The sequence below is a fragment of the Arvicola amphibius genome, chromosome 5, assembly GCF_903992535.2.
Source record: "Arvicola amphibius chromosome 5, mArvAmp1.2, whole genome shotgun sequence".
NCBI lineage: Eukaryota > Metazoa > Chordata > Mammalia > Rodentia > Cricetidae > Arvicola > Arvicola amphibius.
Genome location: NC_052051.1, coordinates 56,495,814 through 56,547,719, shown reverse-complemented (window position 1 = coordinate 56,547,719; position 51,906 = coordinate 56,495,814). Strand labels below are relative to the sequence as shown.

General features: G+C 44.0%; 2 protein-coding genes across 5 annotated transcripts; one reads left to right on the top strand and one right to left on the bottom strand.

Annotated features, from left to right (window-relative positions):
- Window positions 1-1,372: 1,372 nt before the first annotated feature.
- Window positions 1,373-26,524, top strand: Rad51 (RAD51 recombinase). The gene is made up of 10 exons (XM_038330182.1): window positions 1,373-1,405; window positions 4,798-4,886; window positions 7,660-7,797; window positions 11,920-12,037; window positions 15,101-15,192; window positions 18,463-18,557; window positions 22,888-23,001; window positions 24,805-24,934; window positions 25,108-25,229; window positions 25,974-26,524. The coding sequence occupies exons 2-10, from the start codon at window positions 4,800-4,802 to the stop codon at window positions 26,095-26,097; spliced, it is 1,020 nt and encodes a 339-aa protein (XP_038186110.1). The 5' UTR covers window positions 1,373-1,405; window positions 4,798-4,799; the 3' UTR covers window positions 26,098-26,524.
- Window positions 18,828-51,434, bottom strand: Rmdn3 (regulator of microtubule dynamics 3). Of its 4 annotated transcripts, none has more exons than XM_038330180.1 (13): window positions 51,347-51,434; window positions 50,864-51,057; window positions 48,572-48,764; window positions 48,057-48,200; window positions 37,937-38,222; window positions 36,996-37,098; window positions 35,077-35,137; window positions 32,444-32,519; window positions 32,223-32,300; window positions 31,227-31,325; window positions 30,919-30,972; window positions 30,473-30,553; window positions 18,828-19,003 (listed from the first exon to the last, which is right to left on the bottom strand). In XM_038330180.1, the coding sequence occupies exons 2-13, from the start codon at window positions 51,048-51,050 to the stop codon at window positions 18,983-18,985; spliced, it is 1,383 nt and encodes a 460-aa protein (XP_038186108.1). In that variant the 5' UTR covers window positions 51,051-51,057; window positions 51,347-51,434; the 3' UTR covers window positions 18,828-18,982. The 4 variants fall into 4 exon arrangements, with proteins under 4 accessions (XP_038186108.1, XP_038186109.1, XP_038186106.1 ...); XM_038330178.1 differs by lacking the exon at window positions 18,828-19,003 and adding an exon at window positions 29,480-29,571; XM_038330179.1 differs by lacking the exons at window positions 18,828-19,003; window positions 51,347-51,434 and adding exons at window positions 29,480-29,571; window positions 51,176-51,339.
- Between the last annotated feature and the right edge of the window lie 472 nt (window positions 51,435-51,906).

Genomic DNA, 51,906 nt, shown 5'->3' with positions numbered 1-51,906 from the left:
CCCCTTTTAAATGATAACAAACATGCATAACCCAACTTTTGAGAATGCGGCCATTGTTTTCTCTAGACTGCTTCCTATTGTCTGGGGGCAACAGCATATTTAGCATGCAGCTATGTTGAAGGGCATGTCTAGCATGCCTGCAGCCCTGGGTTCCCTCCTTGTACAGAATATAGTGGTGGATCATTCCTGCAATCCCAGCACAGAAAATCAATACAGGGGAAGGATTAAGGTCATTCTCGGGTACAAAGAGTATGAGGTCAGGCTGGGGTATATCAAATCCTGTCTCAAAGCACACAGATAAAACACACAGACAAAACAAGACGCTGAAGTTACAGCTCCTGACAAACTGCACAAACGTTTACTTTCAATTCTGAGCCTTTTCTGGAGTTCTAGAAAACACAACAAAACCAAAAATCACTTCAGAGTGAGTTTTTCTTTTTCATTTTATTTTTGGTAGTTTTATAAATGTATTTAACTTATTTAAATTATATCTAACTGCCCAACCAAATACTTTAAACAGCGTTCTGCCTGTGTGTATACTTGCATGCCAGAAGAGGGCACCAGATCTCATCATAGATGGTTGTGAGTCACCATGTGGTTGCTGAGAATTCAGTTCAGGTCCTCTGTAGGAGCACTTCAGGTCCTCTGTAAGAGCAGCCAGTGCTCTTAAATTCTGAGCCATCTCTCCAGCCCCAAATACTTTTTTTTTTTTAATAACACGCTGAGTGCCACACTAATTTGCTAGTCGCTGGTTTTGTTCGCTCCTTTTATTCTTTTATTCCGGCTTATTCACCTCTTCACCCACAGGGACTTGTAAAGCATGTAGTTCCCAAAGGCACCCCGACTGCCAAAAGTCGCCATTCTGACAATACTGTACACCGCCAAGACCTTTTCTGACTTAGGCCAACACGCGCTGAGCAGGAATTTTTACTAAGCAGCGTCCGCAGCAGTGCATGCTGGGTGATGTAGTCCTAGGTCGACCACATCGCCCCTGGGGACGTGTAGTCTTCAGTCAGGAAACGAGAAAGGTTGACACAGAACAGTCCTAGAGGAAGGCAAAAGTGACCTACGGAATCACTCAGCTTCAGTCATCGTGCTGTCTGTCAGGCTCTCAGCGGAAGGGGCTATAGGCGGGTCTGAGAGAGGCGTGATGACGTCGCAGGATGCGGGCGTGACCGCCCGTGAGGCTTTGGCGGGATTTATGAAAGTCGCGCGTCGCTGACCGGGTCCGAGGCAGAGCTGTGGTGTTCCCAGTAGCGCGGCGGGGAAGGCTGAAATTTGCTCCTGTTCTTCATAGAAGACCGACAGAGGAGCTGCGACGGGGTTCGAGCCGGGGACGGGGGTTCTTGGGGCGTGTGCAGAGCCGGCCGCCGGAAGGAGCGCGCGGCCCAAGCCTGCGGGACGGGTGAGTGTGAGCGCGGGCGGACCCCCACACGGCCGCTCGGGTTCGTCAGCCGGTGGCCAGTGCTCCCACAGCTAGCTTTGGGGTCCCCTCTGCCCTGAGAAACGCGAGCTTGGCGGCGCTGGGCCCCTGCCTGGGACCAACCGGCCGACGCTAACCGGCCCACTGAGTTCGATGTCGAGAAACCGAACCCTACTTGACGCTTTTGTTTTGAGACCCGGGCTCGCGCCCTACTCCTGGCGGGGCTCGAACTCCTGCCTCAGTCTTCCAAATGCTGGGATTACAGACTTTGAAGTTCATTTCTGTGGGCCCGCGGCAGGAAGCCGAGAGCCAGAGAGAAGTGCGCACAGCTGTTAAATAATAGGGCCAAGGCCAACAGATTCTTGGTTGCTGTGTTTTGTGTTTTGTTTTGTTTTTTTTTAAAGTGGAGCATGGTGGTTGAAATTTCTCACTGGAGAAATGACGCTGCCGAAAAGAGCTCTTGTTGCAAAGGACCCGAGTTCAGTTCCCAACACCCACATGAACCACCCATGTCCAGTTTCCGGGGGTCCAGTGATTTTTTTTGGAGACTGAGGTAGGCGTTCAGAGATTGTGTAAACAACAAAGTAAAAAACTGTAAAGTGCAACACAAATTTCTAAAGAGAATCCTGCCTTGCTGACTCACCTCTCCTAGAATCCTAGCATTTGAGGGGCTGGGCAGGAAGATGGCAGTTTCAAGGCCAACCTGAACTACTGTGGAAGAGCTTGTCTCAGGAAGAAAGTGAAGTAGGGGCACTGGAGAAATGACGCTGCCGAAAAGAGCTCTTGTTGCAAAGGACCCGAGTTCAGTTCCCAACACCCACATGAACCACCCATGTCCAGTTTCCGGGGGTCCAGTGCTGTCTAATGACCTCCACAGACACCAGGCATGCTTGTGGTACCCATACATATATGCAGGCAAAAGACTCATGCACAAAAAAGTAAGTCTAAAAAGAACGTTCAAAAATAGCAATAAAGTGAAGTATAAAATACAAAAACCACACGTGCGTGCATACATGAATTGTTACGAAATGAATGCATCTGTGTAATAATCAATGTCGTCATCAACCTAAAGACCTCTGTTATCCTTCCTTGTCTAATATTTTCCCCTCACCTTAATTGCTAAACAGTGATTTCTAATAATGCTCACTAACTTGGCCCCTTTTCACAAGACATTGTTTAGGCAGAGTCTGACTTTGTAAACCAGTCTGAACTTAGGATCCTGCTACTTACTGTCTCTGCCTCCTAGGTGCTGGCCTACCGCAGAGTGCCACCGTGCCGGCCATTTTTTGCTTTTATTTATTTTTTAAATACTTTTTTGTTTCTTAAGATTTATTTTATGTATATGGTACTCTTCTGCATGTATGCCAGAAGAAGGTATCAGATCACATAGACGACTGTGAGCCACCATGTAGTTGCTGGGAATTGAACTCAGGACCTCTCGCAGAGTTGCCAGTGCTCTTAACCGCTGAGACAGCTCCCCAGCCCTTTTCTTTTATTTTTGTTTTTGGATCTTAGCCCAGGCTAAGGTTGAACTCAATTTCCTGATTTTGTTTCCCTAGTGCTTCCCTAGTCTGTTTTTAAGCTTCATGTAAATATACCAGTAGTAGTGAATGTTTGATTGTTCCCACAAGTGCTTGCCAACACTTGCTGTTTTATGATGTTATGTAATTCTTTAGAAGTACTTGCTTCAGACAGTGCAAAGCATTGTTAGAAGTGAAAGGAGTGTTGCATTTCTTTCTAAATGATGTACTTTGAAAGATAAGAACTTTCTTTTGAAAGTGTACTTCTTTAGAAGCTTCAGTTAGAAACGCACATAAATATTAATTAGTAATATTTTACGAACTTTGGAGTGGGTGTGGCGGCTTCTGTTTGAGACAGCCATATTATGCAGCCCAGCCTGTCCCTGAATTTGGGGCAGTCTTCCTGCCTCAGCCTCCTAAGTGCTACTGCAGGCATGCGCCACCATACCAGGCTTTTTTTCTCCTCTTGTGGTTCTAATTTTCTTGGTTACTGATGAGATTTCATGTTTGCTCATGTTTTTGTTGTGGAGATACCTTCCTCTTTAATTATCTAATTTTTGTTGTCTTTCTATTTCTTATTTGAACGAGTTCTTTATGTTTGTATTTTGATTACCCACCTCTGATTGTATGTGGCAAATATTTTTTCTCTGATTGTATGTGGCAAATATTTTTCAAAATCAAATGATTTGATTCTTCGTGTTCTTGATGTCTTTGGTGGTTTGAAGTTTTGTTGAATGATTGATTAAGACAGGGTTTTAGGTAGTCTAGGCTAACCTCAAACTTGAATGACCTTGAATTTCTAATCTCCCTGCCTATTTCCTAAATGCTGGGATTACAGACATGCCTACCGTGATTACAAGACATGCCTACCGCGCCTGGTTTTATGCAGTGCCTGGTATCAAACCCAAAGCTTCATGTATGACAGGCAAAGACTACCAATTGATCTATATCCCAAGGCTTAAAAGTTATAAATTTAAGTGTAGTCAGAGCTAAGGGCTTATTTCAGTAGTTGTTTAACCTGTTTAGGGACCCGAATTCCATCTTCAGTGCTGAAAATAAAATAATATAGTCAGATTTTATTTGCTCTGTGGTGCTGAGGATTCAACTCAATGTCTCTTTCTCCTAGACAAGGACTTGCCCTGTTTCTAGCCTGTGTTTTCCTGTTAGATTATTGTTGCTTTGTGTATTCTAAGAACATACAAATATTCTGGTCCGGGGAGATGACTCAGTTTTTAAAAGCACTGGCTGCTTTTCCAAAGAACCCAGGTTCAGTTCCCAGCTCACAACTGTAACTCCAGATCTTAGATCTGACACCCTCACACAGACACACAGATAGACAAAACACCAATGCACATTAAAATAAATAAGAGTAAAAAAAAATTCTCTGTTTTGAAATTTTACTCACTATGTTATATGGGAAGTCTTGAAACTTTCTGCCTTGTAAAAATACCTTTTTTTTTTTGAAAGATCTGTTTGAATAAACTATCGACTATCGTTAGCTACACACAGCCCGCAGCTGTAGCTTAGACACACGTACTTTTTAAAGCTTGTTTTTCTGTGTATGAATGCTTTGCCTCTATGTCTATGTAAGCATAGCACTCCTGTCCTGTGCATGCATGGTCACAAGAGGGTGTTGGGTCTCCTGGAGTGATAGACAGTTACGAATTTTCATGTGGGTGTTGAGACCTGAACCTGGATGCTGTTCAAGAGAAGCAGTTGCTCTTAACCTGTGGCTAGAGAGGGCTAGCTGTAATTCTTCAAAGGTTTGTTGGAAAACTAAACTTGCAGTTCGTTATTACCCCAAGAGTATTTTTCTAGTGTTCATTCATACTGGTGCCTATCTGTATATTTTAGTCATGGCTATGCAGATGCAGCTTGACGCAAATGCAGATACTTCAGTGGAAGAAGAAAGCTTTGGTCCACAACCTATTTCACGATTAGAGGTATGTTCTTAGTTGCTAAGTATTTACTTACAATGCTGTCATACAGTCTTCTATGAAATGGAACAAATTAACCTTTACAGAAATTAGGTTGGGGTTTCAGGAGCTTGTCAGTTTCTACAGAAAAGCACAGAATTGTTATTAAGACTTATAATAACAGGATTGTTAGAGACATATTATGACTCTACTGGTCAAGTCTTTTGACAATTTTCTTCCTGCACTGTTTTCTCTCTAAGAGCTTAACTTTAGAAACAAAGGTCTAGTATCCCATGGTGGAATCTCAGTGCTAATTATACTAAGTGTTAAAGTGCTGACGAGGGAATTAGTGGTGTAACCCAGGAATGCACACACTTGAACGTGCATGTGCACATACACCACACACACACACACACACACAAACACACAAAAAGCAGCAGGAAGAATATTAAGTACTAAATCTGTACAGTATTTCTGTGAGTTTGCAACGGCCCCAGTGGGAAGGTACACCTTGATCTTCTGTCTTTGTTTATATAAATTTTCCAATTTACCCAGACTTCAAGACTTTGGAAACGCTGGGCAGTGGTGGCATGTATCTTTAATCCCAGCACTCAGGAGCAGAGGCAGGCAGATCTCTGTAAGTTCAAGGCCAGCCTGATCTACAGAGTGAGTTCCAGGACAGGCTTCAAAGCTATAGAGAGAAACCCTGTCTTGAAAACCACAAAAAGGGAAAATAAATATATAAATAAAGACTTTGGGAACTACTTAAATGAGCTGAGCTTGGTGGTACTTGCTTCTGTGATGTGGGATTCCCCTCTGTATGCTGTGAATACCATTGGTTAACAAAGAAACTGTCTTAGGCCTGTGATAGGGTAGAGTAGATCTGGGGGGTGGAGACAGATGAACTAAACTGAATGCTGGAAGAAAGGCAGAGTCAGGGAGAAGCCATGGAGCTGCAGCCAGAGACAGAGAAGCTGGAACCTTGCCTGTATGCCACAAACCTCATGGTAAAATATAAAATAATGGAAATGGGCTAAATTAAGATGTAAAAGCTAGCCACTAAGAAATTAGAGCTAATAGGCCAAGCAGTGATTTAACTAATACAGTTTCTGTGTGGTTATTTTGGGAGTCTGTGTGACCTGGAACCAGACAAGCGACTTCCTACTAGTGAAGCAAAAAAGATTCAGGAGTTCAGAGTGCTTTGCTTCTTATCAGGCTTTGGCTTCATGAGACCCTCTCTCAAACTTTGTGGCACTGCTTCTCTGTGGCTCCTCCATGGCCTCTAGATCAGTTCCTTGTTCCAGGTTCCTGTTGCTATTTGAGTTCCTGTCCTGGCTTTCTTCCGTGAAGTTCAGTGATGTGGAGAGGTGTAAGCCAGATAATAAACCCTTTCCTCCCCATGTTGCTTTGGTATTGTGCTTATTACAGCATTAATAACCCTAAGATATTATATATAAATGTTTTCCTGCTTGTATGTATATCACGTGAATGCCCGGTATTTGTTTAGGTCAAAAGAAGGCATGGGATCCTGTGGAACTGGAGTTGCCAGGTAGTGTGAGCCACCATGTAGGTGCTGGGAACCCAGGCTGGTCCCAAAGTCATTGTGTAGCTGAGCTATACGATATCGTGCCTATTTCTCATAGGCCCCATGGGGGGGGGTGATTTTTTTTTTTTTTAAGATTTATTTCTTATATATACAGTGCTCTGCCTGCGTGTATGCCCACAGGCCATAAGAGGGCGCCAGATCTCATTAGTGATAGTTGTGAGCTATCATGTGGTTGCTGTGAATTACTATTATTATTTGGTTTTTTGAAACAGGGTTTCTCTGTAGCTTTGGTGCCTGTTCTGGAACTTGCTCTGTAAACTAGGCTGGTCTTGAAATCACAGATCCGCCTGAGCAGCCAGTGCTCTTACCTGCTTGCTGAGCCATCTCTCTAGCGTTCTATTTTCTCCATCCTAATGTCGAGCAGAGCTTTCCAGTCATTGTTCTTCCAAAAGGATATTGCTATGCCAAGGTCGCTCTGACTCTGGGGCAGTCCTATCTGTTTGTCCTAGCACTGAGTGAAATAACCATTTCTGTATGCCTGATGTGGAAGGCATTAGAAAACGCTGCTTCAAAGTTGTGTGGAGGATCAGTATACCAAAGATCATTTCAGGTCATAGTATGAAAGGTTAGGAGTTATTAGGTTTTTTTTTGTTTTTGTTTTTGCTTTGGTTTGGTTTTAGTTTTTTGAGGTGGGGCTTCTCTGCATAGCCCTGGCTTATCTGGAACTCACTGTGTAGACCAGGCTGGCCTGGAATTCAAAGATCTTGCCTCTACCTCCCATGTGCTGGGATTAAAACCGTGCACCACCATGTTCTGCTACTAGTTTAATCTCAATTTCATCTTAACATGCATGAATATAGTGCTAGTTTAAAATTCTTATGTGTGTAGTAGTATATGTGCATATGGGAGCCAGAGGTCACCTTTATTGCTCCCCAGGAGCCATCTTACCTCCCTGTTTTTGGAGGGGAGGAAACACACATACTTTTTAGCCTAGAGTTTACTGGTTGGGCTAGGCTGGCTGGCCAGTGAGTCAGGAATCCACCGGTCTCAACCTCTTTGGGTAATAGCTACCACATATCCCTATTTCACTGCCTCCCCAGCCCAAAACTAATGAAAAAGTTATAGCTTGTTATTCAATGATTCATATATAGATTTTTAGAGGTTTTACATAATTTAGTGATCTTCAAATACCTCTCTAACATGTACTGTCTGTATTAGACAAGAGGCCTTAGTTCATCCATTGTTTTCTTACAGCAATGTGGCATAAATGCCAATGATGTGAAGAAATTGGAAGAGGCTGGTTTCCATACGGTGGAGGCTGTTGCTTACGCACCGAAGAAGGAACTTATAAATATTAAGGGAATTAGTGAAGCCAAAGCTGACAAAATTCTGGTAAGTCTAGCTTTGTGATGGTGGGAGGGCAGACACGATAGTGAGAATAATTAGTGTGTTAACAGTATATAATACCAGAGCCGGGATAGGGCCCCATTAAAATGTGTGTATTTTCTGTGTATGTACGGAAGGTGCACTAGGGATAGATGCACTAAAATATTAATGTCATTATTCCCACATAGTAAGAATATGAACTGGTTATTGTTTTGGTTTGATTTTTGTCTCTGGGCTGGGAATTGAACCCAGGACTTCATGTATACTTGAAGTACATGCTCTGCTACTGATCTGGGCTCCAGCATTTATTTTCTTTCATTTTTATATTTTATTCATTTTATTTTATGTGTATGTTTTTCCTACAAGTGTATTGTTGCAGAATAATCTTTTTGTACACTGAAGATATGTCATTAATACTGGCTTAATAAAAAGCTGAATGGCTGATAGCTAGGCAAGATTTCTAGGCACAGAGGATGATGCTGGTAAGAAGGGCGGAGAAGCCAGGAGTCGCCCGCCGACTGAGGACTGAGAGGGAACAGACATGAAGGAGAGGTAAATCCATAATTCATGTGGCAACACATAGATGAATAGAAATGTGTTAAATTAAGTTATAAGACTTAGTTAGAAACAAGTCTCACCTATTGGCTGAGCTTTCATAATTAATAAGACTCTGCATTTTTTGTGAGCTGGTGGCCCAAAGAAAAATCCGTTTACATGTATATGTGCACCACGTGTATGTTTGGTGTCTGCAGCAGCCAGAAGAACATATTTGATCCCTCTGGAACTGGAGTTACAGACATTTGTGAGCCATCATGTGGGTTCTGGGAACCAAACCTAGTCCTCTGCAAGAACAGAAAGTACTCTTAACTGCTGAGCCATCTCCAGCCCAAGTTTTTGTTTTGTTTTGTTTTGTTTTTTTACAATTTTCTGACATTGCTACATTTTTCACAATAAATAGGTTTTACTTTCAAGCCCCAAAGCTATTTTATTGCATAAATATCAAAGTCCTGTATTAAGTTCCAGTGTGTATACCCCATAACTAAATTTATCATAGACGGTATCTTCCTATCATTTGCTTAAGGTATTTTTATTTGTTTTGGTTTTTGGTTTTTCGAGACAGGGTTTCTCTCTGTAGCATTGGCTGACCTGGAGCTTAACTCTGTACACCGGTGTGGCCTTGAACTCACAGAGATCCACCTGCCTCTGCCTCTGCATCTGGGGTGCTGGCATTAAAGGCACGTGCTGCCACCTCCACACGCCCATTTGTTTTTGTTTTTTACTATAACAAATGACAAGTGATTTTATTGAGCTGGGAATTGTGGAACACTTGAAAGGCTGAAGCAGGAGGATTCCCTGAAGTTCATATTCATTCTAGACCATGTAGTTCCAGGCAAGCTTAGGCTACAGGAGACTTTATCTTAAAAAACAATAGAAAATAACGACTTGGTATGGTGATGCACACCTATAACCTCAGCACTCAGGAGGGTGAGGCAGGAGAGTTGTGAGTTGAAGGAAGCTTGTAATATACAAGATCCTGCTCCAAAAGTATATAAAAATAAAAGCCACTGATGTTATTACTGTCTCAGCTGTATATGGGGTAGATATTCAATAACCCTTTTTTAAAATAGTATTTAATGCTTTCAAACACTATCAGATGCTTTTTTAAAAGTTTTGTTGCCGCTGCTGTTATTGTTTAGATACCTCAGGCTGGCCTCAAATTCAAGGTAACTAAAAACAACTTTGAGCTGGTCTTGTTTCTACCTCCCTGGTTCTGGGAGTACAAGGGTACACCCTGTCTTTTTTATGCAGCGCTGGAGTGAGCCTTATGCATGCTAAGTGAGCACTATACTACTAAGCCACAAACTCTTCCCATCTCTCATGTCCTTATTTTGCCTTTATAATACACTATGAAATAATGCAGAGGTATTGAAAGAGAAAATTGAACCTGCATATGGTGGTACGCCTTTAATCCCAGTACTCAGGAGGCAGAGACAGGTAGAGTTCAAGGCCAGCCAGCCTGGTCTACATAGTGAGTTCTAGGACAGCCAGCACTACATAGTGAGCTCCTGTCTCCCAAAAAAAAAAAAAAAGAAGAAGAAGAAGAAAACAGAAGAAGGAAATAGAGGCAATAGAAGGCAAACATGGTGATACACACATGTATGATTGCCCCCACTCAAGTTCATGTTTAACATTCAAATACTATATACATGTATGATTTTGTTCTTAAATTTTTTAAAGATACATTTTATGTATATTAGTGTTTTTCTTGCTTGCATGTATGTACAACATGCCCATACTTGGTTCCTGCAGAGGTCAGAAGAGGGCGGATAATCCCCTGACACTAATTTTAGGTGGTTGTGAGTCACCAGGTGAGTGCTGGCAACTGAACCTGGTCTTCCACAAGAGCAAGTACTCTTAACTACTGAGCCAGCTCTTTATCCTGTAAGTGTATAGTTAGTTGTTATTATTGTAAAGATTTATTTACATTCATATGTATGAGTGATTTGCGTTCATGTACTTAAGTACAGTGTGTGCTTACCTGGTGCCCATGGAGGCCAGAAGTTGGTGCTAGGTCCCTTAGAATGAGAGTTATGGACAGTTGTGAGCCTCCATGTGGATCTTCTGCAAGAGCAACAAGTGCTTTTTACCACTGAACCATCTCTCTAGATACCTAGATGTTTAGTTTTATTGGCCCATTATATTAAGACTGATTTTTCTACCTATAGTACAGTTTTTGTTACTAAAGTGAGGTATAAATTTTATTTGTATATACTTAGAAAATCAATAATTGGTCAGTTTTGCTCTGCTATTACTAGATTCTTTGGTTAGTCACATAAATAATAAACTTTGTAAATGTTTATATGCTAAGCCATACCATTAAATAATCAAGTGTTTAAAATAAGAAAATGTGATGTGGCTGGAGAGATGGCTCAGTGGTTAAGAGCACTGACTGCTCTTCCAGAGGACCTGGTTCAGTTCCCAGCACCCACATGGTGGCTCACAACTGTCTCTGACTCCAAGATCTGACACAGTCATACATGTGGGGAAAACACCAATGCAAATAAAATAAAAATAAATAATTAAAAAATAAAAAGTAGACAATATGGGGCTGGAGAGACGGCTCAGAAGAGCACTGACCGCTCTTTCATAGGTCCCAGGTTCACTTCCCAGGATCCACATGGCAACTCACAACTGTAACTTCCAAGATCTGACAACCTCAAACAGACATACAGGCAGGCAAAAGACCAACACACATAAAATAAAAATAAATAATTAAGAACAGACCAGATGATGGTGGCTCATGCCTTTAATTTCAGCACTCAGGAGGCAGAGGCAGGTGAATCTCTGAGTTTGAGGCCAACTTGGTCTATAGATTAGGTTCCAAGACAGCCAAGACTACACAGAGAAACCCTGTCTCGAAAAACCAAAACATAGGGATGAAGAATTAATATAAAGTGAGAAGTCTGGAATGGTATATGTCCTTGTTTTGCAAAGCAGAATGTTAAGAGATGACTGAACAGGAAATAAAATATAAAGACATACTACACTGGGGCTGGAGAAAAGGCTCACAGGTTAAGAGCACTGCCTGCTCTTCCTGAGGTCCTGAGTTCAATTCCCAGCAACCACATGGTGGCTCACAACCATCTGTAATGGGGTCTGGTGCTCTCTACTGGCCAGCAGGCACACGTGCAGGCAAAACACTGTATATATAGTAAATGAAACTAAATCTTTTAAAAAAGAGACATATTACCTTGTCACATAGATAAGTCACATATGTAGGATTCTTTTTTAAAGCTGCTGTGGCATTTCACTCCTGTCACCCTAGCACACCAGTGTTTTCCTGTCCTGTGCCTGGCCTTTCCTACTATACATGTGGGTTGATCGTCTCCAATGCAAAAACAAGAGGTGAAATGTGCGGAAATCTGAAATTTTTTATCAAAAACCTCACACTCCAGGAGTTTCAGATTTTGGACTATTCAGTGGATTTGCAGCTGGTAAAGTCTATCCAAATAACTCCAAATCGTCTAAAGTCACAGTCCAAAGCATTTTTGGTCCCAAGTTTTCCAGATACTAGTTTCTTTACCTGTGTTAAACATTATTGGTTTAATTTTTCTTAATGTGTTCTAGACTGAGGCAGCTAAATTAGTTCCAATGGGATTCACTACTGCAACTGAATTTCACCAAAGGCGATCAGAAATCATACAGATTACTACTGGCTCCAAAGAACTTGACAAACTGCTTCAAGGTATAGTAGTCCCTTTCCTATTTTATGAACCCTGATAAACACAGCTGTGCAAACTCGAATGTTGGTGTGGAACCTGTTAGATGGGGTATGACATAGAGAAGGGCGAACAGGAGATTTCTTCACCGCCGTGACTGGCTGATTCTGCAGGTTTGCTTTTGTAAGATTTTCTTAGTTTAGGGCTTTGTTTGTTGGTTTGCTGGCTTGTGTTGACGTCTCATGTTCTGGGCTCATTTGGACATATTGTGGGTTATAGGAATGCCAGCTTTCCCACTGATGCTGTATTATACTACAGCTGAGAAAAATGGAGACCCTGGAGGAGGCTAGGTGAAGATACCTGTAGATTCCTTTCTCACCTTCCAAAAATCTAACATCATTTTAAAAATACATGGTGATTTAAATATTTTTTTCTTATTTTTGGTGGTTTTAGGAGTTGAATCAGGAGCCAAGGATGTCCTTAAATTCTTGGTCTTCTTGCCTATTCCCCTAGTACTAAAATTTGAGATTATAGGAATTAGTTAGTCATACTAGCTCTGTCTTTTTTTTTCCTATAATTTATTTTATTTATTTTATTTTTTTATTTAGTAAAAATTTCCGCCTCCTCCCCTCCTCCCATTTACCCCCTCCCTCCTCCACTCTCCCTCCCTCTCCTGTCTAGAGAGCAGTAAGGGTTCCCTGCCCTGTGGGAAGTCCAAGTTCCTCCCCCCTCCATCCAGGTCTAGGAAGGTAAGCATCCAAACAGGCCAGGCCCCCCCAAAGCCAGTATAGCTCTGTCTTATAAAATACTAAAATTGCCTGTAAATTAAATAACATTAGGTTTGGTTTTGAAACACTGTCTCGCTCTGTAGCTCTGGCTACAAATCCTCTGCTTAAGGAAATAAGTATGATTGTGCATATGTTTATATATTTATTTATTCTAATACAAGATTGAAATTTGTTGACTTGTTAAATATAATGGAGGAAGACAGACCAATAGTTCTGCAAGTGGTGGTTGCCTCACAACTCTGATGACCTGAGTTAGGTCCCTTTAATCCACAGAAGGAGAGAACCTTCCGTGATTCCCCGGAGTTACTCTCTGTCTTCCACATGTGAGCTGTGGCATATGCCTGCCCAGACTCCCACACATCATATCACACAGTACTGATGATAACAAAATTTTAAAAACAGGCAGTGGTAGTGAGTATCACTCCTCACTCAGGAGGCAGAGGGAGTCAGATCTCTCTGAGCTCAAGGCCAGTCTGGTCTACAGAGTGAGTTCCAGGATAGCTAGGCCTACAAAGAGAAACAGTGTCTCAAAAAGCCAGAAGAAAGAAGGAAGGAAAGAAAAATTTAAAAACAAAAAAAACCCATAGAAAGATTGAGCCCAGACTCAGGTGTACTTCTCGATACAAAACATTCTTTGTTTAGCTACTTGGAGTATAGTTTGTTAATATTTGTCCATTATAATATTACAGTATAGCTACTTTGTTTATACTACTTGGAGTATAGTTTGTTAATATTTGTCCATTGTTAATATTTGTCCATTATAATATTACAGTATAGCTACTTTTTTTATACTACTTGGAGTATAGTTTGTTAATATTTGTCCATTGCAGAGGTTGGCCTGGAACTCACAGAAATCCCTCTGCCTCTGTTTACTGAGCTCTGGGATTAAAGGTACCCCCTTGTCTGTCTGGTTTTGAACTCTACGATCCCCTTCCCTCTAGAGCAGCCAGGGCTGAGACCCATCTAAAAACAAAACAAAAAAACCAAACCAGATGATGACCTCATGGCTCATGCCTGTAATCCGACCACTTAGGATATGAAGGGAAGGGGATTGGGTGTTTAAGTCATCACAGCTACAGAGGGAGTTATGGCAAGCCTGAACTACATAAAGCCCTGTCTCACAAAAAATGAAAGGTTCTTATTCCTAGTATTTATTGACTCGATTAATGGTGGAAATAATATTTCTTGGGACGATTATTTAATGTCCTTGTGCCTGTTTTCTTCAAGATAAGACTTCGTATCCCTTAGGCTTTTAGTTACATGAGTGATACAGGTAAGTACATTGGACAAGGAGATTCACATGAAATGGTGAATACTGGATTGTTTTAAAACTGCAGAAGCTGCTTGTGGGCTTTTCAGGATTGAGGTTTTTTTTTTTAATATTTCTTATAGTTTTTTAAAATTTATTTTATGTGCACTGGTATAAAGGTGTCTGATCCCCTGGAACTGGATCTTCAGACAGTTGTGAGCTGCCATGTGGGTGCTGGGAATTGAACCTGGGTCCTCTGGAAGAGCAAGCAGTCAGTGCTCTTAACCGTTGAGCCATCTCTCCAGCCTCCATGATTGAGTTTTATAACTTGATTATGGTAACAATTATATGAAGCTATACATGGAATAAAATTGCCTAAAAACTATAGCAACACAAAAGAATGCATGTATAAATGGAGACTTGAACATGCTGGGGATTTCATGAATGTCAGCTTTTGGTAGAAGTTGACCTGAGGAGACAAGGTGATAAATGCCCAGAACCTCTTATATACAAAATAAGCTGTAATTGTTTTAAAGCAAGTGGGATTTTTATTTATTGTTTTTATTTTATTTTTTGTGGTAATTAAGAATTGAATCCAGGGCCTTTTATGCTAAGCAAGCATTCTACCATCAAGCTACAATGTATTGTGCAGGCTGGCCTTGAATTTCCTATATTTCTCAGACAGGCTTTGAACTTTTTTATTTATTTATTCTCCTGCTTCATCTTTCCACATAGCTGGCCTGTAGGTATGTGCTAGTGAGCCTAGCCCGCTTTCCCCCCCCCCAAAAATGAACAAATTACCAATTATTGAAAATGGGGGACTTTAGCCAGGCAGTGGTGGTGCATGTGCATATCTTTATTCCCAGTACTTGGGAGGCAGAGGCCGGTAGATCTCCTGTGAGTTCCAGGACAGCCAGGGCTGCTACACAGAGAAACCCTGTCTTAAAAAAACAAAAGAAAAAGAAAATGGGATCTTTTTCAGAACATCCATGTGCTCCAGGAACATAGTTTCTAAACAGTTATTTTATGTGGGGTACCTTTTACTCTCATAGGTGGAATTGAGACTGGATCTATCACAGAGATGTTTGGAGAATTCCGAACTGGGAAGACACAGATCTGTCATACATTGGCTGTAACATGCCAGGTGAGTTACTGGGGTTCAGGCTAATCAGATCAGCAGGCATTGCTTGACTCATGATATCTGCATGCATCTGTTAGGATGTAAAAGGTTCTTTCTCTGGAACCCCATAACCGGTTAGAAGATAATTCCTACTGAAAATCATTCCACACCATAAAAATTTCCAGATGACTGACTCAAAATATTTTCTGACCGTTTCTTCTAGATTTACCTGCCTTTCTTCATTGGTCTAAACTTTATTTATTTATTTGTTAGTTTATTTATCGTCTATTTATTTCTATGTGTATGGGTGTTTTGCTTGCATGCATATCTGTGTACCATGTTCATGCCCGGTGCCTTCAGAGACCAGAAAAGGCACCAAACCACCAACACTACCACCACCCCAAACTAGAAATAACAGCAGTTGTGAGCTGCCATGTGGGTGCTGGGAATCAAACCCTGGTCCTCTGGAAGAATAGCCACTGCGCTTAACAGATAAGCCATCTCCCTAGCCCTGCAGTCTACACTTTATGTCTCAAAAAATATGTGTAGCAATAATAACCTGACATGATTCATTAAACTCGGTATCTTTTTTAATAGAAACGCTTTTTCTGTAGTTTTTTGTGTAGTTCAGAAACTACACGTGTGTTTCTGAAGGGTCAAATGTCTAAGCACCCGCAGGGAAAGGGTCCAGATGTCTTCATCTATTACTCTCCACCTCAATTCCTTTAAGACAGGCTCACTCCCTGGACTTAACGCTCATGGTTTGTTTGGCTAGACTGGCAGTCAGCAAGCCTGGGTTATTCTGTTTTTTATAGCACTGGGATTGCAGGTTCCAGGGAGACTACACCTGACTTGTTAAATTGGTCGTGAGATCTAAACTGAAGTCTTCAAGATTGTATGATGTACAATTTTCTTTTTAGACAGCGTTTCTCTGTAACTTTGGATCCTGTCCTGAAACTCCCTCTGTAGACCAGGCTGGCCTCGAACTCACAGAGATTCACCTGCCTCTGTCTCCCAAGTGCTGGGATTAAAGGTGTGCATCACCACTGACTGGCAATAACAGCCTTTTTATAAATATTCTAAGGGGCTCAATAGCTATAGATCTTTGTTATTTTCTTTCACATAATGCTAATTCATTAATAGTTGGAATAATTGCATGATAGTAGTCTCATAGCTGGGACCAGAAATATGAGAGAGCTCACTAATTAAATTAAAAAATTATCTGTTATTATAACTCATATTTTCTTGACTTAATAAAATGAAATTCCCTGTATTAGATCTCTAATAAAGTACTAGAACATTTCACATTTGTCTAAGAATGTGTGAAGAATTTATACCACAGCATTATTAAAATAGTAAAAGTGATAAATAACACTCATTTCTATAAAATAGAGATAAATTACAGTACTAAATATTTATGGGAACACTTTTAACCTAGCCAAGCATGATGGTGCACACTGTCATATGCACCCAGGAGATGGTGAGTGTGTGGCTCTGCAGTGAACTCTGTACCAGTTCGCCATTAAAACAACCACCACCTGCACTCAGAAGGCAGAGGCAGATGGGACTTTGAGTTCAAGGCCAGCCTGATCTACAGAGGAGTTCCAGGTCAGCCAGGGCTATTACACAGAGAACCCCTGTCTTGAAAAACCAAAAATAAATGAATAAATGATGTTTGAAGTCCACCTTATTCCTTTGAGGCAGAGTCTCTCCATGAACCTAGAACTCATTGGGTTTTTTGTTTGTTTGTTTGCTTGCTTGCTTGCTTGCTTGCTTGCTTGCTTGCTTGCTTGCTTGCTTGCTTGCTTGCTTGGTTTGCTTTTGGTTTGTTTGTTTGTTTGGTTGGTTGGTTGGTTTGGGCTTTTTTTTTCCCCCTAAACTGACAGGAAGCTCAAGTTCTGCCTCTGCTTCTCACAACACTGGTTGAGCCACCATTACTCCCTAAGGACTGGTTTGTTTGTTTATTTTGGGGAAGTGTCAAATGTTGCCGAGGCTGACTTCAAATTTACTAAATGGCTGACCTTTGATCCTCTTCGTGAGAGAAGGGCCACCACTACCTGTTATCAAATGTTTGACATTTGAACTGATAAGTCCTTTTATTATTTGTGTTTTGAGACAGGGTTTTTCTGTGTAGTTCTGAAATTTATTCTGTAGACCAGACTGATCTTGAACTCAAAGAAATCCAACTGCCTCTGCCTCCCAAGTGCTGGGATTAAAGGTGTGCGCCACCACCACCTGATGAACTGAGGAGTCTTAATATGTAGTTTTATCACGTACTTTGTACTGTTTCAAAGTAGTACAGCTCTGACAAAACACTAGCTTTATGTGCTTCATGTCTGTTATTAACTTGTATTATGTCCTGCTGCCTCTGATTGTTATTTTTGTTTCTTTTTAGTGTGTATGGGTGTTTTGCCTGTGCATGCATGTCAGTATATGTCTGGTCCCCATGAAGGCCAGAATAGCATTTGGATCCCTAGAATTAGTTACAGGGTTGTGAGTCACCAGGTGGGTTCTGGAAATAAAAGCCGGGTCCTCTTAACTGTGGAGCCATCTATATAGACCTTGCTTTCTTATGTATGTATTGGTGTTTTGCCTGCATGACTGTATGAGGGTGTCCGATCCCCAGGAGTTGGAGTTACAGACAGCTGTGAGCTATCATGTGGGTGCTGGGAATTGAAATGAGGTCCTCTTTGAAGAGCAGGCAGTCACTGGTCTACCTCTCCTGCCCCATGCTCTTATTTCCTGACGCAAGGTCTCATACTATGACCCAGCCTGTCTTGGAACTTAGTATGTGTTTCAGGCTGGCTTTGATCTCCTGACTTAAAACATACTCTTGTCTCTGCCACCTGGATGGGAGTTTAGGTAGGTGTGACCCACCATTCCCAGTTCATTATTTTAAAGCTGTTTGTTTATTTATTTCCTTTTTTTGGTAATTGTTATGATTTTTTATTTTTTTGAGATAATAATATAGTGTGTATATGTTTCCAGGATTGAATTGTTGGTTTTCTTGGTTGTCTGGTTGGTTGGTTGGTTGGTTGGTTGGTTGGTTGGTTAGTTTTTTTGAGACAGGATCTCTCTGTAGCCCTGACTATCCTGGAACTGCTCTGTAGACCAGGCTGCCCTTGAACTCACAGAGATCCTGCTTCCCTGGTGATGGGATTAAAGGCTTGTTCCATCCCAGCACAACGTGTTAAAGTGTTTAACCCTATGTGGAGTGGATTGGATTCATCATGTGGACCTTGGCGCACTGTATCAGAAGAATGATGGTTCCCACTGTTTCTTTTTTCCCTCCAGCTTCCCATTGATCGTGGTGGAGGTGAAGGAAAGGCCATGTACATTGACACCGAGGGTACATTCAGACCAGAACGGTTGCTAGCAGTGGCTGAAAGGTAGGTCACTAAGTTAGAAGGATGTGTTTAACCTGTTACTAGAGTATTTAGGAGTGTTAATGTGTCTAGAAAGCGTCTCTTTGCTGTACATCCCAGTTGTAATGCTCTGTAAATTCTCTCAGGCTGAATCAAAAACAAGATCCAAATATATATTGTCTTCCAGAGAAATAAAAAGCTTGAAAAAGATAAACATAATCAGAAACCAAAAGAGAAATTAAAAGACTGCAGCAGCCTCCTCCCCTCCCCCAAAAAACTACTACAGATGAGAAAAACTTTTTTTACCATGTGTATTTGTATAGGCATGGACATGCCCATGCATGTGCACACATGGAGGCCAGAGGACAACTTCCAGGAGTCGGTTCCTCCATCCACCATGTGGGTTCCAGGAATTGAGCTCAAGTTTGGTGCCAGTCTTCTGAGCCACCTCATTTGCCCAGGAAGAACATCTATAATTAAAAGATCAGTTCATCAGGAAGGCATGATAATTTATTTATATTTATTATATAATATTTATTTTTATTTTAAATGTGAGTGTTGCCTGCATGTATGTCTGTGTACTGTGTGCAGGGATTACATATGGAGGCCAGAAGAGTGTGTCAGATACCCTGGAACTGGAATTATAAATGGTAGTGAGCTGGGAGTGGGGGTGGTGCATGCCTTTAATCGCAGCATTTGGAGGCAGAGGCAAGTGAACCTCTTTACGTTCAAAAAAGAGTAAATGCTTGTGAGCAAGCCACACATGTGAGTGCTGGAAACTGAACTCAGACAGTAATCACTTTTTGTTTTGGGGTTTTGGTTTTTTTCGAGACAGGATTTTTCTGTGTAGCCTTGGCTGTCCTGAAACTTACTCTATAGAACAGGCTGGCATTGAACTCATGTGGTATACCTGCCTCTGCCTCCTGAGTGCTAGGAGTAAAGGTGTGCTCCACCACCACCTGACACCATACCTATTAATATCCAAGACTACATCACCAAATTGAAATCTGAAAATCATGTCAAAATTCTAGCAAGCTTTTTTGCAAATTAACAAACTCATGTATAAGATTTATGTAGAAAATAGTTTCATTTATTTATTATTTGTGTCTGGGAGGAAGGTGTTTTGTCTGCATGGGTGTCTGTGTACCATAGTGCCTGGTGACTCCAGAAGCCAGAGAAGGCACTGGATATCCAAAGTTGGAATTTTGGTGTACATTATGGTTGTGAGTCATTGTCTGAGTGCTGGGAATTGAACCTAGAACCTCTGGAAGAGCAGCCATCATCCTTAACTACTGAGCCATCTCCAGCCTGAGTCTTCAACTTAAAACTCATTATAAAACTACAGTAGTCATTACAAATGATTATGTCTTAAAAATAGATATGCAGCTAGGGATATAGCTCAGAGATAAAGTATTTGTCTAGCTTACATGAGATCCTAGGTTTGATTCTCATTATTGAAAAGAAAAGGTATGTGTAGGGAGAGTTACTAAACAGGCATGGTGGCAGGCCAGCCTAGTCTGAAGGCTACATAAGACCCTGTTGATTGATTGATTGATTGATTGATCGATAGATCAGTTCAATGGAACCGAATATAAAGTTCAGAGTAAAACTTTATAGCCATTGGATTTTTCTTTTACTTATATATTGAGGGTTTGTTTTTTTGTTTGTTTGTTTTTGTTTTGGCCTTGGGTTTTTTGTTATCATTCTTGTTGAGTTTTATTTTGAGACTGGATTGGCCTGGCTGTCCTGGAAACTGATATGTAGACTCAAAGATCCTTTGTTTTCTGCCTCCTGAGTGCTGGGATTAAAGGTTTATACCACCACACCCAGCTTATGAGGATGATTTTAATTTGAGAGAGAGAGGGAGGGAGGGAGGCCCCCAAAGGTCTCCCAGGTAATTCTGTAAAACACTATGCAAGTGTTAGTTACACATCTTGCTGGAGCCAAAGAGGTTTCATCCCTGAGAGCAAAGGGTCTCCAGAAGTTTCCTATACTTCTGGATTCTACACTTTTTTACAAGTTCTTACTTGAAATGAGGACCCTGAGGCACAGAGGTCAAGGGACTGACATAAGAGCAGACTGCAGGGAGAAACCTGGACCAAAATCTATCCTCTTTTCTGTATCTTCTAGCTGGCCTGGAAATTACAGAGGTCCACCATCCTCAACCTCCTAAGTGCTGTTTGCACTTCTTTTACAAGACTATAATTCCTCTAGGGAAATGAGCACGCTTCTACACCTTTCCATTGCAATTTGTATATTGATCAAGCACTGAATAAATACTGTTATTTTTATCCGCACCCTAAACAAGAGAAACATCTACAGTCACTTTTGATCCAAGTAATGTTCTATTTGTTCTCATTTTTTGTCTTATAATTTAAAACATGATGTTAGGACTGACAAGATGGTTTAGTGGGTGATGTGTTTTCTGCTAAGCCTGACCACCTCAGCTCAGTCCCCAGGACCTACATGATAGAGTGAGAAAGCAGACACCTGTGGCTGTTCTGACCTCCACACATGTCATGCAGTCTGTACAACAACGTGTAGAATTTTTTTTTAATTTTTAAATTTAAATGGTATTTAAATGAAATCTAACGGGCTCTAAGTCTTTGGGAGCTTGTGTTTATGGTTCTATCAAGGGTAAAAAGTGGGAGAGTATTATCTTTGGGCTATGAGTCAAATAATATAGTAATTAGGAGATATATATTTTCTTCATTTAGATCATGGCAATAAGGAGGAAATACATATGAATTCTGCTGAGTATGATAATGTATACCTGTAATCCAGTACGAGGGAGGCCTAGGCAGGGAAATCTTGAGCTCAAGATCAGGTGGAGTTTTATAGTAAGATTGTCTCAAAAAAGGAAACCAAGGGCTGATCCTAGTGGCGCACACCTTTAACCATAGTACTCAGGAGGCAAAGGCAGGCATCTCTGTGAGTTCAAGGTCAGCCTGGTCTACAGAGCAAGTTTCAAGACAGCCAGAACTACACAGAGAAACCTCGTCTCAAAAAAAAAAAAAGAAAGAAAACCAAAAAATGGGCCTAGCATGGTGGTAGAAACCTATATTGTCCAATAAGGAAAATGGAGGCAGGAGGATCAGGAGTTCTAGGCCATCCTCAGCTAAGGCCATATTGTGCTAAGAGAATGTCTCAAACAAGGTAATTATGATAATGCACTCATAATCTAAGCACACCAGAGGCAGAGAAAAAATTATTGAGTTTCAGGATACCCTGAGCTGCATAAGAGTTCTAAGCAAGCCAGAGCTATATAGTTAGACCCTGTCTCAACAACAACCAAGGGCTGGGCATGTTGCTACAAGTCTTTAATTCCAGCAATTGGGAGACAGAGGCAGGTGACTCTGAGTTCCATGCTAGCTTAAACATAGTGAGACCCTGTCTCAAAAGTGGGGGGAGGGGGTGTGACAAAACAAGTTTTTATTTACTTTTTCTTCTCCAGTGTTAAGAATCAAGCTAGATTTTAGAAGCGCAAAAGGAAGAGAATTACATCTATTTTAGAGGTGAGGGGAAGCTGGCAAAGTATGGTCTCTAGGCACTTGCTATTCAGCTGCTCTGGAGACTGGGCCTTGAAGATCCCCAGAGCCCAGGAATTTGGGGCTAGCCAAGGAAACATAGTCATATACCCTCAAAAATTCTCAAAAAATTTATAGCAGGCATTTGGCTGAGTCTCATAGATGGGGAGATTCTATCTTTGAAAGTAGTATATATGAGCGAAATTGTTGGGTTTGGCATGATGATGCATGCCTTTCTTTAATTCTCCCATTCCAGACATAGACAGGCAGGTGTCTGATTTCAAGGCCAGCCAGGGTGACAACATAGTGAGGAGAGAGAGAGATTGATTCTTACTTGAGCCACCTTGAGCACTTCTATCTTAGTTGACAATCATGAAGTTGAGAGGATATAGATCATTCTATGAAAAGAGATACATACTTTACTGTTTCTAGAAGCGAAAGAAAACAATCTTTGAGGCATAAATATGAAAGTGTCATTCATTTAACATAACTAACCTTTGAATGGATTGTTATTTTTGTTTATCCTAATTCTCTGTAGTTCTTGGCTTTTCCAGGAGAATATTGTTACCTCATACTTGAAAATTTCTCGTTGTAGTTAGGAGGTCAAAAGAATAAATTTATTTTTAGGTCTTGCTTCTAGTCTAAAATAGTTGTTGCTGTCATCTCTATAACTGGTTTGCCTATATCTCTAATAGGAAGGAAGTCATATTTGTGGGTCTTGAAACCACTGGGAACGCTACTTCTTATCTATTTGGGTAATAGAAGTATTGGGTATTAACTTCTCATGTGCCTGAGTTCTGTCTGAAGCCTAAAAATCTCTTTTCTAGATACGGTCTCTCTGGCAGTGATGTCCTAGATAATGTAGCATATGCTCGAGGGTTCAACACAGACCACCAAACCCAGCTCCTTTATCAAGCATCAGCCATGATGGTAGAATCCAGGTATGCTTTCAATAAAGACATTAAATGTGTCACCACAGCCTTTTTCCTGAATCTAGGCATTTGAATATAGGGAGATTTAAATTTTAGTGGTTGTTTTTATATTTCTTTCTCTCTTTTGTGTGATTTTTTGTGTGTGTGTTTGATTTGGTTTTGTTTTTTGTTGTTTTTGGGTTTTTTGTTTTTGTTTTTTTCAAGACAATATTTCTCTGTAGCTCTGGTTGTCTTGGAATTTGATCTATAGACCAGGCTGGCCTTGAACTCAAAGATCCACTTGCCTCTGCCTTCCAGGTACTGGGATTAAAGGTGTGCGCCCGCCATGCCTGGGAGTGGGTGTTTTTTTTATATATATATATTTTTTTTTTTTTTTTGCTTCCCCTCCCCCCCCAAGACAGGGTTTCTCTGTGAAGCCCAAACTGTCCTGGACTCACTCTATAGACCAGGCTGGCCTTGAACTAAGAGCTCCACCTCCCTTCCACTTCCCAGGTGCTGGAATTAAAGGTGTGCACCAGTACTGCCCAGCTTTGTTTTTTGTTTTCAATATAATGATATATTTTTTGGTTTTATTATTAAAGTTTTTTTTTACTTTTGTGTGTTCCTATAAATGTATGCCTTGTGTGTGGGGGTAGAGGTCAGAAGAGGACTAGAATCCCTTGGAACTGGAGTTATAGGCCATTATGAGCTACCTCGTATGGGTACTGGGAAATAAACTTGGGTCTTCTGAAAGCCGAACAGCTGAGCCATCTTTCCAGCTCCAAGTTCCTTTCATTCCAAAATATTTTTATGTGTATTTTGTGTGTGACGTGTAAGTGTTCATGTGAGTGTGGGCATACATATGAAGTGGCTCACGTGCAGGTTAGAGGACAATTTTGGGTGTCAGTTCTCACTCTCCACCTCTTTGAGACAGCATCTCCATTATTCTCTGCTGTGTGTCCAACCAGGCTAGTGAGGCCACAGGCTTCTAGAAACACTTCCCATCCTACAGTGGAAGCAGGTCTGAGGTTACAATCCCTGTAACCTCAGTGACTTCCTTGGTCCTCCCACTTAGAGGCAAGTACTTTACCCACTGTCATCTACTCTTGTTCTTTGTACAGTTGCTTTACGGTTTCAGTCAAGTCACTAGTGAAAAATGAAGCTATGGCATTTTTTTCTAGAATGCATAAGGCCTTGTTTTTAGTCTCAAGTGTTGTGAGAACAAAACCCCAGAACTGCTTTTGGTCAAGTCTCGTGTGGTAGTTTGAATGTAACTGATCCCCATAAGCTCACAGGGAGTAGCACTATTAGAAGGGGGGCTTTGTTGGAGTAGGTATGGCCTTGTTAGAGGTACACTTTCTGCTACCTGGGGATCAAGATGTAGACTCTCAGCTCCTTCTCCAGCACCATGTCTGCCTCATGCCACCATGTCACATCATGATGACAATGGACTAAACCTCTGAACTGTAAGCCAGCCCCAATTAAATGTTTTCCTTTGTAAGAGTTGTCACCATGGTGTCTCGTCACAGCTATAGAAACCCTGAGACTCCTGCCAAAATTAAAACAGAAGATACCCACCAAAGGATGTCTCAGATTGGGCATTTTATAAACATTTTAATAAAACGTGTGTTTGAACTAGGAAGTCGGTGTCAATAGCTCATATATTTTATATATGAGCTTGCACTTGGGAGACTGAGACAAGTATCATAAATTTCAGAACAGCTGGGCTACATAAATAACAAAAAGAAGAAAAGTGGAAAATATACAATACTTGTAAAATCTTAGGGTAGTGGGGAAGAGAAGATTTTAACAAAGAACTATTTTTTCTTGTAGGTATGCACTGCTTATTGTAGACAGTGCTACTGCCCTCTACAGAACAGACTACTCGGGCCGAGGAGAGCTTTCAGCCAGGCAAATGCATCTGGCCAGATTTCTGAGGATGCTACTGCGACTTGCTGATGAGGTAAGCTATAGTAAAGAAACCAAGATTTCAGTGGCTACAAACTGCAGGAGCCTTCTGAGGACATTAGTACCTTGTATTATCAAAGATGAGCTTTAGTTAGCCATTGATTTGTTGTGAGTGTTAATGTTTTGGTATGTCACTGGTAACAAAACTGACATTCTTTCCCTCATCAGTTTGGTGTAGCAGTGGTAATCACCAACCAGGTAGTAGCCCAAGTAGATGGAGCAGCCATGTTTGCTGCAGATCCCAAAAAACCCATTGGAGGAAACATCATTGCCCATGCATCAACAACCAGGTAAGGTGATGACAGAGGCTTTCTGGAATGGATGTCATAAACTTTGATACAGACTTCCTGGCCAGGCAGTGGTGGTGCATGCCTTTAATCCCAGTATTTGAGAGGCGGAGCCAGATGGATCTCTTTTGAGTTTGAGGCCATCCTGGTCCACACAGTGATTTCCAGGACAGCCAGGACTGTTACATAGAGAAACCCTGTCTCAAAAAAAAAAAAAAAAAAAAAAAGAAAAAAAATTTTCCACTTAAACCCTATTAAAATTGTTATAGACATTTAGGAAGCCTCACTAAATTTGTTTTGGTTGATACAACTGTTTGCTTTGCGGATGGAGAGATGACTCGGTGATTATGAGCATATTCTGATCTTGTAGAGAACCTGAGTTCAGTTCCCAGCATCTCCATCAGGTGCTCACAACCTCTTGTAACTCCAGCTCCAGGATATCCACAGCTCTGGCCTCTGCCCTCGTGTGCACACAGACACAAACACCTATGTATAATTAAAATCTCTTGGTTGTGAAAGAAAGCATGAATATTTGATATGCCTCCCTAATTATAAAATAATGTTTGCGTCTTGAGCTTTTCAATAAGGGAGTCATGGGAGAAATTAATTCCTCCAAGTAAGAAGTAACCAAATACACTAAAAAAAGATCCTAAAAATCCTCTTAGGAAGTTAACGCTTGTCTGAAAGAGTTCTGGAATAGGAACAGAATTGTTTATAACTTGGTGGTTTTTTTTGTCTTTGGGTCAGGCTGTACCTGAGAAAAGGAAGAGGGGAGACCAGAATCTGCAAAGTCTATGACTCTCCCTGTCTTCCGGAAGCTGAAGCCATGTTTGCCATTAATGCAGATGGAGTGGGAGATGCCAAGGACTGAATGACTGGGGCCTTTTTTTCCTGGTTAAACTTTTAAATGCTGTAAAGCTAATGAAGAGGACAGCTCCCTGGACTTCTTCAGGCTCTTCCTGGTGTGACTGCCAAGGCATGGCTTCCAGAAAAAAATTATTGTATCAGCTTTCTGGTGGCAGAAACAGCTGGGTCAGTATTTAAACTGACCTGAACGCTCATTTCTTATAGAGTATATTAATGTCTGGTTTCTTTAGTGTTTAGAGGAAAGATAGGAAATAACAGTATCAGTCTTAGGTTTCAAGAGAAGTAAAACTGGAAAGACCTGAGTCTCCTCTCACTTCTCAGTAATGGTAAAATAAAATGCCTGAGATGTGTAACAGTACATTCTTTTTCTGTATATGTAAGATGCAAGCTTTAAAATTATATGCTTGAACTCTCACATAATTTAAAAATTGCTTTGGTTAAGGAGTCTTCCATGAGACATGCTAGACTATCAGCCCAGTGGTGCATCTTGTTCTTGAAGCATTTATCTAAATTGTTCTATTAAAAACTCAGGGGGAAAAAAAAATAAAAAAATAAAAACTCAGGGGGCTGGAGAGATGGCTCAGTGGTTAAGAGCATTGCCTGCTCTTCCAAAGGTCCTGAGTTCAATTCCCGGCAACCACATGGTGGCTCACAACCATCTGTAATGAGGTCTGGTGTATATTGTATACATAATAAATAAATAAATATAAAAAAGAAGGGAGGGCTGGTGTTTAAAAAAAAAAAAAAAACTCAGGAGTCAAATATTGGGGTAAAACCTGATAGATCAAGAAGGAAGCAGAGGCCAGGCACAGTGTGGCTCACGCCTTTAAACCTAGCACTCGGGAGGCAAAGGCTGGGTGATCTCTGAGTTCGAAGCTAGCCTGGTCTACAGAGTGAGTTCTAGAACAGCAAGGGTTACACAGAGAAACCCTGTCTCAAAAAGACCAAAAAAGAAAGTGGCAGAGTAACAACCAGTTGACCACACTTCCCAGATCAAAAAACCCATGAATCTTTCTAAGCCCCTCCCTACTTCTTTCTGTGCCTCTCTGTCAATTCCTGGGTCCTCCAAACTCTCCATGGCTAATTCGGTCAGCTAGTCACTGACTTCACCCTCTGGTTCAGGATTAATTTAGTGCAGTTAAATATTCCACAATATGTTCTTTTAAGATTTCTCTTTTGCATATTTGTTCTGTAGCTGCTAATAAAGTAGCTATGTATGGTAAGTATGCTATTTACAGGAGATATTTTCATGCAAGCTGAGTATTGCAGAATGATCTCCATATCATTGGGTACCGAGTAGTGATGATCAAACTAAAGAAAGCCTACATTTAGATTAATCCTTTGGCATAGGAATGAGATTGCCAGGCTGATTAACTTCTACGTCTTCTTTCCTGTGGTCTTTGTTTTTTATTCTCTAAGTCTTGTGTTGCAGAGGGCTGACAGTGGCCAAATGATTCTATTTTAGGAATATTTTCAGAAACTGTAGTTCCTTTTGGATTATTGTGTCTCGTTAATAAAGTATTTCAAAACAGATTTAGAAGGAAGCGCAAAAGCAATGTCATTCAACTTTGACAGAAAAGCAATAGAATAGGAGCCCTGGAAATGCCAGCAGCTGCCAAGAGGTGAAGAGCTAGAGAAGTCGGCATGTTTTTTAAGTTAGGCATAGAGTCGCGTGGTGGTGGTGCACACCTTTAATCCCAACACTTGGAAGGCAGAAGCAAGCAGATCTCTGAGTTTGAGGCCAACCTGGTCTACAAAGTGAGTTCTGGGACAGCTTACACAGAGAAACCCTGTTAAAAAAAAAAAAAAAAAAAAAGTTAGGCATGGAGATGAGAGAAACAGCAAGGAGGCCAGAAATCCAGGGAAAGCGTGCGCAAGTTTTTGACTGATACTCAAGGGGAAAATTACATCTATGAAGAACCAGCCCAAGCCTCCGATCTGAGTTTAGAGGCACCCAGGACACCAGTGACACAAAGCTAGAACTAAACAGCTCTAGCCCGGCCAGGGGCCCGGCCCAGCACTTTTAACTAAAAGTGCTTGCTTGCTCTGTCAAGGACTGAAGCTCGGTTCCCAGCACCCGTATCAGGTAGCTCACAAACAACTTCTGCTCCAGAGGAATCTAACACTACACATAATTTTTTATGTGTGTTTTCCTGCATGTGTGTATGTACATTACATGTATGCCCAACTGGTGTCCACAGAAATTGGAAGTCATCAAATGTCCTGGAACTGGAGTTACAGATGGCTTTGAGTCACCTATGGGTGCTGGGAACTGGGCCTGGGTCCTGTAAGCAACAACTGCCTATAACCATTGAGCCATCTCTCCAGATGCTAGTTCATGGATTTTGGGGGGGAAGGAGGGTTCAACACTCCTAGAGTTCTAGGGCAGCCTAGTCCAGGAAGAGGAAAGGGGTTTCTGCTCCTAGTCATCACTTCTGCAGTGCAGTGGGGGACCTTGGTGTAAACAAAGGTTTTCCTAGTGTGTGGGGGGTTAAAACATTTGCACAAGAAACTTAAAAAGTGGTGAGATAAATATTATAATTTCTTTTTCTAAACACAAGTTTTAATAGTATTTGATAGAAAAGACTCCTATCTCTTACTGCTGAAGAGATAGCTCAGTGGTTAAGAACACTTGCTGTTCTCCCATGTCAGGTGACTCAGAAAACTTCCGTCTTGTGGCTTCCCTTAGGCAAACACACACATAACTAAGTCTAAAGCTTTTGCTAAAGATAAAGAACTCAAAGTGTTTGTGCTATTTTTGTCTTCAGTTTCCTCTGTGGAAGGAAAAAACTGAAGTTGTCAAATAATGGAAACATACAACATATCCTTCTAATTAAATTTAGTTTATTTCAAATTTGTACCAAAAAAAATATTCCAGGCTTCTCTTCAAATCATTTGCAAAATATATTTTTAAACCCTTTGTCAGTGCTGTCATCCCCAAAACTGTCAGAACTCATGTGGTCCAGCCCCTCACCCCAAAGAATACAGGTAGAATCTACATGATGGGTGGTCGCAGGGCAGGAATGAGGCTGGCACTCCCATTACTTTAGGACAATAAATATGTGCTGTATTAGCAAAGACTGCAAGTCCTATGCTCTGTTGCCATGGCTCTTAGTTCTGTAGTTCTGCTACTTCGTCCTCAGCTCTTGGCCTCCTGAGCTGTCTCCACACTTACCCCTATGACTATACTGTCTTGATTTTCTGGAATTCACTTAAGAGGAAGAAAGCAGGAACCTAAGCTGCAAGTCCATCCCCAGTTTTAGATTAAAAGATTATAATAAATTAACTGATAACAGAAAGTTGAGGGACATACCCTAAACCAGTCTTGCCTCGTTTCCTGAACTCAGTGGTGTCACAGGGGGGAAATGCAACTTGATTTTCTTTTCTTCATTTAAGTAGTAGCCCCCAATTCATTGGAATGTGATTATTTTCCTAAAATTACTTCCAATTCTTCCAAGTCTTTTTGGAAAGCTGAATCCTAGGAGACAAAACAAATCCAGTACAGAATCAGAATTAAGCTTTTCCCTAATTGCTAGAACCTGACAGGGGCTCTTTGCTTCTGTACTGAGCTGTTACCAGTCTTCCTAACTTTCCCCACGACAGTTTGAGTCTATGCACCTCACATAATGCATAGCAGGTAGGCGACTCCACATAAAATAGTAAAAGGTAACTCTGGCAGATACCAGTATTTAAAGGCTCTTTTGAAAATTTTTACTTGGGCCTGAGGGGAAGGTGGGCAATAAGTAAAGCATTTGCCATTTTAATATTAGTGTGTGAATGCAGACCTCAGAACCCACGTCAAAGCCAAGTGCAGTAACACAGCTGGTGTAGCAGTGTTCTTAAGGGGATGAGAGAAGAAGATGGAGAATCAAGGACCTGGGGGGAGTTGGGAGGACATTGGTCTTAGCATAGAGTGGGGAACCCTGATGGCTCCTTGGCCTTGAGAGGGAGGGAGGGGAGGTATGGGTGGAGGGGAGGGGAGGGAAGGGGGAGAAGGAGGGGAGGGAAGGGGGAGGAGGAGGGGAGGGAGGGGGGAGGAGGAGGGAAGGAGATGGAAATTTTTAAATATAAAAAAAAATAAACCATAAGAGAGGAAAAAAAATAAAAAGACCCTGAAGCTCTCTGGCCAGCTAGCTCAGCATGCACAGTGGTGAATAACAAAGAGACACTGTCCCAACTTGAGGTGAAGGCAAGGACTGACGCCTGAGTGTTGTCCTGACCATGTATGAGAGTCATGGCATACACAGAGCATTGCCAAGCTCAGTTGTGGTATATTGCTGCGATCCTAAGTACTTGGGAAGCTCAGACAAAACAGTCAGATAGAGGCCAGCCGAAAGTTACATTTTGACATGCTGTCTTTACAAAAATTACTAGTTTACCTCATTAGTAACATCTGGCAGCTCCTGAGCCAACTTCATCCACCTTCTAGCTTCAGAGTTTTTTCCTAATTCTCTATAGCACTGAGAAAAAAGAACAATGCAAACTTAAAAACAAAGAGGTCAGAAGCTGAGAGTGACAACGCAGCCTTTAATCCCCGCACTCAGGAGGCAGAGGGAGGTGGAGCTCTGTGAGTTCGAGGCCAGCCCGGGCTGTTACACAAAGAAACCCTGTCTTGAAAAACCATGGGGTCGGAGGAGAGATACAGGAGCTCACATTACCTACTAATAATCTTGTTACTAATACACCCTCCAGTATAGCTCTCAAAAAGTAGGGGCCTAACAGTATAGATGGTTCAGTGGCAGAGCAGAGACATGTTTAATTCCAGCACTAAAAGATCCCAGAAATACAGTTTAAGTATTTCCACTTATGTTGAAGGTAAATTTACCTTTGAAATATACACCCGTCCAGCTTTTGAAAATCCTGGCTGTAGTTCTTCAGCCTGGAGAAAAAAGAAAATCACTTTTTTAAAAGGTTCATAAATTCAATTCAAGCTGTACTAGAAAGTTCTAAATAATAATCACAAATTTATTCATTGGGTCTGGTGATTACCCTTTTTATAAACTCCAAGTAGTTCTCATTTTCCCTTAAAGTAAGGTAGGAAATACAAAATGATCCCCAACTAGGAAACACCTTCGACAGCAAAGGTCCCAAGAACAGCATTGTGGCTTTCGCCCACCGTTCCCTTCTTGATACCTTTAGGAAGCTCTGAAGCGCGTCCTGCACAGTGGCAGTAAGAGGGCTTTCGAACAAGGCTGTAGCTGTTTTTTTTTCCAACCAGCTCAAGTGAGAGACCTGCCACCAAAAAAATGAAGATGTGAAATAGGTTTTAAGATGTTTTTTAAGCCAGGTATAATGGTGCATGCCTTTAATCCCCAGCACTTGGGAGGCAGAGGCAGGCGGATCTCTGAGTTCCAGGACAGCCAGGGCTACACAGAGAAACCCTGTCTTAAAAAAAAAAAAAAAAAAAAAAAAAAAAAACAAAGCTTTTTGGTGCCAAACATGGTGTCATGTGCCTGTAATCCCAACATTATAGATACAAGAGAATCGGTTCAAAGGCAGTCTGGAGCTACATGAAATCCCATATCCAAAAAAACAAGTTTCAGGCTCAGCAATGTAAGGTCACTAGATGCCAACTCTAGACCTAAGCAGCACTTAAATGACTGAAGGAAAGAACCAACTTCCTCAGGTGTCCTCTGACCTCCGCACACTCCCATGTCATGTGTGTACCCACATATACACAAGCACAGAGGGGTTTCTCTGTGTAGCAGCTCTGGCTGTCCTGAAACTCACTGAGATTTACTTATCTCTGCCTCCAAAATGCTGGGATTAAAGGTGTGCGCCACCATCGCTTGGCGCACAGACTTTTGAAGTTTCTTGGGTTAGGACACAGCTTTTGTAGCAGAGTGTGATTCCTGTAGTCAGTCACCAGCACTGTCAAAGCTTCTGTGGGAATGGTAAATACACATGTTCTGCATTAAAGACAGTATCTAGACATGGTGTTAGATACCACACAACGTTACACCTAGCATGTAGGAGGCTGAGGCAGAAAGATTAGTCTGAGGCCAGCCTGGGCTACATATGTCTATTATTGGTCGTCTACCAATAATAGCATGAACGATTCTGAGGAAACGAGAGTAGGATGAACACTGAGGACCTTGCTGGAGACTGGTATGACGGGAACTTGCTCACCTGGTAGCACCACCTGCCAAGAAGAAAGTGACTCCTGGGGTCTTGTGGCTGAAGGGCAAGGGCCTTGTCCACATGTTCCTGAGGAGAAAAGACAAACTAACATCAGGCCCAGAGTTGATCCGAAAAGAGCCGCAGAGCACCAGGTCTGCAGGGAAGCCAGTCTAAAGGAGCAAGGAACCTGGACTGGGGGCAGCACAAGGCAAAGAGAAGCCTGTCCTCACCTTGAAGCTAAAGCCACTCTGGATACGCTTCGAGATGCCCTCATGCTCAGCCAGCTGACCACAAAGCACTGCATACCTAGGGGGGAAGCAGCAAGCTCAGGGACGAGAGGACCGGACTGTGAGTGCAGGGGATGTGTGCATCACCTCGTGTGGTTACATTCCCCTCTGCTTCTGTAGACCTGAAAAGGTGCTTCTCATCTGTACATAGTACTCTCCTCTTAGACTCATGGTCCCAGGTAATACTTAGTAGCAGGCCTACAGTAATTCTCCAGAGTAATGCTAGGTTTGGTTCATTTTTAAGCCCTTTCTCTCCCTGCTGGACATGCCCCCCCCCCACAGACACAAAGAGTAAATCTCTCCTTTATACTTTAGATCATTTAGCCAGGTGTGATGGCACATTTCAGTAACTGCATCACTCACAAAGCTGAGGTAGGAGGCTTGTCTCAAGTTTGAAGCCAGCTTGAGCTATATAGCAAGTACCAGACCGCCATAGCAAAACCCTGTGTGAAACAAAAACAGGCGAGATCTCAACCCAGATTCTGGTTTTGTTATTTTCTGTTTTCTGAGACAGGGTTTCTCTGTAGCTTTGGAGCCTGTTCTGGACTCACTCTGTAGACCAGGCTGGCCTTGAACTCACAGAGATCCACCTGCCTCTGCCTCCCTAATGCTGGGATTAAAGGCGTGTGCCTCTGCTGCCTGGCTTAGCCCAGATCTTTAGATGTCCCTTTGATCCTAGAGCACACTCACAATATCATGGACACTTAGAATAGTTAGATTGCAGTTTAGTGACCTGCTATCATGTGACTGGGTTTGACTTCAATACTGCAAACCATCTGAAAAATCAGCATCAAACTACAAGAGATGTCTAAATATGTTCTTATTACTACCTTCTGACTGTATATTAGGTCTCTCTAGATAAACATACAGGTAATGTATCATTAGGCAGGAGGAATCGTTTTTGACATGGTCAAATGATTTTGTTAACTTGGGAACTAATGGAACAAAGGAAGAAAGATCTATTTTAGCCCTTCCCTCACATCCTCACTGCCAGTGGAACAAATTAACTTTTGTCTTGTAAGGGCTGGGAAATGTAGCCAGGGGCACAGTACTACAGGGGTAAAGTACTTGCCTAGCATTTGTAAGGTCTTTGTTTAGTGCCATTTGGGAAGCCAGGAGAATCCAAACTTTTTAAAAGTTTTATATATATATACATATACATATACATATATATATATATATATATATATATATAATTTTATGTCTGTGTCTAACGTAAGAGCTGAGGTCAGAAGAGGGTATCAGAGGGCCTGTGCTGCAGTCAGTGTCAATCGTGAGCCACTTGACTTGGGAGCTGGAAACTGAACTTGAGTCTTCTGGAAGAGCAGTGTGAGCCCCTAACCACTGAACTATAAAAAACGTAAACTTAGTGTGTGTTACAAAGCCATTCCATGCCACACAGTGTGAAGGTCTGAGGACAGCTGTGGAGTCAGATCTCTCCTCACACCTTCACATGTATTCTGGGGCGCAAACTCGTCTCCAGACTTGCCCTGCCTGCTGGAGCTATCTATCACCACCCCACCCGCCCTCATCAACCCAAACTTAGGGCCGCGTGGGCAATTTAGTTCAGTGGTAGAGTGACTTCAGTTCCCAGCACCACACACACAGAAACCAGAAGACAGAACCACCTGTCCTCTGCCCCAAACACCCATACTCGAAGCAAAGTTGACAATGATGTCTTCCCATGGCCAAGTTTTCACAGATTTGTTAAACAGCCTGCAAGGGTGTGGGGGGTAGGCTTGTACTTGGCTCATTTCCATGTACAATCCAAACTGCTGTTCCTTAGGAGTAATTTAAAAACAAAAATTGTTTTCATTCTTCAGAGCCCAGGGAGAGCAATGACACCTAGAAAGTTACCTGGCTTCTGGGTAGAACCTTTGCACGGAAACTTTCAGCCATAGATGGAAAAACACAGCCTCTCAGCTTACAATCTGAGGGTAGAGATTTGAAAAGCAAAGGACAGTGGAAGAAGAAGTTTTTTTTTTTGTTTTTTGTTTTTTAACTAAAACAGATGGTGGAATCAGGGCCCAGGACATGAACTGGCCTTGGCACAAGCCAGTTGGAAAACTTGTCTCCCAAAAGAATACAAAGGCCTGACTGTTGTGCGGTGCTGAGTGTGGCACCGAGGCTCCACCTGTGTGTACTGGGTAAGCACTCTACCACTGCACTGTACCCTCAGCCCAGGAAGCTATTAAGTTCTATTAAGATGATCACTGAGTTTCCTGGATGTAAGCTCACATCTCATGCAAACCAACCAAAGAAGCCAAGGTCTACTACCAGCCAGGGATCACAGCTGGGGAAAAGAGCTTTTGCAGGACAGGAACTGCAGGTTCTCCCAGCTTCCCTGAAGAACTCCAAACCAAGTGTGTGGCCAGAGTGACTCTGGGAAAGATACTCAGTCCTCTTCGCTCCAGCTGGGCCATGCTTGTGTTTTCCCTGGCCTTACCCCCCAAAGCACACTTTCCCGCCCAACTGGGGTGTGGTGAGACATGTAGGGATTCAGACTTGTGCCCCCCTAGTTCCTCAAGCAAATGCCTCTGGCCAAGGTAAAGGAAAGGCCGGCAGGGCATCATTACCACTGGTGACTTTCAGCACTCTCGTCTCCCCTCTCCAGAGCAGCCTCTGCTTCTTCTTTTCCTGGAGGACAGAGGTAGACCCAGCGTTAGCACAGGTTCCCGCGCACACTCCAGCGAGAAGCAGTGCGGGAAGAATGGCCCCTCGCTCTGCACACAGCTTCCCCACCTCCAGCGGCAGCAGCTTGAGCTGCGTTTGGAGATATGGGCTCTCCATGTAGCTCAGACTAGCCCCGAGCTTGAGATCCTGCCTGCACCTCTCAAGTGCTGGGAGTACAAGCGGTGCTGTGCCTGGCTCCATCCTACCATCTCTCTATGCCTGCCTGATGTTCCTGAAGTAAATTTTAGCAATTCAATATGAGAAAGGAACCATCAGAAACTCTTTGCAACAGACCTTACTCTGAAAGGTCTGTACGCTTAAGGATGCTCATATATCACTAAGATTGTATATTAATTTAGTTATGTTTGCATTTTATTTGGAAAGTGTTCATGATCTTATTTTTAAAGATCTGGCTGGCCCAGGGATCCCAAGTGCTGGGATTACAGGCAGACCACTGTGTCCACCCAGGACACGGATGCCGGGGACACAAGCTATGGTCCTCACACTACCACAGCAGGCACTTTCTCCACTGAGCCGCAGGTCCTGCCCCCTGCAGATCTTCCAGACTTTTTTTTAAAGACAGTCTCATTGTGTAACCCAGGGTAACCTCAAACTCATAACACTCTTTCCTGCCTCAGCCTCTGGATGTTGGACTATACAGTCCAATGCTTTTGCTGCCACAACTGACTTCCAAGAATTTTATGCCTTTAACCCCAACAATAGACAGAGGCAGGTGGATCTCTGTGAGTTCGAGGCCAGCCAGGTCTACAAGAGCTAGTTCCAGGACAGGCTCCAAAACTATAGAGAAACTCTGTCTGGTAAAAGAGGATTGCTGAAAGCTATAGACAGTCCAGGCCCAGTCTTTGTAGCCAGTTCCAGTATAGCATAACGCTATGTAGTAAAACCCTGTCTCCAAGAATTTGCTTATTTAATTTTTACTTATTTATTTTGTTTTTTCAGACAGTTTCTCCATGTAACCCTGGATGTTCTAGAACTTGTTCTGTAGACCAGGCTGGCCTCAAACTTAGAGGATCTGCCTGCCTTTTCCTCCTGAGTGCTGGGATTAAAGGTGTGTGCCACCACCGCCCAGCAGTTCTATTTATTTTTAAGATGGGGTCTCATTAGATACTTCAGAGGTCTCATTGTGACCTCAAATTCAATCTTCCTAAATGCTGAGTATATGCCACCAACGTCTACCTGAAATCAAAAACCTTTGAAGAGAAAAACAAAATAATAATTGAACCTGAACCTCACAATGTAAGCTGGTCTGGCCTGAGAATCGCTGCAGTCTTCCTGCCTAGCCCCCAGTATTGAGATTACGGTGTAATCTATCACCCCAGTTCCCAGATTCTCTTACCTCAGGACTGCCAAGTCCTGAGAGCAGCACGGTGCAGCTGCATCCTGCCTTCCGAAGTGGAAACTTAGCAGACAGACAAATAAGCCAGCAACAATCTCCCAACTATTTCTCCCAGGTACACACACACACATACTACACCTAGTCTCAGAACCTCTGTGCTGCTGGCTCCACATTCTTACGTAGGAGATAAACCTTCTCTGCTTAAGATAGGCCACCCCTTCTTTCTGGTTGGAAAGTCAAAGCAAAGAACAGTATGACCACAACACAGACATTAAAAACAGCCAACACCTATGCTACTGGGTCATGAGGGTGCAAGAGGCTTGGAAGCCAGTTTGTCTCCACTGAGTAACTATGCTGTTCCTGCCCTGACAGCATCTGGGCCAGCTGTTCCTGCCCTGACAGCATCTGGGCCAGCTGTTCCTGCACAGCTGGTTACATTGCCATCAGGTACCTATCAGCATTTACCATTTAGGGCATAGGACTTCTTCTCGCTCTCCTCCTCAGTAAGTTCAGACATGTCACTGTAGGCCCGGGCCAGACGCCACAGAAAGTCTTGTCGGCTTCCATACTATAGACCAAAAAGGAATAAATGAGTCTCCTCATCCTTGAGGAATGGGGGCCCTGGTCTTTCCCCACACTGTATGTTTGTTCCACGGCAGCGGTACGATCACTGACATCTGGCAGTCCCTGTGCACAGCCTTCCAACTCCACAGCTGGCCATGCACAGTTAACTGGAGACATTATCTCCAGTTGATAGCTTGCACTATCTCTGGATAAGAACATTTTGGCCTCCTAATATTGTCAGGGTGGAAGGTCAACTCCAACAAGACATGAAGAAGTCTTTGGCTGACATAAGAAACTGCTCATGAGAAGGGAGACTTCTGCTGGGTGCAGTGGCCTGCACCATTAATGCCAGCACTCAGGAGGCTGAGGAGGGTGGGTCTGTATTAGTTTGAGGCACCCAGGGCTACTCAGTGAGACCTACCTCAAGGGGTGAAGGGTGGTTTCTAATTTCAGGAAGGAATTTACAAAGTAAATTTGGTTTGTGAACCTGAGGAAAATGTTGAATGACCTACACAATGTCACTTATAATAGGAATTTCAAGTAGGGCAGGCAGATTTAGGCTCTGCCTCAAGGAAAATGAGAAACAGGGTTGGGGGAGGTACAGGCATCAGGTCCTTTGCAGAGAGGTAGGGCTCCTCAGAGTTCTACGTGAGGAAGAAAGCCATGGCCCTTTTTCAGGGGCAGGGAGCTGTTGGGTAGGCTCAGGACCCTATCTCCTTTCCCATGTGGCTTTGCTGGGTTAGAAACCACATGGGTTTCTTTGGTTTTTGGTTGGTTGGTTGGTTTGTCTCATTCCTGAGAGAGGGGCAAAGGATGCAGGGAACGGGCACTTGGAGCCTCACCGCCAGCTTATTGTTGAGCAGCAGCTGGAAGCCTTCACGCTTGTTCTGCTCACTGCCCCCATGCAGCTCGTCTGCCTGCTGCAGGAGCAGCAGCATCTCCTCGGGGCCCGAGGAGCCAGCGGCCTCCACGGCAGCAGCTGCTGGGCCTGAAGCCACCTCCACATCAAGGTCCAGAGAATCCTTCCTCCCCATCGTCACAGTCTCGAAGCTCACTGCGTCCTCGCCGTCCTCGCTCTCCCTGTCGGAGTCCCGCTCGTAGTCAGATTCGGCATTGGCTGTTGTGTAGCTGGCAGAGGAATGAGAGACAGGTAGGCAAGTGGATTGCTTAGCTCAGAACTAGGGTTTGTTCTCCAGCCACAGATGAGGGACCACATAGCACTGCTGTCCACTGAGTCAGATTGTTTCTCACATAAATGCAGAAACTAGTCTTCAAGAGAAAGCTTGAACTATTAGCTAGGGAATGATCAAAGAAAAAGGAAGTATCCAGTCAGTTAGGGGGCGTGTGCTGGTCAGAGTCAAAGATAAGATCCCTCTGCTTAGCTGCCACTTGAGCTGCAAAAGGCAAAATGGGGGAAATGGTTAAGAATTAGACGTCACGGGCTGGAGAGAGGGCTCAGGTTAAGAGCACTGGCTGCTCTTCCGGAGGCCCTGAGTTCAGTTCCCAGTTTCCACAAGATTCCACTGGAATCCCATGGAATCTGATGTCCTCTTCTGGTGCGTGGACACACATGCCAATGAAACACCCATATACATAAAGTACATAAGTAAATCTCTTTAAAAATTAGGCTGCAGTCTGAGTATGGTGACACACATCTATAATCCCAGCACTTGGGAAGTAAAGGCGAGAGGATCAGGAATTCAAGGTAATCTTTGGCACATCTGAAGCCGGCCTGGGCTATAGAAGACCAAACAAAAAGAGCATCTCCAAAACAGGACTGCTGAGATCGCTGGGTGGGTAAGAGTGCTTGCTGCACGTGTCTGGTGTCCTCTGACCTCACATGTGGCATGTACTTGCCCACATTCATACACGCACACAATATAACATTTTTTTTTGTTTTTGTTTTTCGAGACAGGGTTTCTCTGCAGCTTTTAGAGCCTGTCCTGAAGTTAGCTCTTGTAGACCAGGCTGGTCTCGAACTCACAGAGATCCGCCTGCCTCTGCCTCCCGAGTGCTGGGATTAAAGGCGTGCGCCACCGCCGCCCGGCACAATACAACATTTTTAACAAACAAGCAGGGATCTAATCTAGGGGGTAGGGGCTTTTGTCCTTGAAGAGAGTATGTCCCTGATCATTCGCAGGTTTAGCAGCAGGTTAGCGGAGAAGCCAAGGTATGTGGCTGGCCCATCAGCTGAGCGTAAGAATGGGAAGAGAAGTTCCTCAGCTTCCCACTGCTAAAGCTTTTTTGAGATGTTATCTGTGCTCCCTGGGTTATTCCAGCAGTGCATGTAGTATTCTTTTTTTTTTTTTTTTTTTTTTTTTTTTGGCTTTTCGAGACAGGGTTTCTCTGTGGTTTTGGAGCCTGTCCTGGAACTAGCTCTTGTAGACCAGGCTGGTCTCGAACTCACAGAGATCCACCTGCCTCTGCCTCCCGAGTGCTGGGATTAAAGGCGTGCGCCACCACCGCCCGGCATGTAGTATTCTTGGGTGATCTTGCTGCTCTCAACTCTGTGTGTTTGTGGGTTTTCACCTGTAACCCCATCTGCTTAGGAGTGTGGTTGCTCTGTGACTCCATCTGCTTAGGAGTGTGGTCGCTCTGTAACGGAAGCTGCCATAAACTTCATTGCAGCAAGGATGTAGAAAGAGGACTTGTTCCATAGAGGCTTTCATCTCACACCTTAAGAATGAGGATAGAGGCAGGCGGTGGTGGCGCATGCCTTTAATCCCAGCACTTGGGAGGCAGAGGCAGGCGGGTCTCTGAGTTCGAGGCCAGCCTGGTCTACAAGAGCTAGTTCCAGGACAGGCTCTAGAAACTACAGGGAAACCCTGTCTCGAAAAAACAAAAAAGAATGAGGATAGATCTAGAAAAATTGGGCCAGATTTTGTGTGTGTGTGTGTGTGTGTGTGTGTGTGTGGCAAATTGGTCAGTGCTCGTGCCCTGACCTGTGTTATGTTTCCTTATCATGTGCTCCTCCCAAAGGAATGACCTCAGCCGGGGGCCTCTTTTCTTTGTTTCTGATCCTCTCAGCATGCTGTGTCAGATTCCAACTTTGGGTCTGGGTGAGCAGACCTCACCTCTCACAGAGGACTCGGCTAGACGGAGAGGAATCCATGAGGTGTTATCTGGGAGGACATAAGTGGACTCTCTTGCTTTGGTTCTCTTTTCCCTGAGGGCCTACTATTTTTGATGTCCTCTCCTTGATTTCCTTTGGTTTGGGTGTGTTGAGGTTTGTTGAGAAGGAGGTTGAAGCAAAGATCCAGGAGTGAGATTATAGCATGTTAAGTGTGGGGAAAATGAGTCTTATTTTCCCTACATGGGATCCAGCACTGTGAAATCCAGTCTTCAGCAGAAAGAGAGACCCTACGGTTCCCCTAAAAGATAGTTTCTTATTTTTTTTCTTTGACAAAGTGTAAGCTAGTGTTAATAAATTAAAAGAGAAATTCTTGTCTCTCCACCTCAGTGTTGCTTTATGCCCATTTCATATCGTTGTCTGTGCTTTAATTCATACTTTTGATACCATTTCTGATGTGTAAAGTTGGCTGTCTTGTAAATATAAAGAGTTCAATTGTAAATAAACTATTGTGCCTGTTAAAAAAATGCTTTTAATAGAATAAAGAAAACTAGGGTGCAGGGGGCGGGGGGATGTGTTCTTGCTAGATTACCTGCCTGCTGGTCGTGCGCAATCCCCAGAACTGAAACAACAGCAAGACTGGAGGAGGTGGGAGGGAATGGCCTTACAGACAGAGGCGGAGCTACGCTGGTGAGCTAATTTTGGTAGGTCATCCTTATCAGCCAAAGACATCTGCCAGAACCTACCTGAGTGGGTGCTAGCCTCGGAGGCAGAAGCAACAGCCACACATTTCCCAATCTCTTTCTCAAACTTGTACCTATGACCAAGTTCAACCAAACCTCACTGACAGGAGAAGCAGCCTTGGGAATGTGGAAGAGTGGCAGAGGTCAGTTTCCAGCTCCTAACAAGCCAGGTAGTTTCCAGCTGCTAACGACCATACAGGATAACATCTCGGAGACCGCTACAAGCCAGGTAGTTTCTAGGCACCAACACTACAGAAAAAGCCAAGCATCTTAGTTTTCTGTCCACCAGCAGCTGATAAGGGTTCTTCTCTAACTGCTAGTTAAATCAGATAAGAAATGGGCCTGGGACAAAGTAGGATTTCCAGGGTCAGAACAAGACTCCAGAGAACCCTTGAGAAGCACAGAGAAGATTTTACATTTCATTTGGGAACAAACCTTCTTCCTCTCTGGAGAGAAGAATATAAAGGCAAGCTCCCATGGCCAACACAAAACAACCAAATAAGACAGTCTCTGCCCCAGGAGACACCCAACATCTGGCTGAATTCTGTAGAGAAAAGCGTTGTCATCTAGAAAGCCACATGGGTGAAGTCCAGAAGGCACCAAGTGAGTAAGCAGAGCTGGTGCCTCGGTCTAAACAGTTGGTTGCTGCTATTAGAACAACTTCTGTTCTATTTGAAAAGGCAACCAGAACATCAGCTACGAGAACCTGCAGGAGCCAGGCATGGTGGCAACTCCTTTAATCTCAGCACTTGGGAGGCAGAGGCGGGGGATCTCTGAGTTTTGAGGCCAGCCTGCCCTATATAGCAAGTTCCAGGACAGCCTGAACTACACAGAGAAACCCTGTAAGGTGGGGATGGGGGCAGATGGCATGATAGCAATGATTTAGAGATCACCCTAGTATCTTTTCCTTCCAGCAGTTTACAATAAGAACCTAGAGATTAGGGCTGGGGAGGTGGCTCAACAGTTAAGAGCATTGGCAGCTCTTCCAGAGGTCCTGAGTTCAATTCCCAACAACCACATGGTGACTCACAGCCATCTATAATGGAATCTGATGCCCTCTTCTGGCCTGCAGGTGTACATGCAGATAGAGCAGCATATACATAAATAAATAAATCTTTGAAAGGAAGGAAGGAAGGAAGGGAGGAAGGAAGGAAGGAAGGAAGGAAGGAAGGAAGGAAGGAAGGAAGGAGAGAGAGAAAGAAAGAGAAAGAAAGAAAGAAAGAAAGAAAGAAAGAAAGAAAGAAAGAACTTAGAGATCAAAGGAACAAAGAAAAGCACCAGATTTCATAACCAATGAGCACTGACGAATAAGACCACACAAGGGCAAGCTAGAGAAACTCCTGCAGAGGCTGGACAGTAACCTGCCTGAATGAAAAGATTCGGCTAGGGCCAAAGTAAAGGAATGTAACTGGTGTGGAGAGGCTGAAATCCTAGTGTACTCCTTGCTAGAGAAGGAAGACCACATGCTGGGGAAGTTCCAATAGGAGATTGTACCTCCGGCACTCCCAGGTGCACTGCTATGGCTTAAAGGCCAGAACTCACAAAGCCAGGGAGCTGCAGAGGTGAGAGGGGGCCTTGTGAACCAGGAGGGCTAGCAGACAGCTTTGCCCCTCAGCTCTACTGCAAGTTCTGCCACGCCAAGCTGAAGCCTCACATCATGGCCACAATCCTGTGCTTAAAGGCCATGGCTACTCCATTTGTAACACTCCCTTACCTTCTACCTCCAACCACTGTGGTAATCTACCAGAGAAGGTTTCATTTGGTTGCCATGCCCCCAGGCTTTTGAGATCAGTACTCAAGAGAAACACAGAGTTCCCACAGTGGATAGGAGACTAAGCCACCCTGCTCTGTTCCTAACAGGGAGCTGATGAATTGGAAATTAAAGATTCAGTTTCCCACACATCTCTATTCCTGCTGCTGACTGTTCTCTTTGACCTCCTAGTTCCCATTAGAGCACTGAGCCTGGAACATTCAGCCTGTGTCCTACACCTAGGAGGCTCTTGTAGTAGAGATAAGCCGCTTCAAACCTGAAGTAATGGAGATAAGTGTTCACGGAGTAAGGATGAAAATGCTTGGCTGGGATGCCCGGGAAGCCGGCATTTAAAGGATGCTGTGTTCTTCAGGGAAAATATCGAGCTGTGTTTGGTACAATGCCCAGGGAATAAACTCACAAACCTGTACAATGATTCTGCTCCTGCCACTGCCAATCAACAGCTGGAAGCTCAGATTTGTTATTTAGAAGAAAGAAGGAATATAGGGTAGGTGAGCCAGTTTGGCAAGGAAAGACACAAGTTACCACACATACGAACCTGAGTTTGAGCCCAGGCCCCTCATGATGAAACGAGAGAACCAATTACTGAAAACTGTCCTCTGACCTCTACCTGTGCACGCACACACACAAGACATTAAATAAATGTAAAAAGACTTGTAATACAATTAATTTTAGAAAGACTGCAGCTGAGCTGTGGCAGCACACTCCTTTAATCCCAGCAATTGAGAGGCAGAAGCAAGTGATTCTATGAGTTTGAGGCCAGCCTGGTCTACAAAGTTCCAGGACAACCAGAGCTACACAGAGAAACCTTGTCTCGAAAAAGCAAAACAAACAGGGGGCTGGAGAGATGGCTCAGTGGTTAAGAGCATTGCCTGTTCTTCCAAAGGTCCTGAGTTCAATTCCCAGCAACCACATGGTGGCTCACAACCATCTGTAATGGGATCTAATGGCCTCTTCTGGCCTGCAGAGCACTCATACAGAAAATATAAATTTTTAAAAATTAAAAAAAGCAAAACAAACGAACAAAATAAGCAAAGGCATGGAGCAAGAAGCAGAAGGTGGCCCATCTTAGGCCAGTGAGCAGCCAGCACATGTCAGTCTGAAGCAGGCATGGTGAGAGTCTAGTGACATCATCAAAGGCCAAGGACTGGGGGACCTGCAGCTTTTCATGGAAAAGCCTGCAGAATCATCACGAAAGGCTCTTTCCACCCTAAGGTACACATGCTTAAAGCCATTTCAGAATGTATGACCTCCTCCCAGAATTTCCCCTTGACCTATATGGCACCTCCCATGATGAAAAAATTATTCCCCATGGCCACTGCCCCAGATAGCAGACAGCTAAGCCACAGAGTCTTGCACCACCACCATCTTTCACGTGCCACAGGGTCAGTCATGGGGCGGAGCCTGGGGAAGCTATAATTAGGAAAGCCATCCATCCCTCTGCTGCTCCTTGTGACCATGGGTGCTCCACTGAGCACCCATGCAGTAAGGTGCCTACTCTGGCCGCTGACACCAGGAGATGAACTTGTTTATGTCACCTGTTAAGACACAAGATCTTGTGAAGCAGCGTGAGTTAGCCTCAAATTTACTATTGTAACTCTAGGGTGGCTTTGTACTTCCAATCAAACTCCTGAGTGCTGAATTACCTGCGTGTACCACCATACTTGGCTGACCCCACAGGTCTGTATAATTTCTTTAAATCATCAATTAAATAGTGCTGTTGGTGTTACTGCCCAGTCTTTCTTCTGTGCTGAACTTTTCTTTAAGAAAAAATAAAATAAAATAAAAGCAAGTCAGGTGCTGGTGGCACATGCCTTTAAGCCCAGCACTCAGGAGGCAGAAGCAGGTGGATCTCTGTAAATTCAAGGCCAGCCTGGCCTACAGAGTGAGTTCCAGGACAACCAGGACTACACAAACCCTGTCTCAAAAAGTAAAAATAGATAAAAAGCAAACAAGACATCATGAACGATCTAAGTTTTACACTTTAAGCTTGAGGAAGGCTCTCCTGTTCTTCAGGGCTCTCTGTGCTGCTCTGGCTGTCCTGGAGCTCACTCTGTAGACCAGGCTAGCCCCGAACTTAGAGCCCCACCTGCCTATATCTCCTGAGTACTGGGATTAAAGGTGTGCACCACCACTGTCCAGCCTGTTCTTCCCTCTTAAAAAGGTCACCCAGGGACTCTAGCGATGGCTCAGCAGGAAACCTGGGTTTGTTCCCGGCACCCACAAGATGGCTCATCACCATCCGTTAACTTCTGTTCAAGGAGATCTATGCCCTCTTTAGGCACCAGGCACACAAATGGTATACATAAATACATGCAAACAAAACATTCGTACACATAAAATAAATCTTTAAAGAAATTCAAGCTAAACAGCTGGAGAGATGGCTCAGCAGCTGAGAACTCTGACCTTCATTTGCTGACCTTGGCTCAGTGCCCAGTGGCTCACAATCTCCTATAACTCCAGTTCCAATGGATCCAGTGCCCCCCTTCTGATCTACACAGGCTCTGGCATGTGTGTGGATGTAAATTCACACAGCCACAAACACATACATGTAAATAAATACCAAGCCCTCAACAAAAGCGCGATAGGGCTGGAGGAATGGCTCAACTGATCAGAGTTCTTGCTACACAATCATGAGGACCCGAGTTCAAATCCCCAGAAGTGAGATGATGTTTGTGTACCTGTAACCCCAGTGCTATGGGAGGCAGAGACGGGAAGCTTGCTGGGCCTTACTAGCCTCTAGCCTAGCCCCAGGTTCAGTGAGAGACCCTGTGTGGAGGAAGTCAAGTGAAGACTCATATAACAGAATCTCTCTCTCTTTTTTTTAAAAGATTTATTTATTTATTAAGTATACAGTGGTCTGCCTGGCCTGCAGGCCAGAAGAGGGCACCAGATCTCATTACAGGTGGTTATGAGCCACCATGTGGTTGCTGGGAATTGAACTCAGGACCTTTGGAAGAGCAGGCAGTGCTGTTAACCACTGAGCCATCTCTCCAGCCCATAACAGAATATCTTTAGTCCTCCTCTAGCCTCGGCACACACACAGACATACACATACAACCATCAGTCTTGCATTCAAGTGACCCAGGTCTCAAGTACGTCAGGTCTCACAGCTCCTGTCCCAGTGCCCGCTATCAGTTCTTTCTTTGCAACCCAAATGTATGTCATTTCTGTCTCTACCATCAGGAAGCCCCTCTTGACAACACTGTTGGGTAAACTGAAAACTAGTTCCAGGATAGGCAGCAGTGGCGCATGCCTTTAATCCCAGCACTCAGGAGGCAGAGGGAGGAGAATCTCTGCGAGTTCGAAGCCAGCCTGTCTACATAATGAGTTTAAGGATAGCCAGGGCTACACAGTGAGACCCTGTCTCAAAAAACAAAAAAACAAAAAAGACTAGTTCCACTAGCCCTCAGTACACAAATAGAAATCAGACATCTAAGCCGGGCGGTAGTGGCACACGCCTTTAATCCCAGCACTCGGGAGGCAGAGGCAGGCGGATCTCTGTGAGTTCGAGGCCAGCCTGGTCTACAAGAGCTAGGTCCAGGACAGGCTCTAAAAAAGCTGCAGAGAAACCCTGTCTTGAAAAACCAAAAAAAAAAAAAAAAAAAAAAGAAATCAGACATCTAGACAATAATAAGAATGAACAAAGGCTTGGATTCTACAGCAAGATTCCACTTGTCTGGGCTGGGGTGCTCATTAGTGGGCTGTGCAAAGCACAGGTGAAGGCCCGAGTTCAATCCCTGGCACCAAGGAATAAACACTTCACTTGTTTCAAGAGGCACCTGAGCAGAAGTCAAATCTGCCATTAAGCTGGCAGTGATGGCACACACCTTTAATCCCAGCACTCAGGAGGCAAACAGGTGAATCTCTGAGTTTGAGGCCAGCCTGGTCTACAGAGTGAGTTCCAGAATAGCCTGGGCTGTTACACAGAGAAACCCTGTCCTGAAACAAACAAACAAATCTGCCATTAAAGGCCAATGGCAGGAACATGAAAAAGGACAGTAATTTTATTCTTAATTTTTGTAGGAAAACCAAGCGAGAGACCAGGGATGTAACCCATGGCAGAGCATTTGCTAGCGCACGGGAGGTCCTGGGTTGATCCCATCAGGAAGAAGCAGGAGAAAATAACCACCCCCTAAACAAACAAACTAAAGTGAGAGAAAAGGACTGCTGCCCGGGGCCCTTCCTGGGCAGTGGGCTGTGGCATCCCAGACAATGGGAAGCACGCCCAAGGGCTACACTCCACAAATATGCCAGTGATAGCCCTATGTGTCCTGAAGACCAAGCCCCTCCTCAGATTATAGACTCAAACACGGCTGCAGCTGAACCAGACTGCCAGGACGCGCTGTCTGCCCTTGGAAGTTTTAGAACCTCAATAAGCTCATGTTCTCCATCTGAGAAGCAGAACCTAGGCCACAGGATTATCATGAGGATTAGGTAAGAAAACACCACTAAGGGGCTTAGCACAGTCTCAGGGGAAGGAAATGAACGGTACCTAGTGTTACAAGGTATGCCTGCGAAAGAGACGAATCTGCTCGGGAGGACCCCGAGTGGCTGGTGTTCCCCCGCAGCTGCCATGATCACGTTCTAGTCAAGAGAAACGTCAGCCTCTGAGTCTCACGGGCCAGCGGCATCACTGGTACCAGCAGTGCATAAAGGAAAAGGCTGCCACCAACAGCATCACTCTGTCCTTGGGGCCAAAGTTTCCCAAGGGAGCTGTCACCTCATGGTAAGTCCTATCATCAGATCTGCTGAGCACCTGAGAGTCACCTCCCCGCTGTACGGATGGCTGCAAGGGAGCGTGGGCCAGACTGCCCTGTGAGGAAAGTGGAGCCTAGGGCAAGGGATGGCATGACAGCCTACAGACTGGCCACACCCTGCTCAGCCACTCCAGGGAAGAAGCAAAGTTATAAAACAATGCTTAGCCCTAGTGACGACACAAAAATGCCCATAAAAATGATGTAAAAAGAAAAAAGCCCTGGGCTGGAGAGACGACTTAGCAAGGAAGAGCACTTGCTGCTCTGCAGAGGACCCAAGTTCGGTTCCCAGAGCACACATGGCTGCTTAACAACCCTTTGTAACTCTGGTTCTAGGGAGATCTGGTGCCCAGGCCTGACCTCTGCAAGCCCAGTCACGTAAGCAGTGCACGTATATGCATAAAGGAAAATAATATAAAAAAAACTCAGAAAAATAACAGATGTACATCAGAACAACTACTGGCATTCCTATTTATTTGTCTGAGTGGTGTAAACGGGGAAGCTGTTCCCCTACTTTTATTTAAAAATTATTTATGGCAGCTTGGTTTGGATTGTGATAAACAATCTTTTGACAAGTACAATGTAGCTGCAGCTATCGCTGCCTCCAGGAGAGACACTCACCCTCCTTCACTCTCGGCGTCTGTGAGTGCAGTCCCTGAGGAGGCGGTGAAGTAGATGGAGCTGGAGCCGGTGGAGTCGCTCCTCTCCCTGGCAAAAGGGAACCGGCGCCGCCGAGCCACTCTCTGGTTCTCTTCTATATGCGATCTGGAAAGCAGGCCACGTCCCAGAAGGCATATCAGAACCCATATAGCCTGTCTTTTCCTCACTCCTCCCTCACTAAAGGACCAAGGAAGGAGAAAATTCTGGGTCTTTACTCTCAGGAGAACAAAGGGGCCACCTGTTTCGCAGACTAAATTGGGAAGAATAAAGAGGTTGCGCTGCTACCATAGACCAAAGGGCACTTGGGAAAGGGAGGGAACCAAATGTGCAGCTTCTTCCACATTGGTTAGCAGCTATAAAATAGGCTTGTTCCTTAGAGAGACCAGAAAAGGCAGAACACACGCCAGCTGAAAAAGTTGTAGGTACCAGGAAAAGACAAGGGCTTGGGGGAAGGCAAGAGAAGACAGGTCACTCACCGGACCTCCCCAACAATCTCCCCAGCCAGCCCTTGCAGGCTGCTCCGAAGATCCTCTACCTCCCGCCGCAGTGCCAGAAGACTGGTCAGCACAAAGTCCAGGCGGTCCAGCACCTTCTCCTGCCCCTCCTGTGGAATGCTGGGCAGTGCTGCAGCATCTCCAGCTTCACCTGGGACCGCCCGCAACTGCATTACTGGAGCAAGCGGAACAGGAGACGGAAACACGGGGGGTGGGGTGGGGGGGGGAGGGAGGCAAAAAACAAAACAAACAAAAACCCTCAGACCGAGAATTCTAGAGCATTTGCTTCTCTTGCCCTGTTTTGTTTTCAGATAGGGTCTATGTAGTTTCAGCTGTCCTGGAACTCACTATGTAGACCAGGCAGAAATCTACCTGCCTCTGCCTCCCAAACTCTGAGTCTAAAAGCATGCAACACTATGCTGGGCCATTTGCTTCTCCTGGCAATTTACAGAGAAGAATCTGGGCCTCTGAGAATATACATTTCACAGCTAAGTCATAGTACAAGTTTCAAGTTACTATCCAGAAGAAAGAAAGAAAGAAAGAAAGAAAGAGAGAGAGAGAGAGAGAGAGAGAGAGAGAGAGAGAGAGAGAGAGAAAGAAAGATGAAAGTCTAGACCAACAAGATGACTCACGGGTAAAAGTACTTGCTGCAAAGGCTGACGACCTAAGTTCAATGCCCAAGTCCCACATGGTGAGGGACTTAGAACTTTTAAAACACAGCAAATAATGTCAAATGCCTGCAAGGGTGTGGTACTTAGAATGCAGGACAGGTGCTCTGCTAAAAAAAAAAAAAAAAAAAAAAAAAAACTTTTAGCCAGGGGTGGTTGCATTTGAGAAGTGGAGGCAGAAGGATCAGGGGTTCAAGACCAGCCTCAGCTACGAAGTGTTTCAGGCTAGTCTGAGCTATGTGAAGCCCTATCTAAAAAAATACAAAAATAAAAACATTGTCTCTGGCCTTACAGTGCTAAATGCCAAGCAGTCAATACCAATTACACAGTAAAACAAAAACTGGGTTTGTTCAAATTCTGATCACACAATGAATAGTAAACCGCCTCTCTTGAGGCCATAATTAGTGTTATCAGAGAGGAGCAAAAAGAAAATGAGCAGTCACCAAGAAAAGGTCCATAGGGGAAAAAAAAAAAACTGGCCAAACTCCATGAGAAAAACACTGCTAACAAGCTCAACCTGCTCGCACTAGAGTTCAGTGAAATTTAGGAACTCGGTAGCCACTTAAAGCAGCTGAACTGGAATATGCATGAGGGGAGAACTCAAGAAGCGGGGCTCACAGGGCAGATATGCATATATCCCCTGGTAAAGGGAATCTAGTAGCAACCTAGGGCAGCAGTGCTCAAAGCACAGCAAGGAAGAATCTAGAATGTGTCTGCTTCCTCCCAACCTCAGGGGAGAACAGACCACTACTAAGGAATCACAAATGAGTCAAGCGCAAGGGCAAAAGACAGGGCACTGGCCACGCCACGTTACCACCACGCTATCAAACGCTGACAGCTGTAATCTAGGGTGATAAGTTGGGGAACGCTCCCTCGCAGAACTGACATATCCAGCTAGCAGGGAAGAAGAGGACCTGTGACTGCACTGGTGGACAGAGAAAAACATTTTCAATCAACACGAAACGAGAAGATCTAAGCTTCTATTACCCAAATAAGGGAAGGGCAGAGATCTGAAGCCCCAAATGCTTGGCTCAAATGAGTTAACCTGAAGGTGTTTTACAAAATGGAACACGTTTCGTCTGTCACTGCTGGCTCTCAGCCACTCGGCTTCAGGTGCACCAGTGTGCTCTCAGACCACACTGTGGAAAGTACACTGGACCAGATGACCAGGTCCAGCTTTTCCACTTACTCTGTAACAACCTTGGGAAAGTTACACAATCCCTCTGAATTTTCCCCCATAAAAATAATTTTAAAAACTTGGATTATTCTCCTCATGTCCTTCACATGTGAATCCACAGTTTGATAGTCAAGCTTTCAGAGCTTTCTTTCCTACGAAAGGATTCCCTCTTCCTTCTTTCAGACTCTTCCTCCGTCTATCCCACCCCTCACCCAACACTACACAAATGCCCTTGGTACACATTCGGGAGTGTGACCAGAACTAAAAGTGAAAGCTACACAGTCTTCTTGCACTAAGCTTTCCGTCAGAGGAAAGAGTAAGGCTTTCCTAAAAGAGTGAAACTCAGCCCTTCCACTGTCCGGGCCACCTGCTCTGCCAACGACAGCCCGAGCCCCAGGGTCATCAGTCAGTAATGACCTGTGCTCTTACCCTGGCGTCCACGCTCTGAAGCCTGAGCATAGTCCTGGGAATTGGGCAGACTGTGGCTCCGGCCACGGCTCTGGGCCCTTTTCCATCGCTGGCTATAAAGGATGCACAGGAATCCAAGGCCGGCGGCAGTACCAAATAACAGTCCCAATCCAGCGCGGCTGCCACCCAGGGCCCCCAGTCTAGACATAGTGCACCTGCAGCCGGGGCAAAAATCAAGGCGGGAAAAAGGGAGTGGGGGGAGCGAACCGAGAGGGAGAGAGTCATTAGCCTGGTTCTCACCCTGTTGGCAGAACCCGTTGCCCACAGCCTCACCCAAGTCTGGCCCCTCCGGTGCCGCAGCTCCCCGGCGCAGACAGACGCCCTGCCAGGGGGGCAGCAGCTCCGGACCGACGCGTCCCTGGCACAGCTCCTCCCTGCAGCACTGCACGTGGCAGCCTCCTGAAGCCCCCCGAAGTCACTCTGGAGACCAACTCAGACCCTTACCCGGCCGCCAGCCACCATAGCAGCAGCAGCCACACGGGCCTCACGCTGTCAATGATCGTGACGTCCTTAACTAGCGCCACCTGCTCTGGCGCGCTGGGCGAATGCGCGTGAAGATGACGCAGGCGCCGCCTCCCGCCCGGGCTCGAGGGGCGGGGCCACAGCTGCGGTCGGGCTGTGCACCTGTGCGCGGGTACCGGCGGCTGGTGGGACTCGAGAGTGCCGGAGTGTCCTGGGTGGTCCCTCGTGCTGCGCCCAGAATGTCTCCGCAAATCTCACGCAGCCCTCACCTGGGAGATGCTGCCCTCCACCGCCCCCTAACTGTCTTTATTTCGGGCTGATTTAGTTGTTTACGGATTTTCTATTCAAACCATTTGCTAAAACCTAAACAACAGCGCCATTGCCCGATGAAATTTGAGCAGGTCAGTTGCTGGTTGTCCGTAAAACGTCCCTCCCTAAGTCGCTGGGACCTGACTTCTGCCAGCTGACAAAATCCCATCTCAGGCCATGGAGGCTGAAGCAGGAGGATAACTGGGAGTTCAGAGCTACCCGGGATTACATAG

Excerpts from the sequence above, each read along its gene's own strand:
- Rad51 (XM_038330182.1), top strand. The coding sequence starts at position 4,800 with ATGGCTATGCAGATGCAGCTTGACGCAAATGCAGATACTTCAGTGGAA. Across the intron at positions 23,002-24,804 it reads GCCATGATGGTAGAATCCAG|GTATGCACTGCTTATTGTAG; the intron begins GTATGCTTTCAA and ends TTTTTCTTGTAG. Across the intron at positions 25,230-25,973 it reads GCCCATGCATCAACAACCAG|GCTGTACCTGAGAAAAGGAA; the intron begins GTAAGGTGATGA and ends TCTTTGGGTCAG.
- Rmdn3 (XM_038330178.1), bottom strand. The coding sequence starts at position 51,050 with ATGTCTAGACTGGGGGCCCTGGGTGGCAGCCGCGCTGGATTGGGACTG. Across the intron at positions 48,765-50,863 it reads TTCAGAGCGTGGACGCCAGG|TAATGCAGTTGCGGGCGGTC; the intron begins GTAAGAGCACAG and ends CGCTTGCTCCAG. Across the intron at positions 37,099-37,936 it reads TGCTCAACAATAAGCTGGCG|TATGGAAGCCGACAAGACTT; the intron begins GTGAGGCTCCAA and ends TTTGGTCTATAG.